Source organism: Puma concolor, chromosome C2, assembly GCF_028749965.1.
Source record: "Puma concolor isolate L17-30 chromosome C2, mPumCon1.1.hap2, whole genome shotgun sequence".
Taxonomy (NCBI): Eukaryota; Metazoa; Chordata; class Mammalia; order Carnivora; family Felidae; genus Puma; species Puma concolor.
The window spans coordinates 56357963-56430051 of NC_141675.1; positions in this window are offsets into that span (position 1 = coordinate 56357963).

Genomic DNA, 72089 nt, shown 5'->3' on the forward strand with positions numbered 1-72089 from the left:
GGAGGGAGATAATGATATCAATTCTCGGGCCGCCTGAGGGCTTAATTGGTTAAGTGTCCGACTTTAGCTCAGGTCATGATCTTGAAGTTCGTGGTTTGAGCCCGGCGTCAGGCTCAGTGCTGACATCTCAGAGCCTGCTTCACATTCTGTGTCTCCCACTCTCTCTACCTCCCTAATACCCCACCACTCTTTTGCTCAGGCACTCTGTCTCTCTCTCAAAAATAAATAAACATTAAAAAAATTATTTTTTAAAAGACATCAATTCTCTTTGACAAGAGGGTTAATGAGCTTGGGGCTGATTTATTTTACCTATGGACATAAGTATTCCTATAGTATTAGCAAGGCCATGTATAACATGAGGGGGAATGCAGATAGATTTCTAGATGCATTTTTAAAAAGAAGTATGTATATATCTAAGAAGTATGCAAAATGAAGATAATTTAAGAATTTGATATCTACATTTAGAAAAAGTTTATAAATTTATCTCCCCAATTCCATTTTTTTCTCTCTGCAGATATATTTAGTGTTTGTGTTTATCATGATGATCTTTTTATTTTATCTTTCATACATATGTTACTAAATAATGTGATTTTGTAATAAAGTTTGAAAACAAGTATGTAATACACATTTTTTGTATTCTGTTTATTCACTTAACATGTCAACGATATTCTTCTATGTTGATATGTACGAAACTTTAGTTTATTCATTTTAACTGTTGTATAGTGTCCTGTCATTTGAATATGACATAATTCATAATGGACCTTTAAATCATTTCCAATTTTTCAGTAGTGTACATTGCCATCATGACCATCATTATAAAGTCTTCTCTACTTCTCTATAAGAGTTTCTCTAGGCAATTCATCTAGAAATGGAAATTATGGGTCATAGAGTTTAAGCAACTTCTTTTTTACTAGATTATGTCTTCATCATCTCCAGAGTGACTTTAATAGTGCTCATAGCACTCTCAGCTATCAATGAGAATTGCAATTCTTTTACTCAAAAGCATTAGGAATTATCCCACTTCTAACTTGTTGACAATTGGATAAGAAAAATGTGGCGAAAAATGTCACATTAGTTTCAAGTGTACAGCATAGTGATTCAACTTCTCTACATGTTATGCTCACCACAAGTGTACCTACCATGTGTCATGTGTTCTTAACTTACATTTTGCACGCTATTAGTAAGTGGTTTATCTTGTCATGACATCTTTTATTTGAATGTGTGTGCGCAGAAATATTTAATGGCAAGTCAGTTGAGTTTATTAATCTTTCTTTATGACTTATGCTTTCTATCACTTGTTTAACATCCACTTTGACTCCAAGTTCATTAAGATATTCTATGTTATTCTATATATAAGTAAAGAAATATTTTATTATTTGTATATTATATTGGAATATATTAATTTATTTAATTGTATATATGATTTGTATATTATATTAATTTGTATATTATGTGCTCACCTACCTGAACTTTCTTTTTCAAGTTTGGTGGCAGTAGTAAACCAATTTTATGTTTTTCTATAGATAACCAGTTACTGTAGCATAACTGATTGAACAACAGACTAATCTTCAATACTTGCTCTCTGTAATACAATGATGAGTAAAAGATGTGATAGGGAATATCTATGTGTATTTTTTTATTTTAAAGTAAATTCTCTAATATTTCACCAGTAAGAATGACATGTTTAGATGTTTAGTAGCTGTCCAATTTTTATTTTTTAAAAAATTTTTTTTCAACGTTTTTTATTTATTTTTGGGACAGAGAGAGACAGAGCATGAACGGGGGAGGGGCAGAGAGAGAGAGGGAGACACAGAATCGGAAACAGGCTCCAGGCTCCGAGCCATCAGCCCAGAGCCCGACGCGGGGCTCGAACTCACGGACCGCGAGATCGTGACCTGGCTGAAGTCGGACGCTTAACCGACTGCGCCACCCAGGCGCCCCCAATTTTTATTTTTAAAAATTCTCAATTTTCAATTTGCTAACAACTTCTTTAAAAAAAATCATAAATGGACAGTAATTTTCAACGATTACTTTAAATGTCAAGCTGATTATGAGGTTATTCTCCCATAATCACTTAATCTGATCAATATTTGATTGATTTTCTCATGTTAAATTATCATTAAAATCCCAAGATAAACTCAATTTAGCCATGACAGAAATATTGTTAAAGTATACATTGCTAAATTCAGTTTATCAGTATTATGTCTGGAATTTCACATTTTTTCTCATAAGTGAAATTGGCCTATAATTTTTTGTTCTAGTAGAATCCTTGTATAATTTTGGCATAACAATACTTTAAAATGAATGTCTTTAATTTTTTTCTGTTTTCTTGAAACATAATTGTTTCTTTGAAAATATAGGGTAGTGATTGACTTTTGTACACCTATTTGTATCCTGCAATTTTGCTACAATCACTTATTAGTTCAAGGAAGATTTCGTGGTAATTTTTTTTTAGATTTTCTACATAAAAATCATGTCATTTGATTGCTTCTTTCCCAGTCTATGTTTTCTTTACTTTTCTCGTCTACTGCATTCGCTAGAACTTCTGGGATGATGTAGAAAATTAGTGATGAGAGGGGACATCCTTGGCTTCTTCCTAATCTTATTGGGAAAGCTATGAGTTTATCACCATTAAGTATGATGTAAGCTATAGGGTTTTTAGCCTGTTGATGTGGTGGGTTACATTAATTGACTTTTAAATGTTGTACTAGCCTTGCATACCTGGGGTAAATCCAACATGATCATGGCATTAATTCTTTGTATACATTACTGGATTCAATTTGCTAACATTTTGTAGAGGATTTCTGTGTTCACAACAGATAATGGTCTGTAGTAAACTTAGCATTTGTCTGGTACTGGTATTAGGGTAATTCTGGCCTCAGAGATGAGTTAAGAAGTATTCCTTTTGTTCTATCTTCTGAAGGAGTTTGCAAAAATTGGTATAATTTCTTCTTTAAATATTTGGTGTAATTTGCCAGTGAAGCTATCTGGGCTTGATGCTTTCTGTTTTGCAAGGCTTAATTATTGATTTGATTTCTTTAGTAGAAGCACGTATTTTCGAATTGTTGATTTTTATGTGAGTTTTGACAGATTGTGTCTTTGAAAGATTTGGTTCATTTCATCTCGGCTGTCAAATTTGTAGGCAGAGAGTTGTTTGTAGCATTCTGTATTATCCTCTTGATGTTCATGAGATTTATGGTAATCCTCCCTCTTTCATTTTTCATGTTAGTAATTTATGTCCTCTTTTTTTCTTATCTAAAATCTTAACAGTTTTATTGATCTTTTCAAAAGATAGTTTTTGGTTTTGTTGATTTTCTTCGCTGACTTCCTGTTTTCAATTTCCTTGATTTCATCTAATTCTTACTGTTTTTCTTTCCTACTGCTTGGGCTTTAATTTGATCACTCTCTTTTACTTTCCAGGTTTCTTAACATGGAAGCTTAGATGATTGACTTTAGATATTCTTTTCTAATCTATGTGTTCATTGCTATGAATTTACCTCTAAACACTACTCTCACTGAGTCCCACACATTTTGATAAGTTGTATTTTCATTTTTGCTTAGTGGAAAATATTCTTAAATTTCTCTCGAGAGTTCCTCTTTGACCTATGTGTAATTTGGAAGTGTGCTGCTTACTCTCTACGTATTTCAGGATTTTCCAGGTATGTTTCTTTAATTAATTTTTAAGGCAATCAGTGGAACTCTACCTCTTTATAGCTTCCTGATTATAGCTGATATTTTTGACTTAAGCCCATTTTCTTCATTTTAGAAGAATGTAATCCTAAATACTTTTAAGTATTTTTCTTGTGCATTACTATTTATCTGAGTTTTAAATTTTGAAGGCTTTCTGTACATTGGCCTAGGAGAGATCTGAGTATACAAATAGAAAATCTTTCTCTCTCTCTCTTTTTGATGTTTATTTATTTATTTTGAGAGAAAGAGAGAGAGAGAAAGAGAGAGAGAGAAAGTACTGCATGTGGGAGCAAGCAGGGGAGGGGCAGAGAGACAGAGGGAGACAGAAAATCCCAAGCAGGCTCTGCATTGTCAGCACAGAGCCTATGACAGGGCTTCCAAGTGGGGCTCGAATTCATGAACCATGAGATCATGACCTGAGCCAAAATCAAGAGTCAGAGGCTTAACCTGAGCTGAAATCAAGAGTCTGAGGTTTAACTAAGCCCCTGGGGTGCCTACCCACCTCTCTCTCTTAAAAGGCTGACTGTACTTAATTTAAGTAATTTACATACTCAGGATACTTCTTGGTAAATTAAAGTAGGCAACTAACTTTATAATTATTCTTATAAATCAAATAATACTGCTTAGTTTTTCAACTTGGGTTAGTGATCTCTACCTCTAATAACTACATTTGTCTCCTAAATAGTAAGACCCAATAAGTATTTTACATTTAAAACAATGTCTCAATATCATTTTTTTGGTCTTTACAAATGTTTTTTTTTTTTATTTTTTCATAAAAATTGCCTAATTTTGTGGTCCCTTAAACTTAAATCATGGCTCCTATCTTTTCTCCACAAATCATTGTTCATTCTTTTTTTTTTTCTTTTCCACAATCTTTGTTCTTTCTCAGGTACCTCTAACTGCCAATTCTTTTTTCATATGTAACTGTAGATTTTTCTTATCTAGCAGAACTTAATTTCACATTATAGATCCAGTCCCTGTGAATAATGCCTCCTCTTTATCTCACTCATGCCACTTAGTTGTATATTCATTTATACACAAATATTTATTGTGCACCTACTATGTACCAGATGTTGAATTAGGGGCTGGCTATACCATGGCAGGCAAAATCCTTGCCCTCATGGGGCCTATAGTAGAGTCAAAAAGATACTAAACAAATGTTCTAATTTCAATAATGTATATTGACTTTGAGGAAATTATTTTGAAATTAATGTGCTCCTGAGACATGTCCCCTTGTCATTTCTCTCAACAGAAATATCATTTTTCTCTTTAAATGCTTTTTGCTGACTTTCTGCTGTAAGTCTCATATAGCTTTCAGATCCAAGCTCAAACTATGCTCCTCCATTAGTTATTTCCCCCAAAGAGAATCAATCACTCCTCCTCTTGTTCCCTCGCTATACATACATCATATACTACCACACCAAGTACTATATATTCATTTGTCTTCCTTGTTAGAACTCCCCCATAGAATATTGGTTCTCAATACTAACTAAACACGTGAATCAGAAGGGGGATGGCTAAAAAATACTAATGTCCTTAGTGGTATGCTGGCAAATGTTTAGAAACTGGCTCATGGAAGAAGGAGGGTGGGAAAAAAAGGGAGAACGATTGATTTGTAGTATTTGTGGATATCTGTGGTGTAAATACTCCGACCATGGCCAATTTTAGTCTACCAAAAGGATAGTACTGAACATGGAGTAGGGAATGGATTTGCAGTAGCACACCATTTTGTAGTGTTTTATGCAAATTCTTGTGCTCCTCTCATGCCTCCTGAGCCAAAATCCCTGTAAGTGGGACCCACTGATCTGTGTATTAAGAAGACTTCTAGGTGATTCTGATATACAGGAAAGATTGAGAGCCACTGATCCCATATAATACCTGACATGTAGTATAAGCCTAATATATATTTTCTGAATTTGCTTGCACCAAAGATAATGTAACCACCTCCACAAACAGCACTTTCTCTACATCATCCACCTTGCTTTATCTGGTTCTGTGACTTATAAAATAATAGAGCTGTACGTGATTTATATAAAAATGAGATATAAATTTGTGTAGGATGGAAAGTGAAATCAGTGTTGTAAAGTGTTGTAATCTACAACATAAATTAGTCAAAGGGGATGGAAAATCTGTACTGTGTAAGTTCACAGTTGCAGCAATGGAGAGTCTGCATCGTGTGAGGTTATCTTGGTCAAAGGTAGGTAATCACTGCAAAACAGTCTCCTCAGCACAGAATCACATGAAAAAAGAATGAGCTAAAAATCAAAAGAATATGTGAGCATTTCAGCTGATTATTCCAAAACTGCGACCCTAGACTTGAAGTAAACTGAGAAGGGTTTTATTATTTTATCTTGTTTCTTCTCATCTGTGATAATTTACTAACAATCGGACACTGAGAGAAAGACAGCAAGAAATATGCCCATTTCCACAGTTGTTGAGAAAATAAATGCCATTTAAATAATAGTTTCTAACTCGACTAGTAGTAAGTCATCATCATTGTGAGGAGGACACTAACAGAGCAAAAGAGAAAGTCAAAATACCAATCTAATTAGATAGCTTTTCATGTCCTGTGCTCATACTGGGGCTGTCTCATCTTTTGCTCCATTGACCTCAGTTTTAAACTTGGATTTAATAAACTGGCCCTTGTGTATTTTCCCTGAAACTCACCACCAGATTTGCTTAACGTCAAAAGTTGTTTTCCTCACAGAAATGCATTTATAACCGTGTTTGTCCCGTAAGGGAAGAAAGCACATTGAATCTCTCCACAGCCAGTGTAGCTACATGATTCTAAGGCACCTCTCTTCAAAAACATTTTTGTAATGTTTATTTTTGAGAGAAAGAGAGAGAGAGACAGACAGCATGAGTGAGCGGGGAGGGGCAGAGAGAGAGGGAGACACAGAATTCGAAGCAGGTTTCAGGCTCTGAGCTGTCAGCACAGGGCCTGATGTAGGGCCCGGACCCACTAACTGTGAGACCATGACCTGAGCCGAAGTCGGATGCTTAACCGACTGAACCACCCAGGTGCCCTTAAGATGTGTCTCTTCAAAAACACATACAAACAAACATGCAACCACTCTCACTGCCTCTGCCATCAATTCTGCTGTGGCCACCATGAAGCACTAAAATGTTCTCCTCTCTCTCTCCTCTAGGTTACTTAGAGATTACTCTATTTTTATCTGCCAACAGAGCTCATTGATTTTCAACCCTGGCTAGACATTAGAATCACTTTGAGAAGTGGTTTCTAGAAACAAAATCAGTGTCTGGGCTCCACATGAGTCAAATCAATCATAATATCAGAAGGTAAGAAAAAGACGACTCTGCCTCCTCATGCGATGACTATGTACGGGCAGGTTGGAGAACTGCTGAGTTTCTTCAGCTCGGAAGGTTCATGCCTGAACAGGAAAAATAGTTCTGCTCAGCTGGACAGCCCAATTTGGGCACTGGTATTTTCATAACAGGAGTAATTGGATCCTCCTGCTTGGGTAAGAGCTCTTAAAAACTGAAAGTGTTTCCTTAACTTGAGATATTGCAGTGCTAACTAAAATAATGTTTATAATGTGTGAATCCACATTATGAAACTAGTTCACGGAAATATGTCCAATTCACTGAAAAGTTAATCAGATGCTAGGTTCCCAGGAAAGTATGAACAAGCCAAATAAAAATACCCAAGACGGTTTTCTATCTATAATCTAGTATCAATCTTGGTAACCAAAATGGCATCCTGGCTGGGAACAAAGGATTCTATTACCATCATTTGCTTTCCAGTAAGTATTAGCCTCTTTGGAAAATAATACAACATCTGAAGACGAGTCCTGGTCCTGGTCCATCAAAAAGCCTAAAAATAGTTCGTTTGCCTAACTCTCTATTACAATGTAATGTTCATGCACAAAACCCCTCTTCTTTAGATATAAGACCTAGACACTTTATTTATTTTTTTTTTCAACGTTTATTTATTTTTGGGACAGAGAGAGACAGAGCATGAACGGGGGAGGGGCAGAGAGAGAGGGAGACACAGAATTGGAAACAGGCTCCAGGCTCTGAGCCATCAGCCCAGAGCCTGACGCGGGGCTCGAACTCACGGACCGCGAGATCGTGACCTGGCTGAAGTCGGGCGCTTAACCGACTGCGCCACCCAGGCGCCCCAAGACCTAGACACTTTAAAATAGAGTGTCAGAATTGCAACAGGCACAGAAGCATGCAGCACATCTATCCTCCACTTTTCTTGGATTTGGTTGCAATGCAATATACCTCGGGATATATTTAGTTTGATGCACTGTAGTTACTCATCTTGCATGGTGACTCATTTAGGCTAAACTACTCTGAGTCTTGGTGTCTTTGTGTTAATATAGCAATAATAGCATCTAACTCACTGAGAATGTCATAAGGATTAAATGAAAAGTTGATGCAAACTGAGTAAGTGATTACTGTTGGTTGGAGAGAATGTGGTAATAGAGAAATATCAGGAAATAGAGAAGGTTCAATATGATTTAATAGAAAGTCACAGAAAGATAGCAGTCTTCTGTAGTATTGTTGATGTCTGACCTCCCCCTCTGACCTTCTGAGTCATCCCCCTGATACAAGAGCACTCTCACCACACACACCAGCACAGTGAAGTCAAAACACCAAGAGCTGTCATCTGACTAGAAGGTCAATGAGGATGGATGTCTCATGGGTAGTCTAAAAGGTGATAGATGTCTTTGGAAACCATCTTATAGACCTTCCCCACATGTGTATCCTAAGTCTCAGATTCCACAATGTACTTTGAGATCATCCTGTACTCTTTCATAATAGGTTACACAGTGGTAAAGCAAATAATGAACTGCTTAATTATACCCGTATAATATCATCTTCTTTGCTAGACCCTAAGATGTCTGAGGGCAGGGGTTTTTATCTGTTTTATTCCTTGCTGTATCTGCTGTTGCCTGGTACTTAGTAGGAGCTTAATAAATATGTTGAGTAAATAAACATCCTAAAACTATCTCACAATTTGTGTGTGTGTGTGTGTGTGTGTGTGTGTGTGTGTGTGGTGAGTTCATCATAATAATAGTGTAATTCAATTTTTTTGTCTCCTAATAATGTCCCTAACCCAAGAATGGCTAGAATAGTTACTTTTTTTTGTGGTGAACTATTGTGTTTGTTTTACTTGCTATATCAGAAGTCCGTACACATTCAGGAGCTATAACTCTCCTAACTGCCTCTTCTAATGTCATCTATAAAAATGCTATCACAAAATGCCCTCATAAAAGTCTGTGTTCCTGGAATGAATGCTACAAATGATGATAGGTTGGAAGATGTGATCTTCTAGGTTCATTGCAGTATTTAAGGCTGTCTCCAAATTATGTTAAAACCTTTTGTCTATGGTTGTTCACTCTGTTCCACAGTAAAATTTCCTTTCATTTTCTTCCACATGCCAGCTTCCTCCCTAGGCAGACGTTAGAAGCTATTTGCTTCTTTACTGGATGATTGTTATTTTATTCTTCGTGTGTAGGTGGTTGTTTGCCAAAAATAAATGTTTGGATCAAAACAACTTAGTCAGTGATTATATGTAGACAGCCTACGTTTACTTTCTGACCTGCTGTCTTATATACATTTAACTATCCCTTATGACTTTTGGATTATAAACATTTGAACAGAAACTTAATTTCAAGGCTTGTAGGGAGGCTTTATTTCCTCAGGAACACTTTAATTCTCTTGGCAGACCAGGAGCTCTAGGACTAAAATATAACAAAGTGACTTTATTAAGTTTTCTTGATGCCAAGTTTTTGGCCATTTGAGCATGAGAAACAAAACATTTGCTGACAGTTATATTGCACTGCGTTGAACTTTTCAACGATGAATAATTTACATAAAACTGTTATTTTGGTTAACGTATAAAAGAATGGATTAATTTTCACAAAGTGGGGTTAACCTTACGGATATTTGAAGAAGAAATTTCTAACTTTTTTCAACCACCAACCATCCTGTTATAGATTAGCAATATGACTTTATATTGCTTATCAGATATATTGCCTGTGCAAGCATCTGAAATATGTTACTGTATGATGTTTTCTTAAACCTCAAATGTTTCAAAATAAAATATCTTTAATATTGAATAGGATGAAATAATAGCTCTATTTCATTCTTCACAGTTTTTTTTTTTTTTTTATTACTATACATGTATTCCCTCCGCATGAGACAGTATCTGCCAAAAGCAAAATAATTGTTTCTCCTCCTAGAAGAATGGTCCAAGAAAGCCTCCAGGGACTTTTCTATGCTAGTGCTATTTTTTTTTCATCCGTAACTAAAAAAATATGTATGCAATCTGCTACTTTCATATAATTTACACAACAGAAAAGTAGACATAGAACAAGTTGAAAGCCACCACGTGCCTCTTGGGAAATTAGGACATTTAGAGAGTTTAGGAAACCTCTGGCAATTTTGTCTGTATTATGTGTTAGTTATTGGCGAAAGGAGTGTATTTCACAAGTCTCCTACCACTTATACTACTGCCATTTGTTTACCATTTCAATTTCCAGGAAATCTTTGATTTTCCATATTTACCACTGTCCTTCTGATAGAAAATTTGGTTTTTTTTTTTTTGTTTTTTTTTTTTTTTTATTTTTTTTTTTTTTCCAACGTTTATTTAGTTTTGGGACAGAGAGAGACAGAGCATGAACGGGGGAGGGGCAGAGAGAGGGAGACACAGAATCGGAAACAGGCTCCAGGCTCCGAGCCATCAGCCCAGAGCCTGACGCGGGGCTCGAACTCACGGACCGCGAGATCGTGACCTGGCTGAAGTCGGATGCTCAACCGACTGCGCCACCCAGGCGCCCCGAAAATTTGGTTTTTTAGGAAACCAGAGACTACGTCCTGGAGGACCTTGGAGGTAAAATCTATGGTCAAAATACTTGATTCTTGAAAATTTTCTTATGCTAGTCAAGTATATTAGATGATATATAGGGTGATTGCCATTAAAAGACTATGCAATCTACTTTCCAAATTAATTTTCAGCTATTCATACTTGTTAAGTCTTACCAGAACTGGAGGAAAATACTCCTCTAGGTGGGGGATGGGAGCATGTCTGCACCTCAGCCTACTGTCTCTTTGTTGTGTATCCGGCTCTCACTCTGCTTAGAACATAGAGAAAAGGGAAATATACTGATCAGAGTAAAGGATCTAAATTAGGTCATAATTATTGAATTGATTTTTGGTTATGAAAACAGCGTCATTTTGCCTTTGAAAATGCAATTTTGTGTCCAAGTGAAGCCCTGGCTCTGGTTTTTGTTTTTGTTTGGGGTTTTTGGGGGGGCAGTGGGAGGGGATAGGTGGTGGTGGGTGGCATTGATGCAGCTCTGATTATCACATTTTCTTCTTTTCTGACTGCCTCTATCAGAAGAAAAGATCATCTCTAGGGCCTGGTTTTGAGAAAGGAAGTGGAATTTATAGTTTTTTTTCTTAGGTACAAATGCATATATAAACCTACCTTGGGCAAAGTTTTTCATAGGGAAGCAGTGAAAGGACCTTGTTTTCTCTACTGTATAATTGCATGTGTGAATTCTTCATGAGTGGGAGCAAGCCAAAGCAGGCTTCAAATCATCTATCACATTTCTCCCACACAGAGGGGCAGTTAGGGTTCAGACAAGAAGTCAGATAGGAATACATTCCAGGCATTATTTTAAATATTGGCTTTAGAATTTAGAACTGAGCAGGTTCCAAGCATTGAAGATTTCTGAGCTAGAGACTGGTCTTGGGGGAATAGCATTTTCTGGCATTAATTTGTAGGATGGATTTAAAGAATAGGTACTGGAGACAACGATATTTTTTCTTTGCATATGCTATTGCATGTACTGGTTGGGTAATAAGAGTCTGAAACAGAGTGGTGGCAGTAGGTAAATGAAGGGGCAAACAGAATTGAGAGGCACTGTAGATGTAAAAATGGCTTACTTGCTAACTGACTGGAAGTGGTGATTGGGTTGATAGAAAAAAGCAAACTAAAATAGACTGTCATATTGTAAATATGGGGGCCCAGGACAATGGTGATACATTCAATGGAAGTGTGAAAAACCAAAGGCTGAGCTTACAGATGATGAGTTCACTCTTAGACAAATTGAATTTAAAGTGCTCATGGTAGGGGCGCCTGGGTGGCGCAGTCGGTTAAGCGTCCGACTTCAGCCAGGTCACGATCTCGCGGTCCGTGGGTTTGAGCCCCGCGTCAGGCTCTGGGCTGATGGCTCAGAGCCTGGAGCCTGTTTCCAATTCTGTGTCTCCCTCTCTCTCTGCCCCTCCCCCGTTCATGCTCTGTCTCTCTCTGTCCCACAAATAAATAAAAACGTTGAAAAAAAAAATAAAGTGCTCATGGTATATACAGATGGAGAAGTCTATAAATATTGTTCTGGTATTCAGTGGATGGGTTAGAGCTAATCATCTATACCTTCTGTGGGTCTACCCACTCATTCCTTTTTTCTTAAGGAAAATTAATCACCCATAGCTCCTAACCACCCCCTCCCCCCCCCCCCCACACACACACCTTAATGTCTCCAGCAGCACTGGCGAGAGGGAGCTGACATTGACTTGTCTCCGAGCACAGCTGAACAGACACTGGCACCAGGTTGGGTTACATCAGAATCTTTCCCATCTCTCCCAGGAATTTGAATTTGGATTTTAAAGACATTTCTTAGTGTTTATTTTGCTGCTTGAACTTGGGTTGGAACAGCTGTACAGCTGTATGTATGCTGAGAAAATATATGATAAATAAATACACAGTAGAATTAAGTCATGCACAGAAAGATACAGAAATGAGAGAACATGTAGAATCAGGGGGGAAAGGTATGGTTAAACACATATATGCAGGCAAATTATCTATGTTAAATCAAATTCAAGGTAGAAAAAGTGAACATGGGCTGTGGAGAAAATACCATTTATATAACTAAGTGATAAAAATGATTGCTGCTCAATTATAGCAGATAGCTCTTGTGGTGATGCCCTATTTCATACTAATTTTGCCTTCTTGAAACTCCCACCAATATCAGGGCAGAACCTCAGGAACTATATTTTCATCATGTGATGCTGATAGACTTGAGTTAGACATTTTAACCAACATAGGTATATCCAATCTCCTCTTGAAGAAGTATGGAACGATTGGCTTGAGTGGTAGTCAAAATGTGATTGTGGCCATAGTACGCACTCTAGTACGTACTCTATAGTGGAAGTTCCTTGAACCTGCCAAGGTCCCTAGTGCCAACTTAAATCCTGCTTACCCTGGTATTTGGTTAAGACTTGGATCCTATAATTTTTTTAAGTTTTTATTTAAATTAGCCTAGTTTCTTTCCATGCTTTTGCTTAAACAAGAATCCTTTTTTGTTGTTACATGCAACTAAAAGACATTTGAAATTTTTTAATGTTTGTTTATTTTTGAGAGAGAGAGAGAAAGAGAGAGAAAGGGAGACACTGTATTGAAACAGGCTCCAGGCTCTGAGCTGCCATCATGGAGCCCAGTGTAGGGCTTGAACCCACGAACCGCGAGATCATGACCTGAGGTGAAGTCAAACACCTAACTCACTGAGCCATCCAGGTGCCCCATAAAGACATTTAATTAAATACATGACAGTACATGACAGGAGAAAGATAATACAGATGGGCATTGGTCCATGTACAGGTGACATCCACTTATGCATTAATTGCAGAGCTATGTTTATATTGTTACAGGGGTTCCAACAAAGTAACATGATATTATATTCAGTGCTTATAAGAACTTTACACTTTTTTGAGGCTCTTACCTGTACATGTACTTGTTTTTTTTGTCTTCACATTAACCACTTAAAGTATATATTTTTATTTTTAACTGTATTATAGGTAACAATGCGATAGTGAGAGACGTTGCATGACTTGTCCGAGATCCTGTGACCAGGGAGTGGCAGTGGGCTCGGGCTCTACATTTTCTAGTTTCTTTTCTTTTTTTTCTTTTAATTTTTTTTTTTTTTAATTCTCAAGTTAGTTAACATACAGAGTAATTCTGACTTCAGGAATAGAACCCAGTGATTCATCACTTACATACAACACCCACTGTGCATCCCGAAAAGTGTCCTCCTTAATGCCCATAGCCCATTTACCCCACCCCCTTCAACCCTCAGTTTGTTCTCTATATTTAAGAATCTCTTATGGTTTCCCTCCCTTTCTGTTTTTATCTTATTCTTCCTTCCCCTCCCCTGTGATCATCTGTTACGTTTCTCAAATTCCATATATGCGTGAAATCATGTGATATATGTCTTTCTCTGACTGAATTATTTCTCTTAGCATAATACCCTCTAGTTCCATCCACAGTGTTGGAAATGGCAAGATTTCATTCTTTTTCATCACTGAGTAGGATTCCATTGTGTGTGTGTATGTGTGTATGTGTGTGTGTCTTTTTAATCTATTTTCATTTATTTTTCTCACTATGTTGCATAACTGTAGTTACCAATTCAGTTATAAAGCATTAATTAGGTTTTGATACTTATCAATTTTAAAACTGATTTTTTAAAAATGTAGAATGACTTTATCTTAATGAGCTTTTAACAAAGCAATAACAATTTGAAATCTGTAAAGCTTTAAGATTTTGTGATAGAAATACTGAACACTTCTTTCTTGTTCTCACACCCCTTTCTTAAAGATCCCATCTTTCCCATAACCTTGGAGTTTCCAGCCCTGAGTTTCATGTAAGCTCAGTCCTTTGGCCGTAGTTTATAGGATCAGAGATTGTCTAACTTAGGGCCATCCTATCAGTTTCCCTTTTCTAAAAATTTTGATTTAGAGCCAAGATACTGAGTTCCAAGTTCTAGGAAGAGCCTGTAAGGTCAAGCGGACTCAGGAGTTGAAGATGGCAGCTTTGGGGTGGCCACTGAAAACTGTGCAAATGACTGAATGTGCAGAGAAGTCTAATGTTCAACAGTCAAGCAGGTAGGCAGAGAAAAGCAGAGGTGATAGACCCTTCGACCTCACAGAAAAAAATAAAGAGGGAAATTAAGAGAAAATATAAGTTGTGGTTATTGTTTTTCTATGTGCCAGGTCTCTCCCTGTGGAAGGGCCAGTTTTACTTCTTGTTCTTGGGTTCTGTGTGAAACCCCTGCATCCTTCCTCCAAATTCTTCTTCATTTGAAATGTTTCTGTAATAATATGTTGTCTGCTTAAGAAGACATTTAATGTTCTCTAAAATAAAGGAATTATGTAGCCAAATTTTCATGTAAATATTTTAAGCAGTAATGGCAATAAAATATAAAGTCACCTAGCAATAATAAATGAAATACAAATTTGTGTCTCTATGGATTTTATTTTATTATTTTCTTTTTTTAAAGATTTTATTTTTAAGTAATCCCTACCCAATGTAGGGCTTGACCTTACAACCCCTAGATCAAGACTTGCATGCTTCACTGACTGAGCCATCCCAGTGCCCCTCTATGGATTTTATTTTAAATTACCTTTTGGTCACGGTCTTCAATGTAATATATATAAATAATGTATATTTCTTTCTAGTCATTATTTAAAAAATAATTCCTGTAATATTTTCCTATTCTTAAGGAATTGCTAAGCAAAGGAAGCATAGACAGTTTTTTTAAAATATAAAAATTGCATGTGATAGCAGGTTGGTAGTTCTCCAGTTATCATATTGCTTTCTGTATTAATTTACTAGAGATGTCATAAAAAATCACCAAGCTAAATAACTTAAAAAATAGTAATGTATTAAGGCCTAGAAAGAGATTAAAAGTGATCTAGAATATATTAGAATAAGTGGAAAAACAGAGTCATAAAGTCAGTTTAGAATCTGAGTAAAGAATGGATAATGCTGAAAACAGGGACGTTCAGTATAGACCTGAGAAAATCAAGCAAAATTAAATGGTGGAGATAATATATATGGAAGAAAGAGGAGACTTGAGTAAACATAACTAGTGTCCCTGAAGGAAAGATTGGAAAGTGTATTAAAGGTTATAGAAAGCAACTCTTCTCCTATTAGGTATTATAAAAAGTTGATCCAGGTGCTTTCAGCACTGATACATATCTTGTTAATCTTTATGGACTTTAAAGATTTCTGCAGGGACATCTGGGCCAAAAAACACACCACATTTATGAAAGAAAAGTCTCAGGGCACCTGGGTGGCTCAGTCGGTTAAGCGTCTGACTTCGGCTCAGGTCATGGTCTCATGGTTCATGAGTTCAAGCCCTGTGTTGTGGTCTGTGCTAACAGCTCAGAGCCTGGAGCCTGCTTCAGATTCTTTGTCTCCCTCTCTCTCTGCCCCTCCCTTGCTCATGCCCTGTCCCTTCCTCCTCCCTCCCTCCCTCTCTCTCTCTCTCAAAAATAAATAAACATTAAAAAAATTAAAAAAAAAAATAAAGATCTCTACAGCAGCATTCAGTGTGAAAAGGCAGTGGCACTAATTCTACAAAAGTTATTGGTGATAGACATATTTCACAATACATACAAACACGTGGATTATAGGACTCATGAGCTCTTCTTTGAAACAAACACAAATAGGGGCGCCTGGGTGGCGCAGTCAGTTAAGCGTCCGACTTCAGCCAGGTCACGATCTCGCGGTCCGTGAGTTCCAGCCCCGCGTCAGGCTCTGGGGCTGATGGCTTGGAGCCTGGAGCCTGTTTCCAATTCTGTGTCTCCCTCTCTCTCTGCCCCTCCCCCATTCATGCTCTGTCTCTCTCTGTCCAAAAAAAAAAAAAAATAAACGTTGAAAAAAAAATTAAAAAAAAAAAAAAGAAACAAACACAAATATAAACCATGATAGTACAATCCAATCAGCAAGACGTGACTAAGGAGATGACCTAATCAGATTTAACCACGGGGGCAGTTCACCGAGACTATATTCAAATCATTAAATCTCATAATTATCAAGTAACAATGCTGGTGAAGTGGTTTAAGTCACCATGGATACGAAGCAACACCCTTAAGCCATAGGTTTAATGCCTTGACTAGGGTCAGTGCCATGCTCAAACTTTAGTGAAACATCTCAGGCTACATCCACTGGATGGACTGCTAGAATAAATCCTCAAAACACAGTGCTCATCCCGATCCTAGTAAGAAGATTCATTGGTTAGGTACTTAAAGTCTTAGGATGCGTTTATATTTAATTTCAGTATAATCTTTCAGGTTGCCTTACAGAATATATGTACCAATTTATACCCACAGTTACCGCACAGGAATTCTTTTTTTTCTTAAGTTTTTATTTTAATTCCAATTAGTTAACATACAGTGTAATATTAGTTTCATACAGTACAGTGATTCAACACTTCCATACATCACCCAGTGCTCATCAAAGCAAGTGTACTCCTTCATCGCCATCACCTATATCACTCATCTTCCCACCTACCTTCCCTCTGGTAACCATCAGTTTGTTCTCCATAATTAAGAGTGTTTCTTAGTTTGTCTTCTTTCTCTCTCTTTTTCCCTTTGCTCATTTGTTTCATAAGTGGAACAAAGAAATCATATAGAATTTGTCTTTTTCTGAATTATTTCACTTAGCATTATATTCTCTAGTTCCATCCATGTCATTGCAAATGTCAAGATTTCATTCTTTTATGTGGCCGAACAATTGTATGTATATGTATAAGTGTGTGTGTGTGTGTGTGTGTGTGTATGTGTATATATATACATATATATATATATATATATATATATATATATATATATATATATATCACATCTTATTTGTCCATTCATTAATTGATGGACACTTGGGCTGCCTCCATGTCTTGGCTGTTGTAGATAATGCTACTATATAAACATAGGGGTGTATGTATCCCTTTGAAGTACTGTTTTTGTATTCTTTGGGTAAATACCCAGCATTGTGATTACTGGACCATAGGGTAATTTTGTTTTTATCTTAATTATTAGTCTTATTAGTATCTATACTAGTATAGATACTATACTAGTATAGTATAGATACTAATAAGTATATTATATGTAAGAATATTATTAAGAATATATAATATATTAAGAATATCTAAGAATAATATTATATAAGAATATAAGAATATTAGTATCTATACTAATATATATACTATAAGTATACTATAAATATACTAATCTTATTAGTATTTAGTTTTTATTTTTATTTTATTTTTTTTTATGATTACTATTTTATTTTTAACTTTTTGAGGAAACCCCATACTGTTTTCCACAGTGACTGCAACCAGTTTGCTTTCCCACCAGTTGTGCAAAACAGTTCACTTTTCTCCACATCCTCACCAACACCTGTTTTTTTGTTGTTGTTGATTTTAACTGTTCTGGCAGGCGGGAGGTGATATTTCATTGTAGTTTTGATTTGCTTTCCCTGATGATAAGTGATGATGAGCATCTTTTCATGTGTCTACTGGCCATCTGTATGTCTTCTTTGGAGAAATGTCTATGTCTTCTACTCATTTTTCATTGGACTATTTGTGTTTTGGGGGGTGTTGAGTTTTATAACTACTTTGTATTTTTTGGATACTAACACTTTATCAATTTTGGTATTTGCAAATATTTTCTCCATTCCCTAGGTTCCCTTTTAGTTTTGTTGATTGTTTCCTTTGCTGTGCAGAAGCTTTTTATTTGGATGAAGTTCCAACAGTTTATGTTTGCTTTTGTTTCTCTTGCTTCAGAAGACATATCTAGGAAAAAAAACAAACAAAAAAAACCCCTGCTATGGCCAAAGAAGTTACTGCCTGTTTTCTCTTCTAGGATTTTTATAGTTTCAGGTCTCACATTTAGGTCTTTCATCCATTTTGAATTTATTTGTGTGCATGGTGTCAGGAAGTGGCCCAGTTTCATTCTTTTGCATGTTGATGTCCAGTTTTCCCAACATATTTGTCGAAGAGACATTTTCCCTTTGGATATTTTTTCCTGCTTTGTCAAAGAGTAATTGACCGTGTAACTGTGAGTTTATTCCTGGGTTTTATATTCTGTGTTATTGATCTATGTGTCTATTTTTACTGCACAGGAATTCTTAAATTACCCATATTGTTGCCAACGCCAGGTGATGCTGTCTACTTTATAGACATACTATACTTTTTCATTGTTTAATTTTATTAATATGATAATGGATGAGATTGAGCATCTCTTTACTTACTTTACTCCCTATTTAGTTTCTGTTAAGTTTCTGTTCATCTTTCTAATCTTATTTTCTACCAAATTTCGTGTAATTTCCTTGGATAGTTTTTGGGGGAGTGGTATATTTTAGGTATTAATCTCACCGTTTTTAGATGTTGAAAATATTTTCTCTTCTTTTTTACTCCCTTTTTAACTTTGTTTTTGAACAGAAATTCTTAATTTTGATGTATTCAAATCCTTATTCTTTGCCTTAGATTTTGTGCTTTGGAGATCTTTTTAAATAAGTCTGTTCTATTCCTAGATGAGGTTCTTCTACTGTATTTCCTTTTTAAATTTTTTTTTCAAAATGTTTATGCATTTTTGAGAGAGAGAGAGAGAGAGAGAGAGGAGAAGGGACATAGAGAGATGGAGACACATAATCTGAAGGAGACTTCAGGCTCTTAGCTGTCAGCACAGAGCCTGACACAGAGCTTGAACCCATGGACTGCTAGAACATGACCTGAGGTGAAGTCAGCTGCTTAACTGACTGAGCCACCCAGGCACCCCCTCCTTTTTCTAAAATAAAAGCTTGACGTGGCTTAATCCATGTGCAGTCTTCCTTGGTATAGTATATTCATTAAAGAGTATTTTGGGGGGCACTTGGGTGACTCAGTCATGATCTCTCAGTTCGTGAGTTCAAGCCCACATCCTGCTCCATGCTGGCAATGTGTAGCCTGCTTGGTATTCTCTTTCTCTTCCCCTCTCCCACTCATACTTTTTTTCTCTCTCTCAAAATAAATAAACTTTCAAAAAAAAAAAAAAGAGTATTTTTATGTAGAATTAGCCAGTTCTCTCATATCTGTCTATTAGGCAATCTATAATTTTCCATTTTCTGTGTTATCATTGTTAACATATTTCAAACGTATCAACTACATATCAGAAGTCTCTATTCTGTTCCGTTTTTTCTTCCTGTCATATTCTATACTATCTCTATTACTTTGTCTTTGCATTATGACTTACCATCTGGTATTAAGAATGTATCTCAGTTATTTTTTTAAGTTGAATTAGCTCTTTTTCTGAATTAGACTTTTTCTTTTTTGTATGCGTTTTATAAGGAGCAAAATGTTTTTCAGCTAAAGTTTGGATTGTGACACTTCTGGATCTATAGAAAAATTGGGGGCAACTATAACTTTTTTATATGTTAAATCATATCATCTTGAATGCTGTATCTCTCCATATATATATCCATAGATGATAAATCAATTAATCAACACTTATTTTTCAAACCAAATGTATTTTCCCTATGAATATTGCCAATCTTGCTGAAATAATACATATAACTGTATAAGTATGGAAAATTAGTAAAAAATATGAAAATAAAATTTAAAGTTACCTGTAATCCCTACAACTAGATACAGATTGTCTATTTTTACAGATTCAAAATAATAAGGTCTTACATTCTTAATTGTATTCTTGCATTGAAAAAAAAAAACAAAGCATTTCAAACATAATGGTTCTAATTCCAGGTTGTTTTTTATATGATGGTCACTATTTTTCTTTCCTTCTAGAAAGTAAAAGCTAAAGTTAGTATGACATTCCATAAGAGAAAAAGTATAGGAACAAATTATGTCACACATAGCCAAATCAGTCTATAATTAGTTGGTGTCCACTGTTTCATAAACACTTGTATTCAATGTAGATGATTAGCTGATAAGAAAAAAAGAGCATGCATTTCTGAAATGTTAGATTTAAGAGTTAAGTCAAAACAAATCAAAATGAAAAGGTTAGCATGTTCCATGTTGTCTTCTCTACCTGAAAATTTGTGAGGAAAAAAAGCTAAAAGATCCAGTGATAGATAAATTTTCAGTTTTTTAGACATGTAATTTCTATAAATTGTTAACCTCTTTTGATGAAGTGATTAAACAGCATGGGTATAGAAAAACCATGACATTTGCAATATGTATCACACTTAGAACTCTTACATTTATTTTGACAGTTGAAGGGGATTTAAAATAAATTAGCTTTATTTTTTTGTTTAAAAGATTGCCCTGTAGCTATAACAAGAATCATAAAACTCCACATTGTAACTATTTACTTTTATCTAACTTTCCAGTTACTTCTCTTACTGTATAATCATGCTTACTACTCCCCTGGGGATATAAGTTTTAATAGCTCACAAATACAAAAAAAAAGTATTTAGAAACTCTCTTTGAGTTTCTAGAGCTTAGAGGTTATCCTAGAGGTTCTTTTTCTTCTTTCCTATTTTTGAGTCAAGACTGACAGCTGCTAACAGAGATAAGATGTCATTCATGGTGTGTAAAAACTGAATAATTTTAAGTAAATATTTGGTATATCAGAATAGTCATCCCTAACAAAGATCACTGAGGACCAAAGACCTACTATTGAAAAGCAAAAATTTTAAATCTTTTTAAGAAATATCTTGGGGCGCCTGGGTGGCGCAGTCGGTTAAGCGTCCGACTTCAGCCAGGTCACGATCTCGCGGTCCGTGAGTTCGAGCCCCGCGTCAGGCTCTGGGCTGATGGCTCAGAGCCTGGAGCCTGTTTCCGATTCTGTGTCTCCCTCTCTCTCTGCCCCTCCCCCATTCATGCTCTGTCTCTCTCTGTCCCAAAAATAAATAAACGTTGAAAAAAAAAATTTAAAAGAAATATCTATAATAAAGGTTTACAGACCTGATGAAATGAAATATTTCTTTTAAAATGATTTCTATAAAAAGAGAAAGCACAAGTCCTTTTCTATAAAAAGGAAAACACTGATTAATTTCCCTACAATAAAATATTTTGTTTTGTTTTGTTTTTACATGTGTTTGTATTTATGCAACACAAGACCTCACGAATAAAAGGACAAGCTACAGACAGGAAAAAGAAAAATGTTTCCAAAGCACATTAACAATGAACATCCAGAATTTACAAAATTTTCTATAAATCATTTAAGGGGGAAAAAAAAACCAAGCAAATAGCAGTCAATTACAAAATCTATAAACAGATTATTTGCAGTAAAGGAAAACTGAATGACCAATAAAGAGATTATGCTCAAACTCACTCATTTCACTAACTGCATTTTCACACCTATATGAGATTTTAAAAAAGGGTATATCCATGTTGGGCTTTACTTTGAGAAACAGGACTTCTTCCATGCTGATGAAGTGGTTGGATAACATCGTAAAGAGCATGGGTTCTGGAGGCACTGGCTTCTGTTTCAAACCCTCTAACAATCTTTATGGTAATGTGCCTTGAGCAAGTTACTTTATCTTGCTGTGAAACAAATCTCTCTGGGCTGTGCATTTCCTCAGGTCTTATGATTGAGGCACATACTGCGCTTTGTTTAAAATTATCTTTTCAAGAATATTTGTATAGTAAACAGTCTTTGAAGATAGAGATAGTGTCTCCCACTGGAGTAAAGGGCATGCATGCTTTCAGGACATTATTAAAGCTTCCCTAAACTCACTGTTCCTCTTCTATAAAGCAGTCCACTGCAGGTGCAGATATCATCTGACTCTGCTGGCAAAGCCCTGTAGGAAGCAGATTTGGGGGGAGCCAGTGCACGAAAGGCTGATACTCTGGCTCTTCCTGGTACTGTGAGCAATAAATTGTACTTCATCTAACCCAGGAGTCTCCTGTCTTCTACAAGTATCCGCAAATCTTTGGCAGGCTAACTTGTTAGCTTGTAAGTGGAATGAAATCTCAGACCTTCACACTTGTTTGCAAATGTCTCTTTGCCTGATTTATTTTTCTCATCTGTAGAATAAGTGTGTGTGTGTGTGGGGGGGGGGTGGTGGTGGTGATATTTTCTATTCATAGGACATTATTATTTAAATTAAAAATGTGAAACATTTAGAACAGTATCTGGTACAGAGCAAGTGCTCAATCTGTTTTTGTATATACAAAGGTTCAAAACACTATAAAGAATTACTATGTATTTTATGGCTATATTTTATTATATATATATACATACATATACATACATATATAAATACACATATATACATATATATACATACATATATACATATATATATATGGCATTTAAAAATGTTAATAATAATAGACTCCAAATCGATTGTAGTTGTTAATTCTGAGGAGTTAAGAAGGCAAATAGGATTAGGAAATTGACACAGGATGCTTCAACTTGGTTGGTTGTGTTTTAGTGTTTTTAAAAATGTCTCTGAAACAAATATAAAAAATATGTTAAGATTTTAAAAGGCTAGATATTGTATACATTGTTTTGCATTTTATTATTATGCATACTTCTGTATATTTAAAATATTTTATAAAAATAAAATTTAAAAATATGTGCAAGACCCAATTATTTTGAATGATAATTTTAAGGCTCCAGAGTTGTCATTCCATTATGTCGAAAAGCACATTTAGAAAGTGTGTTCTACTTTTTTGAAATAGAACCTAAATGACTGTGACTATTGTATCCAATTTTTCCATTTCCCTATATTTAGATATGATTTTTCTTTCTGGCACTTAATTGATGTGTTATATAGTGCTGTAGTTTTAAAGAAGTGACACTTTTTAAAGTCCCAAAACTAGATCACGGGGACCTTACAGCTTCCACCCTGTTTGCTGGAATATTCGCTCTTGGAACCCAGAGCCACCATGGAAAAAGGCCAAACATCTCTTTAGTAATCTTGCTGCGAGTGCAGGTGCTTTGGGTGACCCCCGCCCACTGCCAGACAGGTGAGAAAAGAAGCCTCCGCCTGATTCTTCCCCTCAGCCATTGGCCCATCCTTCCCGTCCCACCTGAGGCAGCGGACTGTATAGAAGTGGCAGGCCATCCCCTCTGTTCTCTAATTCCTGAGAGCAAAATCTATTGGTTATTGTCACTCACTAAGTTTGGAGATGGTTGCATGTGGCAGTAGGTAGCAGGAGCAAGCTCCTCTTAAAAATACCACTTCGTTATTCACAAGTTGGTTGAATACTTCATATATATAAATATAGAGAGGGGGGAGGGACAAAGAAAGAGAGGGAGAGACAGAGAAAGTAAAAACTCATGCTGTAAACATTTTGAAATTTATTCCAACTTGATCAAAAGAAGGTTTATGTATCTTGGAGTGCCTGGGTGACTCAGTCAGTTAACTATCTGACTCTTGATTCATCTCAGGTCATAATCTCATGGTTCATGGGTTTGAGCCCTGCATTGAGTTCTATGCTGACAGTGTGGAGCCTGCTTCGGATTCTTCCTGTCTCTCTCTCTGCCCTTCCCCTGTTCCCTCCCTTTCTCTCAAAAAATAAACTAAAACAATTTTTTAAAAGGTATATTTATCTTTATCATTTCATATTGAAGATCTGCTAAATTGTGTTCCCCATGACCTCATTTTCTCAGCTTTCATTCAGCAAAGTTTTAAGATACAGCCATATTAAATTTCATATCATAGTTGCACTTCAGTTGCTGTTGAGAGCATTGGGTAACACATGATGAAGATTCTCAAGAAAAATGTCCCATTACTTTAGTACTAGTAAAAATGGGTTTCTTCTGAGTAAATTCGTTACCCCATGGTGTCATGAAATTATTCTTCTCCATTTGCTTTACCATTGACCCCATTAAAAATTTGTAAAAGAGATTTTGTTCTATTAAAATTCTTTTCTTTTTAATTTAAATCCAAGTTAGTTAACATATAGTATAAAAACAATTTTAGGAATAGACTTTAGTGATTCACCACTTACATGTAACACTCAGTGGTCATCCCAACAAGTGTCCTCCTTAATGCCGCTTGCCCATTTAGCCCATCCCCCCACCCGACACCCCTCTAGCAACCCTCAGTTTGTTCTCTGTATTTAAGAGTCTCATGTGGTTTGTCTCCCTCTCTGTTTTTATATTATTTTGCCTCCCTTCCCTTATGTTCATCTGTTTTATATCTCAGATTCCACATATGAGTGAAATTAAATGATACTTGTCTTTCTCTGACTTTTTTCAATTAGCATAATATACTAGTTCCATCCACTTTGTTGCAAATAGTAAAATTTCATTCTTTTTGATTGCCAAGTAATATTCCATTGTATATACATACCACGACTTCTTTATCCATTCATCATTTGTGCTTTTTCCATATTTTAGCCATTATCAATAGTGCTGCTATAAACATTGGGGTGCATGTGCCCCTTTGAAACAGCACTCCTGTATCCTTTGGATAAATACCTACTATTGCAATCACTGGGTCATAGGGTAGTTCTACTTTTAAGTTTTTCAAGAACCTCCATACTGTTTTCAAGAGTGGCTGCACCAGTTTGCATTCCCACCAGCCGTGCAAAAGAGATCCTCTTTCTCCACATCCTCGCCAACATCTGTTGTTGCCTGAGTTGTTAATATTAGCCATCTCAACAGGTGTGAGGTGGTATTTCATTGTGGTTTTGATTTGTATTTCCCTGATGATGAGTGATGTTGAGCATTTTTTTTTTTATGTGTCTGTTAGCCATCTGGATGTCTTCTTGGGAAAAGTGTCTTCCTCTTTCTCTCTGGCAACTTTCAAGGTAGTGTTTTTTTTTCCTGCACTCTCCCGATATGCTGCACTCTCCCCCGTTCTCTGTCCTCTATCCACAAAAACAGCTCCCTATACTCCACACCTTTCTCTCCCCCAGTTCGCCTCTCTACACTGTATACCTGCTGAGTTCTCTGGCTCAAGTTGTTCAGATTGTTGTGTTAATCCTCAGATCAATTTCCTAGGTGTGCAAAATGGTTTGGTGTTGATCTAGCTGTGTTTCAGGGATGGAGACAAGTGGAGGGTCTCCATGCTGCTTCACCATCTTCCTGGAGATCTCTACAATTCTTGTTTAATACTGAAATTCTATTTTCCCACTGCCACAAATGTTTTACTTCTTAATCTTATATCATTAAATTTAATATTATCAGCTGCCTTAAATTCTCCTTTGCAGTAGTTTAGGGAAGAAGGAAGGAAGAGAGAGAGAAAGAGAAAAGGAGGAGGAGGAGAAAGTAAGGAAGGAAATCTTTAGAACATTAAGTCTAGTTTGGCTTACTACTCCTTACAAAAATATAGACAGTAAATAGTGTCTATAGGAAGCAGTAAATAGTTTTTGCTAAATTACAATAAATAATATCATTATTTCCTATGCTATAAGAAGTTAATAGTTCATATTTCTTACTCAAGTTATTAACTTTCCTTCTTCACCAATAAGACCTACCCAAGTCCATCAATCACCAATGGGCTGGAGGGAGGTGAACAAAAACAATGTTCCCAAAGCTGGTGTTAGTTTTGTATGAGCCACCAGGAAGGAGATACCTACAGATGTCAGTCAGCCCCTCTGTGACATTTTCAAGCCCACAATATTCCTAGCACCAAAAATACATTTACTACAAAGTTTTATCCAAAACTTCACGGGCCACTTAATTCTACCCACATCTTGGACACCTCACCTCTTTGATTACTTGTCAGAATTGCAGCCACTCCTATTTCTTAACTCTGTCCTTCTCTTGTACCACAAAATTTGTTCTTCCTCTTCTGATATTTCCTGTCCTCACACAAGACAAATCTTCCTTCAGAATATTCATATGTGGGTTTACAAAGTCTAAAAATTTCCCCACATTGTTTTTTCTTTTCATAAAATGTTTCTGTTTCCCAGTCCTTGCAGGTATCTAGATTCTCCTCTAGGACCTACCGCTCCTTCTGGCATTTTCTAGTGCTCAGTCTTCCAAAATCGAGTTCCCACTATCTCCACATTTGAACAGGAGAGAAAACAAGAGTGGATGAATCAGAATTCTTCTCACAATGTCATTCTTTCTTTCTCATCTCATGGGTAAATCTCCCATTTTTTTTAATCCATGGTATCCAGCTATACCAACATCTACCCACTGTTAGCAGTCAGGTAAAAAAAAAAAAACAAAAACAAAAAAAAAAAAACAACAACCAACTACTTTATTTCTTGATACTTTTTGTTCTCTGTTCAAAGTCTTCACCTACATTCTAATTCTATTGTCACCACTGACCCCTCGTTCCTAATTTCCTCCTATTTGAGCTCCTAAGGTCATAGATAGAGCATATAAAAGATTAGGAGGCTTCTCAAAAACTCTGAATGTTTGAAAAGTAGAAAGCAAAGTAGAAAGCAAGTTATCTATTTTCTCTTCCCTATGCTTCCCTGATTTTTCTTGTCCTTTCTAATAACTTTCTGTAATTTAATATTATGTACATATTTTTATAAGCGTTGATGGTGTCTGCACCTAGAAATGTTCAACGCCAAATCGGGGATATGCTTAGAATACTGATCAAGTGACAGCGTTGGTAAGTGTGGCAAAAATGGCATCCTATAAAGTAGTAAAGGGCACGAAGACTTACAGTCTTGAAGGGAGGGAATGAGGGTGATGGAGAGAGGGTCCGATGGGAAGGACCCCATTCCCCATACATATATGCACACATTACCCTTTCTCTCCTTGTCAAGGTTGCAAGCCAGCACCTGAACCCCAGAATACTGGCAATTGCAGAAGAGCAAATAGCAACTTAGAATTTAAAGTATTACGTAACAACTCCAAGCACATCTGTTCTATATCAATTTCTCAAAGATACAGTTCATTAAAATCAGTCTCACCAGCCATTGTCATTTAGTCACTTGACTCTGTCATTCTTCGACTGCCACCTCCCTGACAGGATTCTGACAAGATCCAGAAGGTCAGTTAAGCTATTTGCTACTCTTTTCCATTAATGGTTTATTAACTAGGCAAGGCTATATATATTCTTTTCAACTATGTGTCTCCAGTCAAAACTAGCTTGCAGAATGGTAAATTTCCTCCTAAATCATTTTAAAACTATCAGGTGTCTTCCTCCCCATCTCAGAAAGAATATGCATGCTAATGTTTTGAGTTACTTTTATGCATAATGTTGGTTGTATTAACTACACTGGACTGGATAAATCCTTTATTTCTGATAAAAATCAGCATTCTTTGAAGAGTGTTTTTCACCTTATCTGAAAATGTTTTCTTTTCATTTTTCCTTCCAAGTTTTTTTTTTTTTTTTTCTTTTCTCTCAGGGCCTGATTTAGAATGTCTCCCTTATTGTTAATTATACTCAGAAGTCACTAAAATATCTCCCTCAGTTAACATCCAATTAACTGAATTGCTTTAGAGGTAAACTCCCTCTAAAGCATAATCAGCATATTCGTGGCTTGGTTTCCCTCATTCTGCTTGTGCTACAGAATTTACCTCGTAGCAGAGCCAACACAGTGTATTCCCCATGGTCTGTTCTATGAAGATCTGCTCTTCGCGTTGCCTCAGTCAGAGGGCTTTCCCTGTTTTCAAAAGCAGGACCACTTGCCATCAACGTGTTTTCTAGAAACAGATTTTTAAGGTATGGCATTCATAGAAACTGGGAGATATCCAAGGGCCTTTATCATAAGTACAAACCCTTTGAAAGTACATGCCAGAGGCAGGTTTAACTGTAAATCTCTATGTGTAAAAATCCACAGATTTTTATCAAATTCTCAATGAATCTACAGTCTTAGAAAAACTAAATACTCTAAAGACAGGCACAGTTCTTGCATTTGCTGATTTAATGGATGGCACGTGGTACCATGTGTAAGTAAACTTTTCAGCAAAATCGTCAATGAAATTCATACCTAATTTAGATTTTTTGTACCATTAACATGCCTTCATTCCTTAGTCTAGTTGAAAATGGCTGATAACTTCTAACCTTTACTTACCCTGCAGTACATTGGCTGGAAGTTCATGCCAATAAGTACATACTGCTACATTCACATACAGACACACACACACACACACACACACACACACACACACACACATCACAAAAAGATTTAGCCTGGAGCTAAGAATAGCCTGCCACCTACAGTCCTATACTTTATTGATTCTTCTACATCTATCATTTTATAAATTCTCTTTCAAAGATTCTATGGTAAAAAATTATCTCATTAATGGTAACATGAGCTTTTGTTTCTTTGTTTCAGATAAATACGTTCTTTGTTTTCAGACAAGCTTTTGGTTTATTCTGGTTTTTCTTGTTTTTTTGTTTATTTCAAAGGATTGTGTCTCATTTAATGCATCAATACAACAAATAAGCAATAATTAGTAAACTCCGGTACTAAAAGACATCAATAGACTGGGGCCAGTGGAAAATTAAACGGATGCAAAAAATAGAAAGTATGAATTAGTACAGAGTGTTTGATAATATTAAATTTTTGGATACATTATGTTCATTTAAATGTTCTTTTAAAATTTAAAAGCTGCTGAGGAGCAGTTTCAGTTTATTTTGGGGAGGCCGTGAGTCTACCAGAATGGCCAATGATGTCCACATGAAAACAAAATATCCTGCCAGACTAAAAATCAAACACTCTACTTAGTGAAAGCAACTGATTGGATGATGATTGAAATGTCTCTAAATGTGGTAGCTTTCTTAATTCTTCACAACACCTTTCATTTTATTTCATTTCATTTTACATATGAAATTTCATTGTAACTAATTTTGGGGAATCCAATCACATTTTTCCTCTCTGCTTGGTAAGTGAGAGTCAAAACAAAAACAAACAAACAAACAAAAAAAAACATTAAGGAAAATTCACCTTGTCTTTGTAGTCCAGTGGCTTGGTGAGTGGAGAATTATCCTGATAGTAGGACTAAAAGATGAATAACGATGACGGACATTTTAAGATCAGCAGAAAAAGCGTCACAAAGTGGTGTGCACACAAGAGAAAGGGAAGGAGGGAAAAAATAAAAAGTCTCAATGAACTTATTTTAGAATATATGTGTATTTTATTATTCATCATGTAAGATGGTTTGTAGCTTTGGGAGGAGGAGATGTGTCATATTATATTTACTGCTTAGACTTCTCAGGCTCTTCCTTTGCCCTGGATAAAGTCTGTCCAAATTTAGATATTTCTTCTCAGAATGAAATTAGTCCTTTAATTTAACCAGATATTTTTACTCTAAAGTTATTGGAAGTTATCTATATTAGAGATAAATGAAAAAGATGAATGTATTCAGCAGTTAAATTGGATACAGAGGGTACTTACATAACACTACTTGGGTTTGATTTTGATCATCACTCCATTTTCACCGAGGCTTGGCTATTATTATTCTAGCAAGACTTCCCTAACTTTGGCTGTCACTGCTTTTCCTGGTGCTCCATTCTCCATTTTTTCTGATGGTTTTGCAAAGGGCTGTCTCATACTTCTCCATATCATGTTTCAAATAATCTCATGGGATTTGCCAGAATCTAGATTAGGGATAGAATGACAGTGCGAAAGCATCCCAGCTGATGATGATTCACCTTCTTAGCCACCCCCAACTTGGATGGGGAAACTATTGCAGTTCACTCAACATCCAATGTCCTAGTACATTAAATAGTATGATGACTTTGTTATCCTCACCGAAAATCCATAAATACAAATATCCTTCCTCTTCTCTGAGCAATTGATGCCTTGCATCTCTTCTACCTTAGAACCCCCAATGAGAACACGACCTGTCAAACGACCTGTCATTGGTGTTGTTGGGCTCTGTTAGGGCTACATTCTCTATTTTTTAAATATTTATTTATTTACTTAGAGAGTGAGTGTGTGAGCAGGAGAGGGATGGGCGGGTGGGGGGGGGGGGTGGAGAGAGAATCCCAAGCAGGCTTCTGGGCCGCCAGCTCAGAGCCCGATGCCAGGCTCAATCTCACCACCATGAGATCATGACCTGAACCTAAATCAGGAGTCAGACGCTTAATGAATTGAGCCACCCAAGCACCCCAGTGCTATATTCTCTAGTAATCAGCTAAGAAATTACTGAGCACCTATTATATACCAGGAGGTATGATGAATGGGTGCTAAGAATAAAATAATAGACATGACAAATACTCCCTGCCCTTATGAAGTTTTCAGTCAGGTGGAACTAATAATATTCTGAGGACATCTTTATTTTCATCAGGGGATATCTTTGTTTATTTAGGACTGAATTACATTCTTTTAGGGAAACTGTCAACTCTTGGTCTTTCTCCTAGGCAAAAAATCAAATATACATTCTTGGTGTTTTTTGTCACTTTTTATCAAGCAATACTGAACACTGTACTTTCCTTGAATTCAAAATGCCTCTAATCTAAGAACACTGGTACTATATTACCGTGGTAGAATTTCAAATGTGGAAACAGCATCTGCCTTGTATTTTAATCCAAATCATTAATTACAAGTGCCTTATCTGTTCTGTTCTCATGCTGCCTTTCCTGTACAGGTCTGAAGTGTGGGCACCTCTACGGAGTCAATCAGTTGTGAGATGATAATGTGGTCAACCAGTAATCAGTATCTTTGACTGAGGGTTTATTCTCACTCTATTCTCATTACAATTACTATAGACCACAGATTTTGCCTAGTAAACGTCTCTCAGATCTATCACTTTCCCCTCCATTCTTACCTTGTCCTCAGATTCAGGTGTGGCTAGAGCAGTCCCTAAACTACACTCTTTGATCTCTCAAGATCTTTCTTTACATATTAATCATCACAATTTAAATGCAGTTTAAAGCATATTATTCCATGTATAAAAGTCTTCCAATCAGTCTTCCCACTGCTTACAGGATTAAGTCCAACCTGCTTAACACAGGCTGTGTTCTTGCATTCTGGTCCTGGCCCTCGTCTGGTCAATGGCCACCAGGAACATAGCTGTAGTCAAACAAAATTGGGTTTCGTAGTTCTACAGTAAGGGACACTGCACACCATGGATAATGATAGGTCATCTCAGTAAGAAAGTTTAAGAAGAGACTGGTTAAAGAATTGTGTTTATGTTCTGTAATTTGAAGGAAGTTTGAGAAAGCAGGAAGTTTGCTCTGCTTTGGGTGCTGGCAGGAAGTAGGCTAAATGTAGGATTGGGCGTATTAATGACTTTTTTTTTTTTTTTCCCAATCCAGGAGGATAAAGGATAGGGACTAACGCTGTGATTAGTTAAGAAGCAACAGCCACTCATGTTAGGAAAGGAGGATAATTGGTCGTTTTTGTGGTTTACAGTGTTCCCATTTTTGTCTCTGCACAGATACCACATTTGTTTACTTGAAATATCTCTTTATAAACTACAGTTAGCTGTGAAAGTTTCTCACATTTTCTTGATGACCTTGATGGATTTGAGGAGTACTGGTCAAGTCTTTTGCAGGACATCCCTTTACAGGAAATTATGTCACAAGTAGAGGGGGGTGTATTTGCGAGGAAGATCACAGAGGTAAAGTACCATTTCTATCACACCGCAGCATGAGAATATATAGTCAACACAGTTAATCATGGCTGATATTGACTGGCTGAGGTGGTAACTGTCAAGTTTCTCCACCATAAGATTATTATTCCACCCCCACCCCCTCCTTTTTTTTTTTTTTTTTTTTTTTTTTTTTTTTTTTTTTTTTTTTTTTTTTTTACTGAACTCTTTGGAAGGAAGTCACTATGCACAGCTCACACCTACAGAGTGGAGATTTATGCTCCCTCTCCTTATTAACAGAGTATCTAAATTATTTGGAATTCTTAGGCAAAGGAGACTTATCTCTTTTCCCTTCTTTTTTTTCCCAATCATTTACTTATGTCACTATTGGTTCATGTATACTTATTTTGTACTTTGGGCTATAATCCCATATTCCTTTATTTATTTTATTAATTTCCTGTCCAAATAGTTCCAGCTTTGGCCACTAGGAGCTCCCTTAATTGGCTCCTGTGCCCCTTTGACATACCTCCCATCAGTTTTTTCTTCTTATTGAGTACTTCCTCACTTTTGGGCTCCCTAAGATTCAACAACCTCTTATTGTATATTTCCTGTACCTAGGAAATATATCCCGTAGAACTAATCATTTACCCTAGGACACTGGTTTCTTTTTGCTGGAGTAGTGTATTAGGAACTAAGCTCTGAGCTCTAGTTGTGCTCCTACTGGGGTATCAGGCCTTCTCAGCTGTCACAGCAAAGAAACACAAGTGTATATGCTAACCCAGGTACATACATATATTTATAAATATTTTTATATGCAACCATCTTTAACTCTATTAAACCCAACATGAGTTCATATTAATGTCTCCAACTCTAATCCATTACTACATAGTTAATTCTAAACTCCTCCCTGGCATATTAATAAATTTTCACTGTGACTATGAGATATCTGGCTCCTACCATCTGCCTTACGTTTACTTAATTCCTTACTTGCAATATATATGTATAGCAGAATCTGAATTCTTAACCCATATCCCCATGGGCAACAACTTAATCAACTAGAGTACAGTCATGTGAAGTTTCTTTGCCTTTACTCTTAGAGACTCTACATATTTCCAGTTATTTAGGTCAGCACCTTTTCCTTCCATTTCTTTCACTGAAGTGGTTTCATACATTTGTAACACAATTTGATCCTCTTGTTACAGTTTGCATTCCTTCTTGGAGCTCCCAAATTTTTAAATACTTTTTGTTCTTACTTTTGCGTATATTAACATTTGTACTTTGTGTTGTAATTGTCTATGGGTTTTGAAGAAAAATGCATTGTCATGTATCTACCATATTTATTATCCATTCACCTATTAGAAGATACATTGGTTGTCACCAGTGTTTTTGTGACAATAAATAAAGCTGACATGCCTCTTTAGGTGTAACCATTTCCAGGTTGGCTTAGAAACTTCTCTGTGTTTCCATAATGTAATTTTCATAAAAGTATAATCTTCTATTATACTTATTTGCTTATCATTTTTTTTCTTTTACAGTCAGCTCCTTGGAGACTTAGACCATAACTAATACATCTTTACATCTTTCACTCTCAACCTAGGTTTCAGTGAATATTTTTAATTGAATGAACTTACCAGGTAGTATATACAACAATTTATATTTATATACCTTATGTAATTTAACATCATGCAGACACACTCATAAGTAGATTGAATGTGTCACGCCAGATAAATTAAAACTCCAAATGCTTTTCTAAAATGATATCCATACTCATATTTTTAAATATGAGGCTCCTTTTGTAACCGTCATCTACTATTTAAAAGAAAATGACATAACTATGTATTTGAAACTATTGGAAAATATATTATAGCTTCTCTTCATCTGGATCACTTGAAATAATGTAGAATAAAGACATACATATGAAGGGGATTAGAGGTTTCTTCCATTTGAAAAATAGTTATTCATTTGGCTTCTTTATTCTTAAAAAATATTGTTTTGATTGTGCTTTTTGTGTTATTTCCAGAGAATATTAACCCTTTATGCAGTAGACAGTTGGGATATATCATTCCAGATTATTGTCAAAAAAAACCCAAAATGCAATTTCCTTCTTTTTAACTTTATTCAGTTCAAGTTATAAGTCATCTGGCAGATATCATAAGCCATGTGACACTTTTAAAGGCCCACAGGTAGAGAGTGAAGGCAAGAATTAATTTATACTTGAAAAAAGAGAAATATTCAGCATTTCAAAAGAAGTTTCTAGGTTATCCAGATACACATTTCAAATAGAGTGATTTATATAATCACTTGTATATCAAATTATTTTATTTTATTTTTGTTAGTCATGTCATTAATAATGTAAAGGTAAGACACTAGCTACAGTCAGTTCTCATTTTTCACAACAGATACGTCTATACAGTCACTGCAAACAGTGAATTAGCTAGCTAATATTAAACCATCTCTCCTAGAAGAAATACAGGGTTAGGTTCTTGCGAGCATCTGGTTACAACATTTTTATCAACTGATCAATATACTACCTATTTTATGTGTCTTTCTGTTTAAAATATTTTATTCAATATATATTGTTGCTTCATTAATACTGAACTCGGGGATGACAACACTTAACTCATGTTTGAACAAAGCTTATCTAGGGGCCCCTGTGTGGCTCGGTTGGTTGAGTGTCCAACTTTGGCTCAGGTCATAATCTTGCAGTTTGTGAGTTCGAGCCCTGTGTCAGGCTCTGTGCTGACAGTTTAGAGCCTGGAGCCTACTTTGGATTCTCTGTCTCCCTCTCTCTCTGCCTCTTCCCTGTTCATGTTCTGTCTTTCTCTGTCTCTCAAAAAGTGAATAAATGTTAAAAACATTTTGGAAGTTTATCTAACATGTATAGGGCACATCACAGTTTTCTCCTGCTTAGAAACACTAGGTAGCACTTTAGCACTATGCTTGGGGGCCAGCTTAAACAGAGAAATCAACAGAAAGCACAAAAATGCAAAAACACAACACTGAATAGACTGAATAGGACACCTGTTTACAGTCTGAGAGCTGAACCAAGAAAGCTGTCTCCTTGTTTTGGTTTGGTTTTTGACTCTCTTTTTTGTTTGTTTGTTTGTTTGTTTGTTTGTTTTTTAAGTGTTTATTTTAATTCCAGTTAGTTAGCCTACAGTGCTATATTAGTTTCAGGTGTAGAATATAGTGGTTCAACAATTCCATATATCACCAGTGCACATCATGACAGGTGGACTCTTTATTCTCCATCACCTATTTCACACCCCCTCCCCATGTCCCCTCTGGTAGTTTGTTATCTATAGTTAGGAATTTGTTTCTTGCTTTCTCTCTCTCTCTCTTTTCCCTTTATGTGTTTGTTGTATTTCCTAAATTCCACATATAAGTGAAATCATATAGTGTTTGTCTTTCTCTGACTGACTGACTTTCCTTCTTCACCCGTTTTACCTACCCACCACCCTCCCCTGGATAAAACCACCAAACTATTCTCAATGACCTGTTTTGTTTGTTTTGATTTGTTTTCTTTCTTTTGTTTTTAGATATCATATATAAGTTCATGTTATTTACTTTTTTTCTGTTTGACTTATTTTACTTAGTACAATGCCTTCAAGTTCCATCCATGTTGTTGCAAATATCTCCTTGTTTTGACCTCGGTTGGAAATGTGTGTGTTGGTGACTCAAATTATTTCCAACTCTGTGCATGTTCATGACAGTCTGAAAATGCCATGAGTATGGATTTGGAGGTTACAAATAAGTTTTAATGAAGAGGTTAATTCACAAATACAAACTCTATGAATAATGTGAAGCTATATTAAGTATAAGTGGCCCATATGATATGCATATGATATTAAACCTGATGTAAAATAATTTTATACTTATTGACAATAAAGTATGCAATATGAAATGTATGCTTTGCAAATTTAAACAGCTTTTTCTTAAATGTAAATTTTCTGTTTGTTTAGAAAAGTGTAGAAAGCTCAAAATAATAATAAAACCATTCTCCATTAAAAATGTCAGTGAATAAATTACTCAGTATTGTTAACCACTTAACTGTGAGAAGCAGAATGATAGTTGTGAGGGGAAAAAAAAAGGTAAATAAAATTAAAAAAAACACCATCAAAGTATGTCTATTTGGTGAAAAATCAATGGTGAAAAATACTGTGAAATTAATTGCTAATGTATGTCACATGGACTATGTGTTGTAAGAATTCAGAAGAGGTGGGATCAGTGAGGGTTAGAGACACCAGAGAGTTTGGAGATAATGACTTGGGCTGGATACAAGGGGATAGAAGTATCTAAATGGATGAAAATTATGAGAAGAAAGAACTTTCAAAGTCCAGTAATAATGGGAGAAATGAGGCAGACTTGGAAATCATGGAAATGATTTTGAATCGTAAGCAGAATGAGACTAAAGAATTGAAACTAGAGAATTTGTTTGTGAAATCAAAACTAATAAATCAGATGGGGAAGATGGTACAAAATCAGATTCTACTTAACCTTTAGATCACAGAAATTTCACCTGCATGCAGTAATAATCAAAATGGTTAAAATCTATTGAGGGTTCTATGTCAGGAAAGAGCTTAAAACTTCATATGCCTGGGGGATTTTCTTTCTTTTTTTTTTTCTTTTTTTAACAATGACCCTGTGTGGATGAGTATTATTATTTTGCTTGTTTTACAGATCAGAAAACTGAAGTTTGATGAGGAATAAGGAAATGAGCTTAGAGAAAGTAAGACTAATATAAAATTTGGGGTTCATCACTGAATCAATATGAAATAGAGAAAAATAAACCTCTTTTACATTGACTAATGGAAGAATGGCTTAACCAGAACAACACAGTCTACAGCTAATTATTCCCCAAAATTGAGAAACTGCCTTTTGAGAACTCTACCTAATGTCCTGTGAACTATGAAATTTTCCAGTCTAATTTCCAAGGGTAGGGGAAAGAACCATTTGAGGCAATTAGAGAGGGATCAAGTAGGTCTAGACTGTGGACTGCATGAAACCCACCTAACATCTCATAAAAACAAGACCTGAGAGAGTCAAACTGTCTCTAAGCAATTTAACTACACCCTAGAACAAAGCCAAAGAATGGTCTTAAGAATACAAAAATATTTAGCACTTACAAATGCAAAGTTCATAGTTTCTGGTATCCAGTGAAAGATTGTCAGGCATACAAAGAAGCAGGAAAACATGACCCATAGTGAGACAAAGAATCAATCAATTGGAATGCACCCAAAACTGTCACAGCTGTTGGAATTAGCAGGCAAGGACATTAAAACAATTTTAACTGACAGCTATATAAAACACAGAAGTTAAGTGGAGTCAATTAACCTTAAAAGGTGATTATTGAAGAAATGAGGTAATTAGTTCTTGGACTAGTGCCCCAGTATTAGAAAACAATATGGTAAGATGGATGTAAAAACCAACATTGAGATGGGAAAATCTAAAGAAATTCTTATGGGATTGTGTATAAGAGACAAAATTATTGTAGAAAAAAAAGTGTCAGATTTGGAGTCTTTCCGAAATGAGTCTCAATCTCCATCATTTACAACTTCTGTGACCTTGGACAAAATATTAACCACTATGAGTCTCAGTTTCCTTTGAGTGTCAGTTTCCTTATATGTAATAGAATAATAATAATAATGATGCCACATTGATATCAAAGTGCTTTAAAATCAGGGGCATCTGGGTGGCTCAGCTGGTTGAGCATCTATCTGGCTCTCGATTTCAGTTCAGTTTATGATCCCAGGGTTGTGGGATCCGGCATCACTGTGTGGAGCCTACTTGAGATTCTCTCTCCCTCTGCCCCTCTACCCGCCTCTAAAAAATAAATATAAATATAAATATGTATATATATATATACATGTATGTATATATATGTATATATATGTATATAAGTATATATATATGTATATAATATGTATATATATATATATACACACACACACACACACACACACAAAATGCTTTAAAATCAGACACACTACATATATATTACCCATATGCATATGTACACATATACACTTATACACTTCACAGATACAAGTACACACACATATATGCATATTCCCATGAGTTTGACATATGATGTGTTAACAAACATAGCAAATGAGTTTACATGGCTAGTATGACATATTGAAAGAATTGAGCACAACTTTGTCAGCATTGAAAGACCTGTTATTTAAATACATTTTATAAAGTATATATTGCTAACCAACGAAAGTTGTAGATTTTTGTTTGGGACATGTGGTGAACACAAGAGCTTTAAAAATCAAAGGATAACAGAGAGGATGTTCATCTTACAGCTTACAAATAAAAATGGTTCAGGGAAGCCAAGATGGTTATCCAAGTTAAAAAAGAACTATTGTGAACCCCTACAGGCTGTCAGAATTATGGCGGTGGAAGACTTTAGGAAGTTAATGAATGGGGAAAGAAAGGAAGAAGACGTGCTCATTTTAGTGCTAAGGTCACAGTGGGTCTATCAGAGTCTGAAGAAATACGATTAAAAAGAACAAAAAAGCAACTGTGGGAGGTTGGATTGTGAATTTCTGCTATCCTTTCAATTTTTGAGTTCTGAAGCAACCTAGAAAAGAGCTTTAGGAGGTGGGTGGGTAAGGCAGACATTACTGGGCATGTCCATTGCTGTGTTTATAATTCTTTAGAGAAATAGGCATTCTTACAGCGATTTTATAATTGTCCAATCTTTAGGGGATTTGTAAAAACATGCCAATGAGCATTTTTAGTGGCATAGATTGGCTGTGTAAATACATGACTAGGATAAATCAGTGTTTTCATCTGACTTACAGTTTTATTCCCTCCAACGTAAACATAATTTTAATGAGCTACTTGAAACAAAGATTAGCTAAGAGGCATAGTAAATGTGGTAGATATCTCAAAATGAATGTAAATTTTTATGCTACACACAGATGTGATTAAATAATAAAATTCAAAGGTAAGCCAAGTATCTTAAAATCACAAACACAAAAAATTATACCTGATGCTACACTTGATAGAGTACTGGCCACTTTTAAGAACATTCTTTATTTGGGGTGCCTGGGTCGCTCAGTCAGTTAAACATCTGCCTTCGGCTCAGGTCATGATCTCGCAGTTGGTGAGTTCGAGCCCTGTGAAGGACTCTATGCTGACAGCTCAGAGCCTAGAACCTGCCTCAGATTCTATGTCTCCCTCTCTCTGCCCCTCCCTGCACATGCTCTGTCTCTCAAAAATGAATAAACATTATTTTTTTAAAAAAAGAACATTTTTATAATTGATACAGCACCCCCTTTCTCTCTCTCTCTCTCTCTCTCTCTCTCTCTCTGTGTGTGTGTGTGTGTGTGTGTGTGTGAATAAAAGAAAATAATTTCAGTAAGAATACTATAATTAGGTGCAAGTGTCATTGCCATATTTTGGATCTTGTTATTATTGATAATATTACTAGGGAAGGGGGGCTCTGGATTCTGTAGCTTGGTTTTAATGCCAGTTCTGACTTACTAAATTTAAGTAAAAGTATGGACTGATCTGAGGCAAGAAAACGAAAGCTTAGCTGGGTCTTATAATTGTTCTTCATCTATGGATCTTTTTTCTGACGTGCCTCAGAATTTTCCATTAAGTATTTACTTATTTATTTTTGTTTTTTACTTTTGCAATAAGTAGAAGAATATTGTAAGCATTCTGAATCCCTTGATGAACACTTTGAAACTGAGTACTGCCACGTGATTCTAGAACTATATTTGGGATTGTCTTTCCTGTTGCACACTGGGGACAAGGAACTACTAACATGGCAGTATGTATGATTTAATGTGTTGCTTCTTAGAATGAAATGTTCACATACACCAGGGTCTACTAAGGTATTGTGACAATCAGTAAGTTCTGTTTCTTTACTATACAACACACACACACACACACACACACACACACACACACACACACATTCTTGGGTCAGGGGCTTTATTTAGCTCCTTTATAAAAATGGATGTCAAAACACTGTTGACTCTGGAACCCAATTAAACATGTCTCCTATTCCTCCTCTCCTAACTTCTACACATCCACTCAGAAGAGAAAAGAAAAATGTACCACATGCTGGTTAGGAATGTTGGCAAGAATCCCATACTCACAAAACAATGCTTTTAATGGTAAAGCATGATACTATCCATATTTTTTAATTAAAATTGGCAGTGAATAAGACAATGATGGCACTTTGTGTGAATAAAAAAGTGTAAGTCATTCCACCAAATAAAGAGTAAGGCAAAGACTCCAGGGATATTTATCTGAGTTCCAAACCCATGCTTATTCACTTGGTGTGTGACAGATACATAGCACTTCTCTACTGAAGTTGATGATCGTCTTGAAATATCTGACTTCTAGTGCTTTTTATCTATTGTGTTACACTCAATAAATATGAATGAGTTGGACATCTGAATTCAGAAGAGTATGTTATACCTTGAAATGTATAATCCAACACCTAAAACAGAAAAAATACCATGACTTCAGAGTATTTCCGAATATATTTAAGCATTAAATAAGGGTAGCGTATAAAAGGTAGTTTTGGTCAAAATGCCCTATTTTTGTGCAAATCCTCAAAACCCATTGCTTCCCGCTCCCCCCACCCACCATTCCTTCTGCTGTACACAATTCTCCTGGGTGATAATTAGGAGCCGGACAGCAATTTTAGTAAACATCTGATACTTTTTCTCTGATTACACACCCATTGGCACAGATCATAAGGACATTGTATTTCTGTGATTACTAGTCTGTGTTCCCTTCTAAGCGTTGGTGACAGTGGATAGAATTGTCTACACACGATGGATCTGCAGCTACATAATTATCTATAGTGACCTTGACTACTGTGAGTAGTAGAGAAAGAAATCGTGCCATATCAAGAGACTCTAGCATATAAACTGAACCTAGCTTCCTAATCTTTTATAAATATTTCAGATTAATGCCCTCATATCCTTTCTCTTTTCCTGGCACAATCCATGTCAGATTTCTCTCCAGATTTTCCCCATGAGAGTGCTAGACAGCACATAGTTCTATCCATAAATAGTATTTATTAAATTTGCATGTGGTTTTCCTTATAATTATATTACTGTATACTAGGAACCCCATTGCCATGGCAACCAGGAGTGGCAACATCACATTATCTAGAATATAAATAATGCTTACAAAACCCCCTCTTGCATTCTGATCCCACATTGTTATAATAATGTATAATCGCTGCAGTTCTTGCATCGTTATTTTGTTTGTTTATTTACAAAAACTTAGTAACCTTTACACACTCTCTTGATTTCACATATTATTTCATATTTGATTTTCTACTAACATTTCTTTTTCCCCACAGTGATAAGTTCTCCTTCTGGTCAATATCGTACATACGCTGCATCTTTAGTGGTACAAACTATATTAATTTCAAGTCAACAAGTTATAGTGAAAAATTCAAAATAACTTTGATCCAATTCAGATTATATACGTATCTATAGAAACAGCTGATGCCACCCAAATATCAGAAGTAAAGTAATTTAGGTAACACATTGGAGTTCAGGCTGGCTAATCTGCATTTATAGTATGTGTTATGTAAATAGTATATGGTGATAAGTTGGGGCACCAGAGGGATTTAGCACAGTTCACCATGGATACGAGGACTGCAGACACATCAGGATATAGATCATGTTATGTGTTTATCGGAGCGATAAGCATAGTATTGTTTCAGTGTCAGTGCTAGAAAGTGTAGACCTATTTCGATTCATGTATTTTTTCACTCTTAAGTCTCTGCTGTATGAGGGCCAAAGAAAAATGACAAGAATTCAAAGGTGAATATAACAAAGTCCTATTTCTCAAGATCATTTCATCGACAATTCTAACTACTTATTTTGTCAATTATTAAAAAAATCATTTGTTTTTATTCTGACAATTTAAAAATCAATGCTTATCTTAAAAAAATCAGGTATACATGTACAGTTTATCTTTTTCCCCCTGAAGAAAAGTATTAATCTTATTTTCTCAAATTGATCATGCATCAGAATCAAGGAATACTTCATTACTGTTTGAAAGAAACAAAGCAATTTAACATATGCTATCTCTTTAATTGTTATAGAAGAAAGAGTCTAGGCTTTACAGCTAAGTAAAGTTTGAATCCTTGCGCTCTCACTTACTTCCAAAGTCTGAAGTGTCTCGCCTATGCTTTCTGATCTCTGATTTCCCTTTGTTACAAAATGAGCATAACTGATTATAAGTGGTTATAAGAATCTAATCTCATGAGTGTTTGTCACATAGTGTTTACTTAGTAATAGCTAGCCTCATAATTAGTATTTCATCCTAACAAAATATATTTTATTATGAATATGGAGAACAAACAGAGGTCCAAAGAGGTTATGACTCTTAATTATGTATTTTAAAATCACAGTGATTTATACTTTTAACTTGTTGTTTATTTAATTTTAATTTTTAATGTTTATTTTTGAGACAGAGAGAGCAGCGGAGGGGTAGAGAGAGAGGGAGACACAGAATCTGAGGTAGGCTCCAGGCTCTGAGCTGTCAGCATAGAGCCCGACGTGGGGCTCAAACTCACGAACCACGAGATCATGACCTGAGCCAAAGTCAGACGCTTAACTGACTGAGCCACCCAGGTGCCCCTGATTTATACTTTTTAATTAATTTGCCTCAGGCTATATTTGCCAGGAACTTGTGTTATATATAGAGTTATTATGTTGAGGAAAAATAAGATGCCAGATACCATTTAAAAAGAAAATAGACATTCTTCAGCAAGATTATAATCTAAGTAGGAGAATAAACTTTATAAAACAAAGAGTTGGTGAGGGGGCACCTGGGTAGATCAGTCAGTTGAGCGGCCGATTCTTGATTTCTTTTGGCTCAGGTCATGATCCTAGGGTCATGGGATTGAGCCCTTAAATTCTCTTTCTCTCCCTCTGCCCCTTTCCCGGTTCATGCTTTTGCTCTCTCTCTCTCTGTCTCTAAAATGAAAAAAAAAAAAAAAAAAGTGAAGAATAAAAATTTTAAAAAAGTTTTTTAAGTTGGTGAGAATGTGAAATGATGCTGTCATATGATGAAATGAAATAGTTGACATATACAAAATTAACAGGATGGTCAATAAACGTTTGACAAAATCAGAAGTTAAAGAGTTAAGGAAGGGGCCCCTGGGTGGCTCAGTCAGTTAAGCATCCCACTTGGGTTCAGGTCATGATCTCATGGTTTGTGAGTTGGAGCCCCGCGTGGGGCTCTGTGCTGACAGCTCAGAACCTGGAGCCTGGTTCAGATTCTGCGCCTCCCTCTCTCTCTGCGCTGCCCCCCCCCCCCCGCCCCACACTCTGTCTCTTTCTCCAAAAAATAAATAAGCATTAAAAACAATTAAAAATAAAAGAGTTAAGGGAGATCAGGTCTCTATCACCTCACATGTGTGTACAGGGCTTCAGTGTGTATGGATCATGAGGCAGGACTGCAGAGAAGCACGTGGGCTGAGGAGACAGACAGCCCTGTGTTGAGCCTGGTTTAACCAATTATTAGCTGTGTAACCATAAGCAGATTACTAAACTCTGAGCCTCAGTCTCCTCATTTATACAGTAGGTTCAATAATATAATAATAGTTCAACATGATCTATTGAAGCTATTGTGAAAATTAAATGAGTTAATGCATGTAAAGTTCGTAATACTGTGGAACGCAGTAAGCATTCAAAAAATTGTGATTACAACTCCAGTCAGAGGAAGCAGTTCAGTTCAAAGGCATGGGTAAGAAAGTATACACTGCGTACAAAAAGGAAAGCAAAAAATAGATAATTTTGGCGAAGCTCCGTGCATAAAAATTAAGTAGTATATTAGTTTGAGGTCAGATTGTAGTAAGCTTTGAGTAATGGAGATTTTAGACTTTATACAGTAGCCATTAATGAATTTTTTTTTAATTGAAGTCTACCTGACTTACAAAGTTATATTAGTTTTAGGTATATAACACAATGATTCTACAATTCTATACATTACCCAGTGCTCACCAAGATAATTGTAGTCACCATCTGTCAGCATGAATTATTACAATATCATCGAGTATATTCCCTATGCTGTATTTTCATCCAATGAGTTATTTTATAAGTAGAACTTTTTACCTCTTGATCCCCTTCACCTACTCTACCATCCCCAACCCCCTTTTGTACAGTAGCCAGTGATCTTTACAAAGTTTCATGTCGTAGATCAACCAAGTATCTGTGTAATCACTAAAAAACAAATTTAAGGAGCATAATTATAAACAGAGTAGGAGTAAGGCTACAAAAGATCTCCTGCTGTGTCTTAAGTTCCAAGTAAATTGAAGCTCACGTATTAAAGAAAATGATCAACTGATAAAATGGAGCTGGAGGAGGGGTGCCTGGGTGGCACAGTCGGTTAAGCATCTGGCTCTTGACTTCATTTCAGGTCATGATCTCACAGTTTGTGGGTTTGAGCCCTGTGTTGGGCTCTGCGCTGGCATTGTGGAGCTTGCTTGGGATTCTGTGTGTCCCTCTCTCTCTGCCCCTACCTTGCTCGTGCTCTCGCTCTCTCAAAATGAATAAAAAAATGGAGTTAGAGGAGGGACTTGATATACCTACTGTCCTCTGCACAAACTACACTAGCTAATTAATTAAGCTCTAAATTCCTAAAGAAGGAGAGATCATATTTTTATTGAAATATGTGAAAACTAGAGGAAGGGACTGAAGTAGCAATATTTAGAAGCATAAGACAAAAGATAATTGGTCCAGGATTCCTGTCCTGTTTCTACCAGTGAGTGTCCAAAATTCACTTACTTTTTCTAGACCCTACTTTCTCCATTTATAAAATAATGAGAAAATTGAACCAGGTGATGTGAAAGGAGCCAAATATAAGTTTAATATTAAACAGCTCTAACTTGATTAGTAAAATAGTTCAAACATTCTTGAAATAATAAATGTAAATATAAATTTGCTTTTATATGAAACAATGTCCCCCCAAAGTAATTAACTCACCATTATGTAATTACAGCCTTGTGTTAGCCATCTTCATTTTTGCTGAAATGTTTTCTGCTACACATTGTGAAGCTCTTTGGAGGTATATGTATGAGTTGAGATGCATGCATGTGTTTGTGCACATATGTGTGCACATATGTGTATGCATATGGGTATATGAGTATATGTGGGGTTGTGCATGTGTGTTTGGAGGCATACAGAGCTGCATTTCACTGTGTTTAATTTTTCTTTAGATTTTGTCATGGCTTTCTCAACTTGAGTTAAGACACAATTCAGAAGTGTAAACTTCTTAAGTTTTTTAGTGGCCCTTTGTATTAAAAAATTTTTAATGTTTATTTATTTGAAAGAGAGAGCACATGTGCACAAGTGTGTGCACATGAGCGGACAAAGGGCAGAGAGAGAGAGAGGGAGAGAGAGAGAGAATCCCAAGCACTGTCAGTCCAGAGTTCCACTTGGGGCTCAATCTCACGACCTCATGATCACTGAGATCATGATCTGAGCCTAAATCAAGACTCAGACACTTAACTGAGCCACCCAGGTGCCCCTATACTCAAATATTTTGAAGAAAAAACTATGATTCATTTTTTCATAAAAATGTATATCATATCATATTTTGTACAATAATTTTGTTAAACAGTGACTATCTCATTTGGGGCCTATGTATAAGATGTGTTATTTCTTCACTTCTGTGTATTATCAGGAAACACAGGGGAAAGGAGGGATTTTATCATCTCTCTTGTGATTGCTACAGAGCAATCACATATTCTTTATTTATATTTTTAGCACCTGTTTTGTCAAAAATACATTTCATCTTTCTTCCATAGCTTTTGTCATGTGAACGAAAAGTTGTGGCAGAAAACAGAAAGCCAATGAAAGGCTAAAAACTCTTAAAATGATGTAGAGTCTATAACTAGCTTTGGGAAACAGGTTAAAAATGGTGACATTATTCTTTATTTCTTGTGCTTTTTATAATCCAGGTTGAATAAAGTAGCAGTTTAATTTTCTTGCAAAAGCATTGTTTATCTCAGGGATTTGAAAGACAAATACCAATAATTATCTCTTTTTCTCCCTACCCCCATAATTATGGATACCCAGCTAAACCATCTGATGTTGAGTTCGCCAGATTTCCTTAAACCATAATGGTCAGTGGGTAGATTTTCACAGCTTTAATATCAATATCAATGTTCTTGATCAGTGAATCTGTATTAAAGTTTAGAAGTTGTATTAGAGATCCACTACCTATCACAACTGATACAGCTAGAGATGAGTCCTAACTTAAGTTGTCAGAACAGAAGGAATGGGGAGATTAGGGAGCAAGTCCAAATATGTGCAATCACTTCATGACTGAATATGAGCATACGATTCCTTGATCTGCAAACCTGAATATAAGCTGTCAGTGTAGGATCAACTTGGATCAACACTAAATATGGATAATAATAGAAAAAGAAGAAATTGGAGGGGCGCCTGGGTGGCGCAGTCGGTTAAGCGTCCGACTTCAGCCAGGTCACGATCTCGCGGTCCGTGAGTTCGAGCCCCGCGTCAGGCTCTGGGCGGATGGCTCGGAGCCTGGAGTCTGTTTCCGATTCTGTGTCTCCCTCTCTCTCTGCCCCTCCCCCATTCATGCTCTGTCTCTCTCTGTCCCAAAAATAAATAAAAAACGTTGAAAAAAAAAATTAAAAAAAAAAAAAAAAAAAAGAAGAAATTGGAAAATGAGACAAAAATAAGGACTGTAAAATCTCCAAAAATGTAATGGTTACGGTAATAACTTCCCTATTTTGGGGACTGTATTCTTAGCTATCGATAAGAGTAAGGATGAAGCTTAGATGCCCTTGAGGGAAGGAAACCATTGAACCTAATCATACTGGAATCTGGCATGGAAATTTTAGGAACAGACAGAAAACTGACTCATTATGAAACAAAGTCGGACAAAGTACCTTATGCACAGGTAGGACCTTATGCACATACTGAAAAAGAGACCCCATGTTGATGTTAAACATATCAGTAAAGTCTTTGCAAAATATTCCTCATGCAAGGAATCCAGCCATTCCTTATCTCTTGCTAGTTACTATACTGAAAGGTCAGGAGCCCCTCTCCCAAAGCCATATAAAATATCTTACTTCTTAGACCAATGTTTCAGTCTTCAAGTAATATATGTAATGTGGCATCTAGGGGAGGTTAAAAAAAAAGCTAAAATTAAAACCCAAGGCAGAAGTCAGAATTTTCTTCATTTATGAGATATAGAAATTATAAACGAAAAAGGTCTGTTAGCTGTTCTAATAGATCTTGTTTCTGACAGGAAAATGATGCCCTTGGTTATCCTTACTTCAAACTGAACCACTTGCAAAATATATTATTATTGAAAAAAATAAATTATCCCTATGACCATTAAGATTTTCTTAAAATGGGATTTGGCTTTTACAGAAAATTGTATTACATTTCATCCTTACTAAGCACTTTATTTCTATGCTTGATATGTATTTGAATTGCCACTTTGGTGGGAAGCCATATTTTAGGATGGTTGGAAAAAACTTTAGTCTTGTGTCAAGTGGCTAAGGCTAATCTTTGTGAGAGCTTAAACTGAGGTTTTGATGAAAAGAATATTTAAATACTTTTGAGGTGAGTCCTTTTGCAATTTAATGATAAAAGAACAAAAAGGACTGAAGGATTGTTTAACTTATTTAGCTCACCTGTTTGTTTGTTTGTTGTTTTTTACTTTTCTATCCTCTCCCCCACCCTCCATAATATCCCCACTGGAATCTTCTCTGGGGCGTTTCAGTGACATCTTGAATTCTCATTCATCTTACGATGTCTTTGTCTTCTTTGTGGCTGGGCTATGAAGAGTTAGATGTGTACATGACATTTTGATAGGGCTCTTTTGACCTATATAGCTTCTTTGACAAAAGCATTTTGATGCTAGAAGCTTTCTGACATGCCACTTTGATGTGCAATTTTGATGCAAGGTTGTTTTTGACATGGCTTAAAAAAGGCACTATTAAGCTTTCAGCCTTTATTATTATCAGCCTCACCCTATCCCTGAACTAACCTCACCCTACAATAAGGATGAGGGATGGGGTGGGCTCTGTTCAGAGAGCAGTGTTAGGGCTGGACAGAATCTTAAGCAGAGGGTTAGAGGCCCTGGGGATGAGGCCCGGTCTGGCACAAACTGCTGGCGTCTGGGAGTCAAAACTTGACCGCCATGCACACATGACAACATCCACCAATTGTTATGATAAGCCTGTGCTCATTCTCTCAGGACTCACCCATATCCATGATTGCTTTATATTAAATTCTCTGATTTTTTCCCTATAAACTTGAAGACCTATTTAAAACAGTGGGATCACTTATTATTATTGTCTTCAAATGGCCTAGAGCACCCAGTTTTTTTTATTACATTTCCCTCTCTCCAAATACTTATTACATATAATATTATAAAACTTCTGTAAACTGAAAATTTGGGAAACAAAATTGATGCTCCCTTAGAAATTTACACACATTGCAATCCTAGCATATATCTTTATTTTGCCTTGTAATAAAGGTAATATCTGGGGCACCTGGGTGGCTCATTTGGTTAAGTGACTGACTTGGGCTCAGGTCATGATCTCACGTTTTGTGAGTTCAAGCCCCGTGTCGGGTTCTGTGCTGACAGCTCAGAGCCTGGAGCCTGCTTCAGAATCTGTGTCTCCCTCTATCTCTGCCCCATGCCCACTCATGCTCGCTCTCTCTCTCTCTCTCTCTCTCTCTCTCTCAGAAATAAATAAATGTTAAAAAAATAAGTAAAGGTAACATCTAATCATAGACATTTGCAAATAAGGTATGAAGTAAAAGGCCTTGAGAATTGAGGAACAAGAAACGAGATCAAAATCCAATGCTTTAACAAGGACATTCTTTCCTGCTATATTAAATTGACTATCAAAATAGCTATGTCAAAATGTATTCTGTTTCAAAATGATCAAGCAAAAAATGATTGCTTTTAAAGACGTGAGCATTGGGAAAGGTAAATACTACTGAATTTCTCCACCTATTCCCATTTTTCTGTATCAGCTTTATTAAATCTTGTGCCTTGATCTTGGTTGAAGTATGAGGGCTGGTTGGCTGTTCTTCACACCAAGATACCATCAACAGCATCATGGTTCAGAAGAGGGATTGCAAATTGTGGTTAGTGCAGCAGCGCTCTGCCTAGCAAAGGGCTACTATATTACCTGATGAGACCCTTGTGAGGGAGACAGCTCTGTTTCCTAGTAATTTCTGGCTCCCATCGCTCGTATCTGGCTGTGGGCAAGAGATGAAACAGGAAGTAGTTGAAAAGATTTTGTGGAAAGACATGGGGACCACATACAATTTAAAGAACTTCTATTTCCCTGAGATGGGATTGAGACATTGCCTCCTCCCAGGAATCCTGGGGTGCGTCCTGCTGTCAGTAAAGTCTACATAGGATATAAACACCAGAGTATTCTCTTCCTCCCCGGATCCTTATTTACACCAGGGTGGCTACAAGTACAAAGAAACAGTGTCGTGTTGGGGAGAGATCTGTAATGGGAAGTCTTTGACAATAAAAGTTACCTTTTATTTTTTTAAATATGTATTTTCATGTTTATTCTTGAGAGAGAGAGAGAGTAGGGGCTGAGGGCAGAGAAAGAGGGAGACATAGAATCTGAAGCAGCCTCCAGGTTCTGAGCTGACAGCACAGAGCTTATGTGGGGCTCAAACTCACAAACTGCGAGATCATGACCTGAGCTGAAGTTGGACCCTTAACCAACTGAATCGCCCAAGAGCCCCAAGTTACCTTTTATTTTTAAAGTGAGTTGCTGAATAGATTAGTGACTGTGCATGATACTTTGGGGACTTCTTGATTACAAGTAGTAGAACCTGAACTCATCATTTCTTCTTTGGGGATAGCTAGCCTCTTCTTGACTTTCCTTTACTTATTATTTTATTTGATTTTACTTTTCCCTTATTGGCTAGAGGTTAAAGATTGTGAAAGAAATAGAAAGCTATTTTTAACATCTTTGCATTCTGGGAGACCTTAATCTGGCATTATTGTCCCCGAACACATGAAAACATATCCACACACAGAAGCCATACTCACTCAGACCCACTCCTGCCTCACTCTGTGAACTCGACTCACTATATATTTTTTTTTTTAAATTTTTTTTTTCAACGTTTATTTATTTTTGGGACAGAGAGAGACAGAGCATGAACGGGGGAGGAGCAGAGAGAGAGGGAGACACAGAATCAGAAACAGGCTCCAGGCTCTGAGCCATCAGCCCAGAGCCTGATGCGGGGCTCGAACTCACGGACCGCGAGATCGTGACCTGGCTGAAGTCGGACGCTTAACCGACTGCGCCACCCAGGCGCCCCGACTCACTATATATTGAAACACAGACCATAAAGGTATCTAATTTGTGACAGGTTTATTTGTTTGAAAGTAGTTGTATATGGGTAGGATATAAATTATGATTTTATGAATAAATGAAGAAAAAGACTTAAAACAGAATGAAAGTCTCATATGTGATAAGACGCCCTTTATATGGCCTGAAACACCAATTCACCCATCAAAATTGTGTTCAGCTCTGAGGTAAAAATGATATGGAAAGAAGAGAGGTAAATCTAACCTAGGCTGGTGAGTGTCTCAATGAAAACAACCTAGATGTAATAAACATGGTTGTGTTACTAAATAATTTGTTCTTTTTAGTCTAGAAATCTGATTCTCAAGGCTTTAGCATTTATATTTCTATAAAAGTGGAGTGCCTGTATACAAAGTTCTATTTTGTTTCCTCCCACAAGCATAAGGAAATCAACCTAAAAGAAGGGATTAGTGGAAAATGCAGGGCAGGGGGACACCTCTAGCTGAGGTCAGCTGTTATGTTTGGCACATAGTAACTGAGGGCAAGGGTAGAAGATGGTCTTCCAGGTAAACTAAGACATAGGGAGTCTTCTGGTCAGGGCAGAGGTGGCACTTCATTCCTTCAGTTGAAAAAGTATCAGCACAGCCAGAAACAGATTTTGCTAAAAACTACCCCCAAGATGAAGCATAATCTCCTTCTTTATTTTTTTTTAATGTTTACTTATTTTGAGAGAGAGAGTATGTGCGTGAGTCGGGGGAGAGGCAGAGAGAGAGGGAGAGAGAGAATCCCAAGCAGGCTCCCTGCTGTCAGCACAGGGCCTGGTGAGTACCTTGATCTCATGAACCATGAGATCATGACCTGACCCCAAACCAGGAGTCAAACGCTTAACCACCTGAGCCACCCAGGCACCCCTCCTTTCCTTTATTTATAAATCTAACTGAGGCTAGCTGTGGTTCTTAAACATCATAATTTTTACGTATGTATTTTATGTATGTATGAAGTGTTTCATAATCTTCTTTATCGTGATTAACCTAGGACAGATATCCAAGAACTGGCCCAACACTTCCATCTTTATTACCCAACCATTTACAATTTCAGGACTACTAATTCCAGAAATTTGTTTACAACTTTGGTGGTTATCTAAGGGGAATTTTATTGTGTGGTTTATAGATGAGGTGATATCACCTGACAGGAAATCATTGAGGATTCTTACTGGCAGCATACTTTTCTTGTGATGGAGAGTTTTATTTGTAGATTATTTTATAGTTGCCAAATGTTCCCTTATATGCTTCTTAATTTTCACAACCACTTTGTGAGGGAGGGAAACTATAGCAGCTCTGAAAACAACCTGGTCAGGTAGTGGCTTTCGCACACTGTGCTTGGAACAGAGATGACGTAGTGACCCTCTCCTTTTTCCTCACCTCTGGGTAAAATCCCAGACATTATGCCTGGTTTCCTTTTAGATGTGGTTTAGTGCTTGTCACAAGTAGAATGGGAGACCTGGAAATAAGCATGAGCCTTCCGCACCACTCTCACCTCATTGCCCTGATAATGTTCCAAGAGGCAGAGCTCAGAAATGGTTGGAGGAGTTTGGGAACCAGAGTAATATCTGGAAAAGGAGTCTTAGGGACGGTGACCTTGGGCTCGAAAGCCCAACACAGTTTTGTTATTGTTCTTAATATTGCTTTTTCCCTCTCAATTTCTCTCTGCCCAGCTCCCAGCTTAAGTACCCAACAAAGAGGCTGTTGTTCCTCTCTCTTTATGAGGATGACAAGAGAATTGAGCCGCCCTTGAGTACGTGCCTCACCATTTTTATGTGCTGTAATTTGAACATTCACTATAAAGCCACTCAAAATAGCTCCAGATGCCACAGGTTACTCATCTCTGCAATGCAATTTGAAAAAGCTTACAGTTCAGTTGCTAAAATATTTATGTCACATAGAAATGGTTTACAATGCATGGCCCCTTTATGTGCTTTAAACCTTGTTTATTACCAATTGTTTAAATCCTTTAAAGGAAATGATTATGTATTTTCATACTTACTGGTTTCACTAGTATTCATGAAGGAAATCAGAATAAGACACCTCAGATTATAGAGCAAAAACTATAATTTTTGTCTATAAATGAATTTTGTATATTTGTGTACTGTAAAGTTTTACCTTATTTTTAAAATAGAGTATCATTGTGTAGAACCCTCATATTTCATAAATACTAGCTTGTGCCTTAATTCCTCTTAGGTCTCTGTGACCATGCTAATATATCTGACTGGGCCATAATATGGTGGTTATTTCCATCTGATTGAAAGCTGTAAAATGCTTAGAACCAGAAGCTGTATTCAGAAAACCCATGGTTGTCATGGCAGCCATGAAATCCTTCGGTGTTTCACAGTGAGTATTGATCCAACAGGCAAATATAAGCTGTTTTCAAAATTTGGTGACCTTATTGTCCCAGGTAACATAAAAGTTCCCATTAGTAGAAATATGTGTCTTTGAAAAAACACAGAAGCAAAATAATAGAAATGTGTTACTAAAAAGAATGTATTTATTTCTTAGATACTAAACTTCTATATTCTATTTTTCTCATGATTAGGGAGGAGAAGGATATTTGTATCAATTATGCTTTCAAACACAGGCCATAATACCTAGAACATTTAATTCAGTAATTTTCAATTATCCCTTTTACACATTTCTTCCTACCAAAAAAATTGCGTAAAAGAACGTAATAGCTATGATTTTGGAAGTACCATTATCACCATCATTTTATACGTGGAGGAATCAAGGCTAAGAGAGGTTAAGATGGTTCTCTAAGTTTCTTTTTTTTATAATTTTTTTTTTCAACGTTCATTTATTTTTGGGACAGAGAGAGACAGAGCATGAACGGGCGAGGGGCAGAGAGAGAGGGAGACACAGAATCGGAAACAGGCTCCAGGCTCTAAGCCATCAGCCCAGAGCCCGACGCGGGGCTCGAACTCACGGACCGCGAGATCGTGACCTGGCTGAAGTCGGACGCTTAACCGACTGCGCCACCCAGGCGCCCCTCTAAGTTTCTTTTTAAGCATAAATATAGAATCACTGAAATTAGGGCAAAGACTTCAGGTGGCAAGATACTTTCCCCTATATATCTTCTTTCTCTTCTTTACTTTTAGCAAACTTATCAGTTTCATAGATTTTAAAGTAGCTCAATCTGATTTTAAGGGAAACTAAAAGTAGTACATCATTCCAAGCTATTATACACATCTGTGATATTGCCCCCATGTATTTTATTTCCACATATATTTTAAAATAGGGGCACCTGGGTGGCTCAGTCAGTTGTGTCCAACTTCATCTCAGGTCATGATCTCATGGTTCGTGTGTTCGAGCCCCGCGTTGGGCTCTGTGCTGACATCTCAGAGCCTGTGGCCTGCTTCAGATTCTGTCTCCGGCTCTCTCTGCCCCTCCTCCAGTTGTGCTCTGTCTCTAAAATAAATAAACATTAAAAAAAATTTTAAATATAGTACCATTTTTCTCGTGTGAATGAAAAAAAAAAACCTAAAAGAAATATTGATCAACCAATTTAGGTAATATGAATTGGAAAACCTTTTTGTTTTAAACTATCAACCAAAGCTTTATAAAGCTTTTGCTTGCTTTATACCTTAATAAGTTTAATAAACATATTGAATAGCCTCCCAAAGGGTTTATAATGGAAATGCTAACATAAACCAGACTCTAGTTCAGGTAAATATCATTTCCTATTTAACTTCCTGGGCTGTTAAAAAAAAAAAAAAAAGAAGTGACATTTTAGGTATGAGGTAGTCAATCTTCAGTACTTCTCATCACCTCATTATACTGCAGGGTGATCACATGGTTTCCATGAATGACAAGGCCATCCTTAGAGATAAAAAAATATATAGTAAAGAAAATCAGGAAGCCTTAAGGAATAATTGTGGAGATAGTTAGGCTATTCTTTAGGCAGGTGTAAGATTGGGGGACAATTGCTTACCTATGAACCTAAGACCCTTTCTATATCCAGCTGATGAAGCCCTGTGCATCCTCCCAAACTTTAGGCTCCCTTTTTAAGTCACTGCTCAGTTTTGAGTTCTGGAACTGTAAGGTAGGAACCAAGGCCATCCTGCTGTCAGGACAGGGAACAAAGATGAAGTTTTTCATTCATCTAAGATGACACATTTCCAGTTAAACCAAATCATGTATAAAATGTTAATCTGTAGTATAGGGGATTGTGAGCACTTGACTTAACATTGGCTGTCGAGAAGCCCTGAGAACTGATTGGAAATAGTAATCAAGACCCTATATTCCTTTTCCCTGTTCTGTACCCAGTGTAACCAACATGAGCACAGACCAGTAACACAGGAAATGCAAAATAGTGCTACTCAGAAACTCATCTGCTCTTGGAGGCCCAACATGGTTTTAGCACCAAAGTATGTGCTACCAAAGCTTTATTTTAAATATCCAGACCAAGACTTTCAATTTAGCATTCTCAATCAAAGCTCCATATTCTACAATACCTTGTATATTTGTATTGCTGGTATTTTCCTTACTGTTTCCTCGTTCTCCCCTGTAAACCTAAGTGACAGTTAATGATCTCCTTCCCTGTAGTCCTTCCATCAAGTGCTGCCAGAGAAATATGCCTATCATCTCTATCTGTTCATATTTCTGTCCTCTTCAAAATCCTTGGTTGAATGGCACATGGAAACACCTAATATCTGTTCAACAAATAAAGGTATCCACAAGTCTAACAGCAAAGATTCTTAGCTGGGAGATGAAAAGAAGTGTCTCATTCCTAAGAAATTAGAGAGACGGATTGGCAGTATATAACATAAGGAAACATGTTCAATAACATTCATTATTTTCTTCATGCAAGTCATTTTTGCCTAATAGGGATATGTAGTAGATGGCCAAACAAAAAGCAAAACAAAACAAAAAACAAATGACAGAGGAAACATGATTTTTTTCCTTTTTTCTTGTTTTTCTTAATTTTAATTTTATTTTGATAAAAATGTTTAGTAAAATTTACCCTCTTAGTAAATTTTTAAGTGTACAATAAATATTGTTGACTGTCTTTACAGTGTTGTACAACAGATCTCTAGAATTTAATGATCCTGCTTAACTAAAACTTTATACCTGTGATTGATAACTTTCCTTTCTCCTTTCCCTCCCAACTTTTGGCAACCACCATTCTACTCTTTAATTTTATGAATTTGACCACTTTAGACATCTCGTGTAAATGGAATCATGTAGTCTATGTCTTTGTGTGACTGGCTTATTTCACTTAGCATAATGTCTTTGAGATTCATTCATGTTGTAGAATATTGTATATTGTATATATTGTAGAATTTCTTCTGATTGGCTTTTTTTTTTTTTTTTTTTTTTGGGTGAGTGAGAGAGAGAGAGAGAAAGCCATGAAGGAGCAGGGAGATAATAGCAAGCAGGGTCCTATACTGTCAGTGCAGAGCCCAGTGTGAGGCCCCAATGCCGACTGAGACACCCAGGTGTCCCCTCAGGATGGCTATGTTAAAAACAAACAAAAGACAGGAAGTGTTGGTGAAGATGTGGGAAAACTGGAACCCTGTACACAGTTGGTAGGAATGCAAAATATACCACCACTATTGAAAAGAGTATGGAGGGGTACCTGGGTGGCTCAGTTGGTTGAGGGACCAACTCTTGGTTTCGGTTCAGGTCTTGATCCCAGGCTGTGCACTGAGCGTGGAGGCTGCTTAAAATTTCTCTCTTTCTCTCTCTCTCTCTCTCTCTCTCTCTCTCTCTCTCTCTCTCTCTCTGCCCCTCTCCTGCTTGCAGTCTCTCTAAAATACCATTTAAAAAATTAAAAAAAAAAGAGTATAAAGGTCCTCAAAAAATTAAAAATAGGACTACAAGCAGTCCCATTTCTGAGTATTTATCCAAAAGAATTAAAATCAGGATTTCAAAGACGTATCAGCCCTCCCCTGTTCATTGCAGCACAATTCACAGTAGCTAAAGATGTGCAAACAATCTAAAAGTCCATTGACAGATGACAGATAAAGAAAATGTGGTATATGCATACTATGTGATATTTTTTCTTAAAAAACGAAGAACATGCGTTTTAGAAGGTTAAGATAATTAGGCCTTTTAGTTAAAAAATCAAAACTTTTTTTTTTTTTGCTTTGCATTTAAAGACTTAAATACTGCCCCTGTGAACAATACAGACTCATGCCACAGCTCCACCTACATATACTGCTCTTTCTTCCTCTCCTAACTGGATGCACTATGAAGAGAGTCACAATTTCCTGCAACATACTGGGCCTCTAACAATTTCATCATGAAGCTTTTCCTAAGTCTCTCGAGCAATTTTAAGAGCACTGTCTTCTATTCTCCCAATTTAGCATGGCCAAGAATAATCAATGACATTATATCCAGAGTATGGTGGGCTCAATATTAATTAAATTAGGACCAAATATAAGGTTAGTTGTGGTAATAATTGAAACATTTTAGCACCCCTTTACTATACACATCAAAATCAGGTGTTGGCGTTTTTAAAGAAGTAATGAAAGTGACTTTAGTTTGATTAGCTAGACTTTCCATATGAAATGTATCAAGTTGTGTTTACTTTGAATACTGTTTATAGGCGATACATAATAAAAATAGATATGTGATTAATAGAATATCCTGAAATATTCGTAAGTTATTCTCAGCCAGGTGTATCAGACATTGACAATTGTTTTTTAGTGAAGTTTAACTCAGTGTTTTTAGGTATTTTGAAAAATGGCAAAATTTTAATGTAACATTCTAATTTAAAACCATATTTTTGCTTACAGAAATATATTTGAAACTGAACATTAATACATTTCACATCTTGAATTTACTGTTGAAAAATCTTAAATGTATTATATCACCTATCACCTTACCCATCATCTCTTCTTTGAATATTAGTTGACTCTTCTCACTTATTAATTTGTCAAATAATATCTCCCTTGGAAGATTGTTCTAACAGCATAAAAAGAGCTTTGTAAGAAATCTTGAAAATAGATGAATGATCAGTTTTGCTGTGGTTAAAATTATGATACTTTGGGAGTATATAATTTGTTCCGAGAGTGATCATTTGTTGTGAAAATATGGATTTAATCACAAAGTATATTACTGTAATTTATTGCTAAAAATCCCACTTAAATATACAAGCAGAATAAATAAAATATAAAAATTGTAGGAAAATAGCTCTGTGTGTATATACATTTTTGTATAATAAGATCTGGTCAAATTTATGAACTGTATGTTTTGATCACTTAAAAATATTAAGTATTTTTGAAAATAGAAATGTTCAATATTTATATAAGCATTTGCTTTATCTGTGACTTTTGTGTTTTTTCTTAGATTAGCCTTCTACTCAGTGATTGTAAGCACATTTACTGATATTCTTCTAATACCTTTACGAGTTTGGGGGAAATGCATCTGGACTTTATTTGGGGGGATGCCATGTAGTTATGGAATGACCTTTTCCTACTTGTTTATTTGTTTGCTTATAAAACAAATGTCAGTTACAAACTTCATACCTCAAACTTCTTATTAAAAATATCCATCTTTTGTTCCCACTGAATTAGTATGCCCTATACTTAGATTTTTTATTGTCAGGAAAAAATGATTTTTAAAAAGCAGTTAAAATATAACAGAAAAGAGCTTAACTTTATAAAATAAAAAAATGCTCTTATTAATAAAAAGATGTGCAACCCAGTACAAAACTAGGCAAATGATATGAACAAGAAATTTTTATAAGAAGTATGAACATCCATACCAATACACATGAAACAAAATCTCTCTTTACTCTTAACCCAATGAAAGAAAATGACATAAACAGCAAGATAATTTTTTTCTTTCCTTTAGAACAGAAAAGATCAACAAGTTTAATTTTAAACACTGTTTAGGCAAGTATGTACAAAAACAAACATTTTTTGTACATGTTGCTGAAGAAGTGAGTTGATAGAGACTCTTTGAAAACAACTTTGGGGGCACCCTGAGTGGCTCAGTTGGTAAAATGCCTCTTAATTTTGGCTCAGGTCGTGATCCATGGTTCACGAGTTGAAGCACCGTGTTGGACTCTGTGCTAGGATTTTCTCTCTCCCCTTCTCTCTGTGCCCTCCCCTACATAGGTGCTTGCGGTCTCTCTCTCTCTTTCTCAAAACTTTAAAAAATGATTATAGAAAACAACTTCCATAATATCAGTCACTTAATTGACAATTTGGTAATAATATATGTCTTGGCAAATCTATCTTAAAATATACCTGCAGTCCAGAAAATGCAAACTAATCTATAGTATCAGAAAGCAGGTTACTAGTTGCCTAGGGAAGGGACTGAGGGGTAGAAGGGTAGCATTAACTAGGGAAAATTTGGGAGGCTTATGTATATATTCACCATTTTGATTGTTGTAGTGGTATGAAAGGTATACACATACGTCAAAAGTTACCAAATTGTACACTTTATGTGCAACTTTTTTCATGTCAGTTATGCCTCAATAAAAGTGAAGAGAGATATGCTCAAGTATGAAAAAAATATTAGCCAAAATTTTTTCCTTGCATCACTGTTTGAAATGGCCACAACCTGTAAGCAATACTCTGCATGCATTGTATCTAAAATGAAAATAACATCCACCAGAAATGCTCATAAATGATCTGGGATGTAAAAGTAATTTTTAAAAATAATAAGCAAAACTTTTCAACAGAAAAAAGATAAGACTTGAGGCAAATGGGCGAGAAATCTTTAGATAATTTTTCCTTGTTTTGAAATAGCAAAATTTTAATGTAGCATTCTAATTTAAAACTATATTTTTGCTTATAATTTTTTTTTTCAACGTTTATTTATTTTTGGGACAGAGAGAGACAGAGCATGAACGGGGGAGGGGCAGAGAGAGAGGGAGACACAGAATCGGAAACAGGCTCCAGGCTCTGAGCCATCAGCCCAGAGCCCGACGTATTTTTGCTTATAGAAACATATTTGAAATTGAACATTAATAAATTTCACATCTTAAATTTACTATTGAAAAATCTTAAATGTATTATATCACCTATCACTTACCTATTATTTTAATTTAAAAAAATAAATAAGGAAAAGTGAACATTTTAACAGGTAAGAGGCAAACACTATGAACTATTACAGTCACAGAGGCCATCATATCAAATAACAGCAGCTTCATTATCACAGAGTAACTATACCATTAGAGTATGCTCTTCAATAAGAAAGGATTTTTATTTTTGCAAAGCATACAGCAAAATGTTGATCTCATATTTCTGGAAAAAAATGATAGCTCAGTGGACATTTAGTATGACTGTGGTTTCAATGTCAGTTCAGTTAAAGCCTGTGCATTACTATTCAGTCAGTGCTGAGCTATTCACTCAGTGACCCTTATGGGCCAGAGAGGTTTTCTATTAGTTCAGTTCTCAAAGACGTAGTTTGCTGACTCGGATCAGAATCTATGCATGTACAGCTCTGGGAAAGAAGCCCAGGAATTTTATAAATAACTTTATGGGTTTGCTTTCCTGAGCCCTCTGCAATTTCCCCCGTACTTTCTGGTTCCCTAGGGCTTCCCTTTTGGTCCTTTTGTCAGAAAGCTGGGGCTTTAGTTACCCCTCTCTGGTACCTACTTCTCTAGCTTTGCCAACATCTGAGGCTAAGAAAAAATTGCAAGGAGAAATTGGAAAGGTAATTCAGCTCTTTCTTTTGGGACCGCAATTGTACTGATTGGGCAGGGAGAATCTACTGTAATAATTTTGTTTCCTGTGGGGTCCCAATGCAGTGCTACAGGATTGTTTGCAACCAGGACCAGAGAACCTCTGCTAGAGCTCTCTGTTTGCACCCCTGTGCCTGCTTCCAGGTTTGGGGCTACATAGGGCTACAGGCTGGGCACACTGGAGAAAAAACAAAAGTGATAGATAGACTCACTACTGATCCCTTGGTATTTCAAATTGCCATCTACTTCACCGATCTACCTGCTATTATTTAATTTAGAGTCCTCAAATAGCAATTTCATGCCTTTTGCCTAGATTTTATACCTGCTTTCAGAGGGAAAGACATGATGGAGTTTGCTTACTCTGTTAACTGGAACTTAAACTCAAGCAAATGCTTTCAGTTAATAAACTTACTAAAATCCTTGGTATCATCAGTACAAGAGTGTCCTTTCGCTGTTGCTTTGAGTGAAGTATACAACTGAACTCAATGAAAATTTACATATTATTAGACTTTTACTTTATGTAAAAAATATATGCACATTAATATTGCACTTTAAATTAGACTTATGAATATCAATTTATTTCTTAAGCTTTTTCTTGGTTGACCTCAGAAGTGGCACAGAATTAATTGTCCCTTTAAGTATGCTTGCTTGCTGTTCATTAATGACAATATGCAGTTCATATCAAGCTTTATTTATTGAAGTATAATCAACATATAACATATTAGTTTGAGGTATACAAGATGATGATTTCATATGTGTATACATTGTGAACTGATCCCCACAAGAAGTCTAGTTACCATCTGCCACCATTCAAAGTTAACTTTCAGTATTTACTACCTTAGCAGCTTTAAAATATATTCTACAGGGGCGCCTGGGTGGCTCAGTCGGTTAAGCGTCTGACTTTGGCTCAGGTCATGATCTCGCGATTCATGGGTTCAAGCCCCGCATCAGGTTCTGTGCTGACAGCTCAGAGCCTGGAGCCTGTTTCAGATTCTGTGTCTCCCTCTCTCTCTGCCCCTCCTCTGCTCATGCTCTCTCTCTCTCTGTCTCAAAAATAAATAAAAACATTAAAAAATAAATAAATAAATAAATAAATAAATAAATAAATAAATAAATAAAATAAAATATATTCTACAATATTAAAGACTATGGTCACATGTTGTATATTATGCCCCCATGACTTATTTATTTTATAACTGGAAGTTTGTATCTCTTTACTCCCTTCACCCATTTCACCCACTCCCCAAACCCCCTTCCTGTCTGGCAACCACCATTCTCTTCTCTGTATTTAGGATTTTGGTTTTGTTTTGTTTGTTCGCTTTTTTGGATTCCAAATATAAGTGAAATCATATGGTATTTGTCTTTCTCCATCTGACTGTTTCACTTGCATAATTCCCTCAAGGTCTACCCATGTTGTTATACATGGCAAGATTTTGTTCTTTTTTATAGCTGAATAATATTCCATTATATATATATATATATATATATATATATATATATATATATATATATATATATATGGAATCTGTTCCGTTATACACACAGACACACAGACACACACACACCCCTCACATCCTTACCCATACCTTGATGGATACTCAGGTTGTTTTTGTATCTTGGCTATTGTAGATAATGCAGCAATAAACATAGGGGTGCACATATCTTTTCATATCTTTTTGAATTAGAGGTTGGTTTTTGTTTTGTTTTGTTTTGTTGTTGTTTGCTATTTTTCTTCTTTTTTATAAATACTCAGAAGCAGAATTGGTGGGTCATATGGTAGGTAGTTCTATTTTTAATTTTTTGAGGAACCTCTGTATTGTTTTCCACAGTGGCTGCACCAATTTACATTCCTGCCAACTGTGCATGAGAGTTCCTTTTTCTTCATATCCTCACCAATAGTTATTGTTTCTTGTATTTTTGGTATTAGTTATTCTGACTGATAGGTGATATCTCAGTGTAGTTTTGATTTGCCTTTCCTTTGATTAGTGATGTTGGACATCTTTTCAAGTACCTGTTGGCCATCTGTGTGTCTTTGGGAAAATGTCTATGCATATCTTCTGCCCATTTTAAAATCAGATTTCTTGTTTTTTTTTTTTTTTTTGCTATTGAGGTTTTTACAAGTTCTTTATATTTTTTTGATATTAGAACCCCTTGGCAAGACTTATTTTAAATTTAAAAATTGGTTTTGCATTTTAGAAGCTTTTAATTTTATTTATTTATTTATTTATTTATTTATTTATTTATTTATTTATTTATTTTTTAGAGAGGGAGAGAGCATGAGCTGGGGAGAGAAGCAGAGGGAGAGAAAGAATCTCAAGCAGGCTCCATGCTCAGTGTGAAGCCCAAAGTGGGGCTTAATCCTACATCCCTAGACTCATGACCTGAACCAAAATCAAGAGTCAGATGCTCAACCAACCGATCCACCCAGACACCCGTTTTTAAGAAACTTTTATAACAGACACTCTTCCTCTAGATGTCAGACAGTCTGTCATTTTCTTTACATATTTCTTTTAAACACACCTGTACTGAATGTGAAACAGGGGCCAAAGAGAGTTCTAAGGATACAGAATGAATCAGCTAGAAAAGCTTTGAATATATACATGAATGTTGTAGTATCCCTGGATAGGGAGATGTCTTACTGATTGATATGCACACGTCCATCTATACAGTTTAGCCAGTGTTGTGCTATGCTTAGGGAGAAAGCTCAACAAATTTCGAGACTGTGGAACACTGACTGGACGCAGGGGAGATGGAGTATCTCGACAATCTGGCTTAATTTAAGTTCACTTTAAGATCAAAATATTCACCTTTATGCCTGTATAACAAAAAGAATGGTTTTCATGAGTAACTGAGGCTAAGGAGATTTCACCTGTTTTCTATCATCCAACAAAGAACAGGGCTTGACCACTTCTCATCACCTCCACCACTGTCTCCCTGGTTTATGTCAATGCCATCCATTTATTACCCCATCTTTGCAACAACCTTCCGACTGATCTCTCTGCTGTGCACACCACTGCCAACGATCCAATTCCCACAGCAGAAAGAATCATACTTTTAGAACTAAAGTCACATTCTGTCTATCTTCTCAAAACCCTCTAATGGCGTTCCTTTTCCACCTGAATAAAAGCTGAACCCCAAGTCTTTACAGTGACCTACAGCGTCCTACATGATTTGGAAAAAAGATGTCTCTAATATACCCCCTACTAATATTTTCCTACTCTCCTTTCTTCAGCTGTACTGTCCTCGCTACACATGTTTGAACATGGAGGATGTACTTCTGTCTCAGGGCTTTTGTACTTGTTGGTGCCTTTGTTGGAATTCTTGTCCCCTCCACCCACATTGTTCATTTTCTCCTCTCCTTCAAGTCTTTACTCAAAGGCCGTCTTTCATTGAGGCCTTCCCTGGCTACCCTGTTTGAAATAACAACTCTCCACCTCCCTGACCTACACTATTCCCTTTCCCTGCTTTATTTTTTCCGTCGTTCTCATTATCATCAAATATATTATTTCATCTTTACTTAGCTTGTATATTGATGTATTATCTGTTTTCCTCTCCTACATAGTATGCTACATGATGTCACAAAATAATTGTTTTCCTACTGCTGCTATATCCCCAGAGCCTGGAAAGGTACATAGCATGTAATAAATAGTTTATAAATACTTATTGGGTAAATAGGTATATTCTTTAATAGATGCTCCTAGATATAAAAGTGCGGTACTTGCTAAACTTAGAAACCAGCGAGGACACCACTGATTCTGAAAGCTTTCTGATAATGATAGATTTCTAATCAAGAATATCCAACAAAGTTCTTTGGATAAGAAAGTAGAGACCTATGTCTTCTGGAACTTCTTTTGCAATACAAGGGAATTTGATTATAATTGTATAGAGTTGTTGCAACACCACTAGGGTCCATCTTTGAAATATTTCTCATACACATCCTTGTTTTTCTAGTCTTGTAGTAATTGTCCTAGTTTCTCTTAGCTGCTTTATTATCGTGATTTCATAACTGGCTTTCCTATGTGTCTTATCCCCAAATCTATCATACACGTTGCTTTTTAAATAATCTTTATAAAGAATGGCTACAGTTTTGTCAGCCCCCTGCTTCTGTGCTATTTCATAGCATTCAAGGCCCTTCCTGATCTGTCATTTTTACTTTAACTAGTAGAAATTATTCCCCATTAAATATCTTTTTCTTCTGTGCAATTAGAATCTTTTCTCCAAACCTACCTGGTATTTTCTGTCTTCTGAGCTTTTGTTCAGCATTCTTCTTGTGTTCCTCAGTTTGCAATCCCACCCAAACGGTTCTTAATCTGGAATGTGTGAATGAAAATTGAAACCTGTGCTGATGTCACTCTAGGGGAGCAGCACATCTACAGCTGCCTTCATGTTACCCAAGGATTGTCTAGCAGGAGTGACTGCATAATATGCTCTTTCTACTTAAGCTGCCCACTCTGGATTGTTTTCCATCTTCAGCCTCCAGGATATTTTTAGATACCTCCATCCCCAGTCCATGAGGTTCTTAATCTGGAATGTGTGAATGAAAATTGAAACCTGTGCTGATGTCACTCTAGGGGAGCAGCACATCTACAGCTGCCTTCATGTTACCCAAGGATTGTCTAGCAGGAGTGACTGCATAATATGCTCTTTCTACTTAAGCTGCCCACTCTGGATTGTTTTCCATCTTCAGCCTCCAGGATATTTTTAGATACCTCCATCCCCAGTCCATGAGGACATGAGAGAGAAGTGATGGAGATCTTCTTCCTCACCAGTATTTGGAATTAGTAATTAGTTGGTGCTAATATGAACTAGCTCAAGATTTCCTCATAGCCAAGATCATAGAAAAATCCACCCTCATTACACACAGATTAATGGTTCAAAAGTTTGTAAACTTTGTGACTTCCCTGGCTTGGGACTGGGGGCTAGGAGTATCCCTTTAACAAATGATTGGATAACTCCAAAATAAAGAGAAGATTATAAAATAAAGATCCTGTTACAAAGGTATATTCAGAAATGTGTTTTGCCTACAAAGCGGAACAATTGACTTCATCTGAAAGATTGAGGAAAGGCTTTATCAAGAATTTTACTTCCTTTTTTCTTTTGTTCTTCCTTTTCATTCTTCTCTCTGTCCTTGTCTCTGTTTCTGTCTCTCTCATCCTTTCTTGTGTGTGCTTATCTTACTGAAAAATTGGGAACAGGGTGCATAAGCAGAAAGGATGGTTTTAAAAAGTGATAAGTCAACTTGCACGAAATAATTCATGTGATAAACCAGGAGCAAGAAATTATGGGTCTATGTGTAGAGGGCAGAATGTGAAATGAAGAAAGAAGTTAAAAAAGAGGTTGTGACTTAATCTGAAGGTTGGAATGAGAATTGCATTTATCATTGTTACAAAAATGAGAAGTTGGAAACAACTTTCAAATCATTACAGGATGAAATAACCTATATAAAGCACATATGGTCAAATATATATGGCTTAATTATCAGTCATGCTGGCAGTGGCAAGGGTGTCCACGAAAGAACTGAGACCTAAGAGTGGCACAGTTATTTAAAATGATGATTGAAATAAGGGGGATAAAAGGAAGTGAAGCAAAGCGTGTAATGTAGGAAAATCTCCAGATTTAAGTTTCTGTTGGGTCTCTGTTTTCTCTCTTTGCAAAATAAATGTTAGGATTCCAAGGCGGTTGCCTGGTTCACAAGGCTGCCATCAAGATTAAATGAGAAAATACTTGTGAAAAGCATTTCCAAAAACTCATACATTTTCTACAGATTAAGGTATTACTAGCAACTTTTTAAAAGGCAGGGCACTTGTCATATCACAAGGTATTATAGAGATAAAGTATTTATTCTCAAAATTAAATTTAACGCCATGCACAGTTACCCAGTTTTTAGTTTGTTAAAATGATTTCTAAGCTTGGAGGAATTTGGGGAAAATCCCTGAAAGGCTAAAATGTAGGGATATTCCGTAACCTCAGGTCTCCTAAAGGATATTAATATCCTCTGTTCCCAGACCGGTCCCCTGTAGTGAAGTCAGTGGAGAACGGTTAGCATGACAATGGAACTTTTATAATCCAGCCCTGGGCGAATTATTATTAAGGGATGACGTAATGTTCTTTTCTTTTAGTGGATTATGTATTGTTGCCAGTTCTTCTTTGCATTTCTATTTCTGGATGCTTTGCTCTCTTGCTTTGTTTGTTTCCCTATTTGTCTACATTATTGGAATAATAATAATATAGACTCAGAAATATAAAAGAAATTGAATCAAATAAAAACAGTAAATATATAAAATTTATAAAATTGAAAGATAATAAAATAGAACCAAAGAAGCACCTTATCTGCATTTCCTTTATTGTTATATTTCCTTAATTTTAGTTTTTTTTAAATAATTTCTTATTTCTTATTTTATTTGATTTCTTTTTGTTTATACTTAAAAAAGAATCTTGGGGAACCTGTGTATCTCAGTAGGTTAAGCATCTACCTTTGGGTCAGGTCACGATCTTGTGGTTCGTGGGTTCAGGCCCCACATGGAGCTCTGCACTGACAGCTCAGAGCCTGGAGCCTGCTTCAGATTCCGTGTCTCTGCTCTCTGCCCCTCCCTCACTCACACTCTGTGTGTGTTTCTCTCTCAAAAATAAATGCACATTAAAATTTTTTAAAAAAATGAATCTTAAGTTTGAGGACTTCTTTTCTTTATCTTTAGTATGTCTTTAAGGTTGTGGGCATTTTTTGAACGTGTAGTTTTCTATATAAGTTTTGATTAAATATTTTATCTTCATTGTTTTCTAGATAATGTGTAATTTCAGCTTTTTAATTTATTCTTTGAACAAAATATATTTATGTTTCCTAATTTTCAAAGAGAGTGTTTTAAGTTAACATTTATCTTTTATTTCTAAACTTTTGGAGTATGCTTGTGAACTGTGGCTTTACTTTTTAAATTTTTAGTACTTATTTGTGCTAAGTACATAGTGTTTTGTTAAATTTTGGTATATTTTCGTGGCAAACCAAAAATATACATTCTTTATTTTATTGATTTATTAAATAGAGTTTGGTGATTTTATTTATTTGGTGATATTTATTTATTTTATTTATTTAATTTATCCTCTATATCTGTGCTTATTTTTAGCAGCTAGTTCTGTTAGATTTTGGAATAGTTATTAAAATATTCCCACTATTTTATATTCATCATGTTCTAATTGCATTTATAATAGTTTTTGGATTAATATTAATATTAATATGCTGTTGTTTATTTGTTACACTGTTTATATTCTTCATAAATTAAGCATTTTGATGGGGTGTCTGGGTAGCTCCGTCAGTTAAATGCTACCAGTTCTGGATTTCCGCTCAATTGATGATCTCACCGTGGTAAGATTGAGCCCTATCTCCGTGCAGGGCGTAGAGCCTGCTTAAGATTCTCTCTGCCCCTCCTCCATTCTCATGCACCCACGTGTACATGCGTGCTCTCTCAAAAAAACCAAAAAACAAACAAAAAAAAACATTTTGCCATTGTATAAGTTCCCTTTTTACCGTGTTACGTGTTTTTATTCTTGTGTTTTGTTCTGTTTTTGGGGTTTTGTTTTTGTTGTTGTTGTTGTTGTTAAGTATTATCTCTCCTCCATCCCTTTTTATTTTTGTGAATTTATTTCGAGATTCTGCCCGCAAAATCTTTCCTTTCATGACTTCCATCTCAGATTCTCAATCTCCCAAGTATATAAATCAGGTCTCAAACATGGCCATCTTCTCCTTCGATTCATCTCTAGAATAATTTAATTCTAAAACAGTGTTCTCGATTTTCAAAAAGATTTGTTTTTATATCGTAATTGAGCAAATGCCCTTGTTATTCTTTCTTTGTTCAAGGTGTTAACCGTCTGTTCATATAGTTACATTCTATTTGGAGTGGCCTTTATGATTTGTCTGCCTCTTTGCTTTCCTACTTTGGCTTCGTCACTGGGGTTCATGCCTAACTGCTGCCATAGTTTATGTAGGAAGGATCTTTTACGTAAAGGCAGGGCCAGCATCTCTCCCTGGCAGCCAGCTGCCTACAGACCTGAAAATTACCATTTTTCCATCAGGACGTCAGCTGCAAAAGCTGTCCCCCTCTATCCCTCACAATTCAGGTTGAATCTGCTGACCGTTTCAGCTTCCACAGCTCTCTTGTAGCCAGATCACCCGAAGAGACTCACGGATATTTAGCTTCTTTTCAATTTAGGGCAAAATTGCAACTTATAATCAGTTTTGCAAAGAAAAAAAAATCCAGGCCAAAGCCTGGCTTTTGTTCTGATCCCAGAGTTTGCACACCAGGACTGGGCTATGTCCACCTGGAAAAAGGGGTACATGGTTTTCTACACACAAACGACACCATCTGGCTACCAAGCTGTTTGCCCAGGGGGCATGCTTTATTTCTAAGCATCCATCCGAAGTGGGCACCTTTCCCTAGTTTCCCAAAGGCAGAGTGTGGGGTGAGTGGAGGCTTTCCCCCTGAGGTCCACAAATTCTCATATACAATTCACTCACTCTCATTTGTTGATTCTCAGTCTCTCTCTCTCTCTCTGTCTATCTCAAACTCACACTAATCATTACTTCAGAATTCTCAACAGCAAGTCTCCTGCCTCATTTCAAGGTCTGGGAACAGGAGGAACAGCTCTTGTCGTCCTGGATTCTGGGAGGGCAAAAATTCTCACCTGAACCCTCTATACCACTGCCTTTAGACCCAGAGACAGCTTATCTCCGTAGAAGTAATTAATCACTAAACTGGAGTTGGAGGGGTATGAACAATGTGGACTCATTGTGGTGTCACTTACCCCGAATCCCATGGAATCTCTCTAGATATTAAATTCCCAAAGGCTGTTTAAGTGTCAGATATGGCAGTATAAACTAAATAGCATGACCTGCCTAAGGGCCACATCCCCACTCACTTCTCCAGCTCCATCTGGCATATCTCTTCCACTTGCTTTCTGCCAGTCCAGCCACTTTGACTGCCTTTCTATGCCTCAAATGGGCTGTGCTTCCTCAAGTTCCTGGACTTTTTGTTCATGTTAATTCCTACTCTTACGGCACATCTCAGACCAGGAGACGCCTGGCAGACAGCTTTCCTGAAGATCCCAGCCAAGTGAGGTCTTATGGAGGAGGCTGTCATCTCCATTGCTCTTATCGGAGCATCCATATGAACACTTATCCCCTGCACTAGATTGGAAGTTATATGCAGGTGAGCCTGCTGTAGTTCCCCTTGTGTCTGCAGCACCTGGAACAGTGGGAGCCAATGGTTTTTGTTGTGTAAATAAAACCAGGAGAGAACCCAGACACTGCGTAAAAGTTTTCCTGAGAAATCACAAGTCTCCGTCATCTGAGTGCAAAATTTGCTAATGAACTGTTGAGCAGAGAAATCTCATACTAGATTTTCTCACATTGAAGAATGGGATCCCTCATCATTAATTTGTGAAAAATTTTAAATATACAGAAAGTCAAAAGCATTTTATAGTGATCATCCACATATTCATCACATAGACACCCTTAACATTTCACTAGGCTTGCTTTGTTGTAACTCTATCCATCCCTCAGTCTATTCATCAATCCATGATATTTTATATACTAAGTAAGTGGCAGACTTGAGTATATTTCCCCTTAAAATCACTCACATGTATATCATTATTGAAAGCTTAACACTTATTTATAGACAGTTTTCACTCTTCTGAAGTTAAATTTTATAGGCAAATACATAAATTGTAGCTGTAAGTTTATGAAATTTTTGATGAGTGTATATACCTGTGTAACCCAAATCTGTATCGACACATATACATTATCATGATCTCAGAGAGGTCCTTCATGCAGTGTAGCTGGGTCATTTGTGTATGTATCTCACTGGGCTTTCCACAAAGCTGTCGTGAAATTTAAATGAGATGAGGTAAAATATAAAGACAATAATACAACTAAGTAACACTATCATGGAACAAAACATTTAAGTAAACACAAATCTTAAATAAATGGGAGAATAGGCACCTCATAACTTCCTTTTAAAGTTATCTCCTGCTCTATAATCATCAGAGTTCCTATTATTATAAGGATTTCACTTTAACATAAAAAAAAAGGTCTCTGTACTCATTTCCTATGTGAATCAGGCTGGTAGTCTTGCCTTTGTTTCAGAGGCTTCCGGGTATAGTAGAAGACACATAGGTTTTGGTGCATAAGGTATTTTATTTTATTCAGTGACTTTAATAAATTATCTAACTCTTTGAGATTTAATTTTACAATTTGTAAAATGTAGAAGGTAAAAATAGCCACTGATAGAATTTGGGGGGTGAGGAGAGAAGAAAATGTTGATAATTAAATGAAATATAAAGTCTTGGAATCGAGTTTCCTTTACCCCTCCCTATCCTTGAGCTTTTTGGTTTGAGTGATGCATATATTAAAAGATGATAAAACAAAATTAATTTATAGTTGAGCAATGGCAGAAGGAGACAAATGAAGACATTTTTGAAGTTTTTTTTAAATATAAGCACCAAAATCTGTATTTTTTCTGCTATATTCTGAAGGCTTTTAGAAGGAGGTAAGACTAAAAGTCTGATTTATATATTTTGAGTCTTTCAAGAGACCCTTAGGGGCGCCTGATTGGCTCAGTCAGTTGAGCGTCTGCCTTTGTCTCATGTCATGATCTAGCAGTTCATGGTTTTGAGCTCCACATCGGGCTCTGTGCTGACAGCTCAGAGCCTGGACCCTGCTTTGGATTCTGCGTCTCCCTCTCTCTCTCTCTGCCTCTCCCCAGCTCACACTCTGTCTCTGTCTCTAAAAAATGAATAAACATTAATTTTTTTAAAAAAGAGCCACTTAAAGTGTATTACATAAGCAGCTCTACCTACAGCACTATCAAATGTTCCTGAAAATAAGTGTTTTGAATCTCAAAAAAGTTTAAGCTGTCAATTATTTCACAATGCTATAGTAGTGAAAACATGAGTGGCTGGAGAGCAAGATGGCTTAGAGATGATTCTTCTTCATATGTGGGCTCTTGTCTCTACGAAATATATAAACGTGGGCATGTTACTGCCTTCAGGTGCCTCAGTTTCCTCATCTGTGAAATAGAAGCAATATTTCCTATCTCAATGGATTATTGTATAGATTTAATGTGTTTATGCATGTAAAGTTCTTAGAACATCACTGAGCATATAGTAAATTCTCAATAAAATGAGCTCTCATTATTGGAGTTAGGCAGACATACATTCAAATACCAATTTCATCCTGTGTGATCTTGGACAACTTATCCTCTCTGAGTTTTAGTTTCTATGTTAGTAACATGTGATTAATAAAACGTTAGATAATAATACTTGTAAGGTAGTGCCTCACATACTGTAAATACCCATGGGTTGTTCTTACTGGATTTTTTATCCTAGCTTCTAGTTTTAGAAAGGCATGGCAGATTACCTGCATTTTTTTAATCGAGGAGGAAAATGCAGAAGATATTTCTATTTCAAATAAAAGGAAATTATTTATTAAAAAATATAATCTCTGACACATTGATGCCCACCAGCTGCCAGAGATGAGAATTTTGGGAACCGCTCTCCCAGAGAAGTCATAAACACTGGCAAGGGATAGTTGAATCAAGAGATGTTTGGGTCACATTCCATTCTGCTGCATTGTCATCAATTTCACTATATTATTGCAGAAAAAAGTTGGGGATTGAAACTTTGTTATTCTAATTATTAGTATTATTTGCAGAGCTCTTGGGAGTGCTGTTTATTTCCCTTCTTATTTTTCACATAATGAATTGCTTTTGAATTCACCTTACATAGCTGCTATGGTTTTAAAAGATTTTATCTCTGCATAATTCTGCTTAAATTGCTATCTTTTCTAAATCATATAAACTCTCTTCAATAATATCCTACATGTATTTAATCTCACCAATTTTGGCAAAGCTTCATAAAATTATTGTGTTATATTTTTATCCCTGGTGTCTATTAAACGTTTTTAAAACCAAGATTTAAAAAAAAAAAAAAAAGAAGAAAAGGAAAAGCATTTTCAATGTTTTCTGTGCACATTTGCACTGTGAAATCACTTGTAACAGACTCACACAACTAATTAACAGATCTTTATTTTGTTGTGTTTCTGGCCGAGTCAACGTGACAGGATATGGGAAGCCATACCAATTAACAGGCCTGAGCAAGCTCTTCATTTGACAAACATTTAATAAGCAATAAAATAGGAACTTGGAAGTTCTGAAACTCACTGATGGAAAAAAGAGAGAGAGGA